Source organism: Pongo pygmaeus, chromosome 11 (assembly GCF_028885625.2).
Source record: "Pongo pygmaeus isolate AG05252 chromosome 11, NHGRI_mPonPyg2-v2.0_pri, whole genome shotgun sequence".
Classification (NCBI taxonomy): Eukaryota; Metazoa; Chordata; class Mammalia; order Primates; family Hominidae; genus Pongo; species Pongo pygmaeus.
Genome location: NC_072384.2, coordinates 25,900,005 through 25,970,818, shown reverse-complemented (window position 1 = coordinate 25,970,818; position 70,814 = coordinate 25,900,005). Strand labels below are relative to the sequence as shown.

Sequence of the window (70,814 nt, the reverse complement as noted above, 5' to 3'; positions counted from 1 at the left end):
CCAAGGACACTCTTATAATTCATTTTGCATGTAGCTGCTTCATGTATGACAATCTGTCTTTAGGGAGGGATACAGCACTTTAAATAGAGTTTTCCCTTCAAGTCAAGCATCTAGTTATTTAAAGAAAGTTATTGATTCTGGGGATTTAGGTTCTGTGGCTCGGGGGGAGGCCCTGGCACCTGTATTTTGAACAAGTGAGTTAAGGAGTGCAATGCCGCAGACACCCACGAGCCTTTGGGACACACGGTTCTCATCTAGAATGGAGAAACTGAGTGGCAATCTTGCATGTTTGACCGAACTTGGGAGGCTTCATTTTGGGGTGCCCCAGCTTGTTTTTTTAGAGAAATAGAAAATGTTTTAAACACCAGCAGGCATCTAATACAGCTTGCAGACAAGAAGTTACAAGGAAAGTCAAAAGCACAGCTTCTGCTTTGATGCATTTTGCAATCCAGGGTGGGGAGGGTGCAGAATGGGAGCTTAGGCTGAGTGCCTGTGGGGGTCGGGGGTGGGGCTGAGGTCAAAGTCCAGGCCTGAAACTGCTGAGAGGCACATCTGATTGGCATTTTGACTCAACACTATGGAGTTTTTGCTGAAGGATTTGCGGGGACAGGGAAGGGATGGCTCCCTCCATCCTCCCCTCACCCCCTCCACCAGAAAACCAGTTCTTCACCTCAGGGCTCTGTCTTAGACAATCATCACTCCAACTTTCTGCCCATCAGGGTGCAAGGAGGAGCTTGGTTTGGTGGGTGTGCTGAGGGTTGAATGGGAGGATGTAAATTGCAGCGACCAAGACATGGATGGATGCTCTTGCAGGCAAAAACATGTGGTCTTCACACTTTCCCCCTCCTCCAGCCTCCCACTGCCTGAGGACCAGCCTCATCATCCCAGACCCTGGCAGAACCAGGATCCTTCCCTGGCCAGTGACCCCAACTTGGAAAGACACTGGGGTCCTGGGTTTGACATTCTGTGACTTGAGACTGCCCTCCTGTCTTCCATCTCCTCCGGCCCCAGAGAAGATTCAGATTCTTTTTCCTCTCTCTGTTCAGGATACAAAGGCTTTTCCATTGTCATGGGTAATTTTGAGCTCTTTTCAACTGTAAGTTTCTCATCAGCCCTAAGCCTGACATCCTTCCTTGCCTGGCTCGGCAGATTACTCAGAAAGCAGGATGCCGGACAACAATAGCCCCGGGAACAATTCCACTCCTTCCAGGCAGGGATCCATTTTCCAATTATTTCTTTATCCTATTTACTTAATGACCAAATCTAGTGTCATCCCATGTTTCACAGCCACGAGCAGCCCCATGATGAGGGGAAATGGTTCACACCACTGCCAATGCGGAGCCCTGCCTCTGCCAGCCTAGAGGGACCCAGGGAGGCTTCCAGGCTCTCCTCTCCATGCACCTGGGCATGGGCCACTGCTTCCAGCAGCAGCTTTCCCCTTCCCATGTTCAAACCTGCCCTGCCTACTCCTGAGCTCCTGCCTCCATAGCAGACCCAACATAGTGGTCCCAGCCTTACAAAGCCCTTCTCATTCTGGCCCCTTTCCCTCACCTGCACGGGGCTTTCCCCTGCAGTCACACCTGTTGCCGGTGGCTGGCACTCCCCACAGCAAGCTGAAAAGTTCTGTGCCAAGCATTTTCCCAAGGATTGTGTCCTTTAGTCCTTACAGCAACCACAGAGATCAGAGAGGTTAAATGACCTCTCTGAGCCCACACAGAATCTACAGCACAAACTCAGCTCAGATTATAAAACTTGCACTCTCAATGACTGCCCTGGCCAGCCCCACCGAGGTCATGAGGGGCCTCCCAGAGCCAAGTGCAACGGCTTCTCTTGGCCTCTGCCTCCTTGACCTGCAAGCAATATTTGACCCCACTTCCCTTCCCGTCTCACACCCTCCTGACCTCCTCAGCTCTCCTTCTTGGTGTCTCTTCCCCTCTCCTCACACCTCCAATTGGATCTTCAGCCTTCCTCTCCTCTCACTCCACATTTTTCAGCTGGATTCCTGTGGTTTTCACTCTTATCTCTCCCTATGCCTGCCAAATCTGTGTGTTCAGCTGTCCGAACTTCTCAGCTCCACATGTGTGTTTGCAAAGGCTTCACCATCCTCCCCACACTTCCTCTACCGAGGCTGCACCATGGGTCACTGGGCCTCAATCTTTCTGCCCACTCAGGTGGAGGCTCTAGGGTCAGCTTTGCCTCCTGCCGGACCCTGCACTGCTGGAATCAGCTGCCCACACTTCTCTTCTTTTGTATCGTGTCCTCACTGAAACTTGGGAGGTGTCCCTTGGAGTGCCTTGAGAGCTGATGATTGCCACACTCTCTAAGAGCCTACAGACCCCTGATGGATATGTGTCCTGGAGCCCCTCACACAAGCCCAGCCCTCTGTGTTAGCTAGCCAGTCAAGTGGGTGCACACAGGGCTAGCACCACCGTGGCTCAGAAGCCGCCTTCCCCTGGAAGCCACTCCTTATATCTGGGCACTTTCTCCTCCAGACTACCCTTGCATTGTGTTGTTCTATAGTAGGTGCTGGAGACAGTGATAAGAACCAATGGCCCCTGCCCTCAAAAAGTTCTCCAGTTTTATTGGTGGGAGCAAACAAGTAAACAGACAGACATGGAGAAAATGCATCAGGTCGGGTTTGCATGCAGGAAGTTGTCACTTGCGAGGGAATGACAGAAGCATAAGTGGCAGAGGGAGAAGTTAAACCAAGGTGCAGTCCCACCAGAGGCCTCAGAAGAACCCATGAGAAGCTCTGAAACTGGATGGGCTTTCAGACTTGTACCAAACGGAGGCAAGAGGACTGGCCTCCACCCCTGTCTCATCCACTAGAATGTGGGCTGCTCCCAGAGAGGGTGTGAGTGAGTTTGGGCAATACATCTGCCTTCAATGGAAAGCAATTAATTCCCAGAAAGGGTTGCAGCCATTGCTCCTCCAGCAGCCAGGGATATGAGTACCTGTGTGCAGATGGGGACCTGGGCAACATGCCACACACAGCATCCACGACACGGCATAGACAGGGATGCCCAAAGTGGGGGCTGGCCAAGTCAAAGATGGGGGAAGTAATGAGGTGATCATCAGATCTTCCCATTTCACCTGGGCATTGACCCTACATGTAGGTGTTTTTCAAGTGGACAATCTTTAGTTCCCTCAGCTCCTCATCATACAAATGTACCAGCAATGGCTAATGTTATCTTTGCACTTGCTGCATGCCCAGCCATGTCTTAGCTCTTCACATGCATAGCTTATTTAATATTCACAAGAATCCTATGAATTAAGTAATACTGGCCAGGCACAGTGGGTCATGCCTGAAATCCCAGCACTTTGGAAGGCCAAGTTTGGAGAATTGCTAGAGCCCAGGAGTTCAAGACCAACCTGGGCAACATGGTGAAACCTCATCTCTACAAAAAATACAAAAAATTAGCTTAGCATGATGGCAGACGCCTATAGTACCAGCTACTCAGGACCCTGAGGTGGGAAGATCACTTGAGCCTGGGAGGCAGAGTCTGCAGTGAGCCAGGATCGCACCACTGCACTCCACCCAGCCTGGGTGACAGAATGAGATCCTCTCTCAAAATAATAAATAAATAAGTGGGCCAGGCACGGTGGCTCATGCCTATAATCCCAGCACTTTGGGAGGCCAAGGCGGATAGATCACTTGAGGTCAGGAGTTCAAGACCAGCCTGGCCAACATGGTGAAACCCCATCTCAACTAAAAAGACAAAAATTAGCCAGGCATGGTGGCACACTTCTGTAATCCCAACTACTTGGGAGGCTGAGACAGGAGAATCACTTGAACCGGGGAGGCGGAGGTTGCAGTGAGCTGAGATCATGCCACTGCACTCCAGCCTGGGCAACAGAGCAAGACTCCATCTAAATAAATAAGTAAACAAGTAAATAAATATATAAATAAATAAATAAATAAATAAATAAATAAATAAAACTATTGCCCCTATCTTATGTAAATGGAACATGAGGCTTAGAGAGGTAAAATGACTCAAGGTCACACAGTAAGTCAAAGGCTAAGCTATCTCTGCCCTTTCTTCTTCCTGGTGTACACCTTTCATCCTGCAAAGCTCAGTGCCTACCTTACTTGCTCTATCAAGCCTTCCCCATTTCCCTCAGAAAGACCAAGTCCCCCTCCTGGTCTCTAGAGAACAAGCTGCCCTGGACCACACACCTTGGCTTCCAGCCCCTTCACCATCCTAGACAAGGTCACCTAGAAGGTTCCATCCAGACTGTGAATGTCTCTGTTTAACTACAGTCTCCAGTGAACCCACAACCTCAGGGACCTATGACCTTGGAGGGTTAAGTGGGATTTCATTTCCCTGATTCTGGACCTGGGCTTTGCTAGCATGCCTTTTCCACTATGATGGCATTCGCTTAAGGCAACTGAGCCCCATCAGGGGCTCCCTGAGCTTGTGGTCAGCTCAAGCCATCACGTCTTTCTCATCTGTGCTCTGGGAAGCTGCCTCCGTTTGGTCTACATAGCTGAGACAATGGAGCCTGGGTGGGCTCAGGGGCCCCTTCTGCTGGGAACCTGCTTTGAAACAACATATTCATTGCATTCACTGGAGGAGCATCAGAAGTAGACAGCAATTTGTTCTTTTTCTTCACTGGATGCCCTAGGGTGGGTTCCCCCGAAGCAGACCCTGAGATGGGCATTTATGTGACTGATTGAGGATGTGCCCAGGAGAACCCAATAAGGGACCCAGAGTGGGAGGGAAGAAACTAAGAAAATCATGCACCAGGCAAGGTCCCACCCTCAGCTTGATATAAATTACACTGACTTGAGGCAAGGGAGCTGGGCTCTCACACCCCGGCTCCAGTCAGCCACTGTTTCAGCGCGCCCCAGGAGGACACCAGCTCCCAGCACTCTTGCCGTCTGTGCATGCATTCAGCACACTGGCACCCCCTCAAAGGCCAGCCATTTAAGAGGGGCACAGGTGCTGGGGCCACAAAGCACCCAGAGCCCAGCGATGGGTGCACAGGCACCGTAAAAGGGATATGAGGGCTGGGTGCAGTGGCTCATGCCTGTAATCCCAGCACTTTGGGAGGCTGAGGCGGGTGGATCACCAGGTCAGGAGATTGAGACTATTCTGGTTAACGCAGTGAAACCCTGTCTCTACTAAAAATACAAAAAATTAGCTGGGTGTGGTGGCACAGGCCTGTAGTCCCAGCTACTCGGGAGGCTGAGGCAGGAGAATCACTTGAACTCGGGAGGCGGAGGTTGCAGTGAGCTGAGATTGCACCACCTCACTCCAGCCTGGGTGACAGAGTGAGACTCTGTCTCAAAACAAAAGAAAAGAAAACAAAATAAAACAAAAAAAGGGATATGAGAGGACCAGAGCAGCGTCCCCTGTGCTACTGGAGGTGTTTTTGCCTCCTGTTACCAAGAAAGTACCAAGCCGTTGTTCCCTCAGGTTGCTCCCCATGCCATGTTGCTCAGCCAGCCAAAATCAGAAGTTGCCAAGGCATCCAGGGAAACAAAGCACCCACCGAAGCTCTTGTTTTCAAAAGTTTGAGCTAATTAAAGTTGATGGAGCTGGATTTCCCCAGAAGGAAAGGATACCAATGTCTGGGAAGGTTAGGATCCAGAGAAAGAAGCATTTGAAATCTTTCCCAGGGCCTAGAAATTAAAGTTTAGAGATTTGGGAGGGTCTCTAGAAGGGCAGGAACCCAGGCTTTCACCGGAACCACTTCCTAAGCAGATAGCCAACCTCATATTGGAGGTTCCTAAAGGGGCTGACATCAAATCCTGAGGCTCCATAGTGAAGACCCCAAGCTGCAGCCTCGCCTGGAAGCAGAGTGACACACCCACTAGAATAGGAACTTATCAGAGTATCCGATGACAGGAGAAGTCCAGAGGGCTCTACCCTGAATGTTCACCGTGGATGAGTCCTGCCCCAAACCTTACAGATACAGATTTCTCATCTATCTTGACAAATGGGAACTTGCAGTCAGTTTAATTTGACTTAAAGAAAATAAAATAATGTGACATTCCTTCACCCCCAGCAAGAACTAATCCCTTTCTCCAGTGCTCCTACAACGGGGAGGACATTTCCCTGATATTGATTTTTCATGACTGTCCTTCCTCCCTAGGAGACCCTGATCTCCTTAGGGAAGAGGTGGTGCTTTTTAAACCATTTCTGCAGCCCAGGTGCCTATCAAGGCCCCAGCATCCAGTGGGTCTCAATAAATGGGACCTATCATAATTAACATTCCCCCACCCCAGCACATGACTCATCAAAGTATTACATGTTGTTTGCACTTCTCTACCCCCTCCCCATTCCCATCACCTCAAAGCTCTCCAAGCACACATGAGCCACTGCTCATAAATGTTGAATGAAAGAAGGGGCAGATGGATGGATGGATGGATGGATGGACAGACAGATGGCCTGATGGATGAGGCTGGTGAGCAAGTGAAGGAGTGCTTGTTTTAGAATAAGCTATTTAGGCCACTGCCATTTCCTGTTGGCTGAGCAATGAGCATGCCACAGGGCCAATCAGCTCTAAATGCAAGGCGGTGCATGGCCAGAGGAGAGTTCCTGCTGTCTCTCCTTCACCCTGACGGCCATGGCCCCAAGGGCTAACAGAGTCCCTTGAGATCAATTCTGCCATCAGGAAGGAAAAGCCCTGCCAAAACATTTGCATTCAGAAAATTAGCATTTATAACACAGCCAGGGAACTATGAAATATCTTCCAGGCCAAGCACTGGGCAATGCCGTGTTGGTGGGTTCTGATGAGCCCTGGGAAACTTACTTGCACCTTTTCAGCCCCTAACCCTATTACACAGGCCCCTGCGTGGAACAAACGCCCTCATCCTCACATGTTGCTATTGGGAGTGCACTTTGATACGGCCTCTACTCAAGAGCAATTTGGGAATACCTATAGACATTTTATTAACAAATGTGCACGCCGTTTGACCCAGGAATTCTACTCCCAGGAATTAATCCTGCACATACACTCACGTATATATACAAAACCCCCATAGACAATGTTTGTAAAAAGCACGGCGTGAAAGCCATCTAACACTTCATCAGAGGGGCTGGGTAAATAAAGGATGTTCTGCAGCCATCAAAAAGAATGAAAGTTCTACATGTTCTGATATGGAACAATCCCCAAAATATATTGCTAAGAAGGAAAAAACAAGGTGCAGATCAGTGTGCATCATTTACTACCATTTGTGGTGGTCTTATATAGCACAGATCAGCTCTGGAAGGACCCATAAGAATGGGTCCCAGGGGCCGGGTGCGATGCCTCATGCCTGGAATCCCAGCACTCTGGGAGGCCTTGGCGGGCAGATCACCTGGGGTTGGGAGTTTGAGACCAGCCTGACCAACATGGAGATATCTCGTCTCTACTAAAAATACAAAATTAGCCGGGCCTGGTGGCACATGCCTGTGGTCCCAGCTACTCAGGAGGCTGAGGCAGGAGAATTGCTTGAACCTGGGAGGCAGAGGTTGCAGTGAGCCAAGATCGAGCCATTGCACTCCATCCTGGGCAACAAGAGTGAAACTCGGTCTCAAAAAAAAAAAAAAGAAGAATAGGTCCCAGGAGTTGCCTCCAAGGAACGGCCCATGGGGACTGGGGACTGGGAGACAAGAGTAGAGAAATGCTTCTCGTATTGCACAATTTTGAATTTTTTTTGTATCATGTGTATGTATTACTTATGCGTAATCAAATACTCAATTTTAATATTAATTTAAAAAAATAATAATATCCCCATCCACCCAGCCAGGTGCCATAGTGTCTGACATTCTGCCAATAGGGAAGGTTAAAGTCTTAGATTGAACACTGTTTCAACATTGTTTCTCACTGGAAGCTGTTTATAATGCAAGCCTTACTAGAAATGGTCTAAGTGTGATCCAACCTATCAGACCAACTTTCCTCTTTCAGGCATACAAAAAACTTCACTGGGCATTGACTTTGTCCTACACACTTGCCCAGGCACTGGAGAGACAGGGAGAACAGGGCTGACCTCACAGTCAGCCAGGTGGACAGCTGCACGCACAGAGTGGTGGCAGTGCACAGGGAGTGGTGGCTCTGCACGTGGACTGTGGGCCCTGCATGGGACTGGTGGCACTGCGTACAGAGTGATGGCCCTGTACAAGGAGTGGCAGCCCTGCACAGGGACCTGTGGCCCTGTACAGGGAGTTGTGGCCTTGCATGAGGCCGGTGGCGGCCCTGCACGGGACTGGTGGCACTGCACAGAGAGTGTGGCCCTGCACAAGGAGTGGCGGCCCTGCACAGGGATGGGACAGATATACCCTGACATTTGAGGAGACTGAGGCAAGAATAGAAGTGGGAGAGAGTTAGGATTTAGAATTCTCAGACTCCTTGGGTTTCACGCTGGAACATGCTGGCATGAGAGAGCCAGGCCTTGGTCTGTGGCCCAGCTCCCTCCTCTTCCCACCCCCTGCCCTGTCCCACCCCATGAGAGGCTTGCACACACACACAGAGACCCTTCAGCCCTCATAGCCAAGCTCCTTGCACGCAGACTCTTTCCACAGTCAGTGCCCTTACCTCCTCTTAAGCCTCCAGGTGCACACAAACCTGTGTCTCTGCTCGCCTGCAGAAGGAAGGACCCAGCCAAGTGTCCTAATAGGGCCTGGAAGCGATCTTGATGCCACCCGGGAAGAAAATCCCAGATGGAGTACAGCCGGATAAAGATCTAGAAGGGAGAGCCCAGGTTTCAGGTTGGCATGTTCCTCGGGTTCTGCAGATCCCTCGGGCCCTGGAGAAGGTGATGGCCAGAGGAGGATAGCAAGGCCTTCCAAAGTGCAATCCCGGGTCACAGCCCACTTGCCTGGATCTAAGGACTGTGTGCTGAGGCTCTGGCAGTGGGAGATTGCAAGACACGGTGAAGGCCTGAAGGAGGGGGTGGCCCTTGCTAAGACCTGTGGCTGGCTGAGAGGGCTTCCTGGCACTCTGTCAGTTAGGCCCTTCCAGGAAGAGAGAGTGGCTGGACAAGAAGCTGTGTGTGGAGCAAAGGGAAGAAGGGAGAGAGGGGGCTGGTAACCCAATTCCTCTTCCTGCCTCCCTACTTCAGCATCGGCCCTGCTCACGCCCCTTGCAGATCTCCCACAGTGCTCCCTGTGTACACCTTTGCTGCTCAAAGGGTCTGCACTAGCCAAGCACAGTGGCTTTTGCAAAGGTAGGAAGATGTCTTGAGGCCAGGAGTTTGAGACCACCCTAGGCAACATAGCGAGGCTCTGTCTCTATTAAAAATAATAATAATTTTTTTTTTGGAGACGGAGTCTGCTCTGTCACCCAGGCTGGAGTGCAGTGGCGTGATCTCAGCTCACTGCAACCTCCCCTTCCCCAGTTCAAGCTATTCCCCTGCCTCAGCCTCCCTGGTAGCTGGGATTACAGGCGCCCGCCATCACACCCAGCTAATTTTTGTATTTTTAGTGGAGACAGGGTTTCACCATGTTGCCCAGGCTGGTCTCCAACTCCTGACCCCAAGCAATTCACCCACCTCGGCCTCCCAAAGTGTGGGTGGCGTGAGCCACCACAACCAGCCAATAATAAAAATTGTTTAAAGGGTGATCTAAGATCAGCAGCATGGCCTGGGAAACTGGAAATGCAGACCCTCTGGCCCCACCTCAGAACCACTGAATTAGAATTTATATTTGGATAAAAGTCCCAGGTGAGTTCTGCAGACTTTGTAATTTGAGAAGCACTGGTCTACACCACACTCCAGCACCTTAACAGAGCTCCATTTAGCAGTGGTAGACATTCTGCAGTGCATGGTTCCTTCTTGAGTGCAGCTTATGGAAGGAGGGGGAGGGACGGGACTGAACTTATTGTTCAAATCCCCTTGTGGTCTTGGGGTTCTTGGTTGCTCACAGCAGAGTTTATAGGTGAAATGAGTAGCTGTCCTCACCTCTCCAGCACCCTTGGAATGGAAGAGGCTTCCCTGAGCTGGGCTGGTGTCTCCTGGGTCCTCAGTCTCAAGCCACTTTCTGATGTCAGTGAGCTCTTTGAAGTCAGGTCCGCATCCTACACAGGGTAGGTACAGGGGGCCGGGAAGGTATAGAATACACATTAGGTTGGATCTAGCATCTGATCCACCTCCCCATGTTTCAGGAATGGGCCAGCGGGTGAGTCTCAGGGAGGGCTAGGCCCTGCCTCTTTGAGGAAAGCTTAAAAGGCCCCAACCTACTCTTCTTGGCCTAGTCAGCTGGAGGTAGGCAGATGCCCCAAGTTCAGACAGTCAGATACTCCTACCAGGGATTTGGGTCTATGGTAAGTGACATCTAGAAGCAGGGCCAGCCAGAAGTCCTTCTGGGGGCTGGGCACAGTGATTCGTGCCTGTAATCCCAGCACTTTGAGGGGCTAAGGCAGGAGGATTGCTTGAAGCTAGGAGTTTGAGACCAGCCTGGACAACATAGCAAGACCCTCATCTCCACAAAAGTAAAAATAATAATAATAATAATAATAACCACCAGCCATATTAGAGCATGCCTATAGTTCAAGCAACTCAAGAGGCTGAGGTGGGAGGACCACTGGAGCCCATGAGGTCAAGGCTGCAGTGAGCTATGATTGCACTCCTGCAGCCCAGCAATTGCACACCTAACCCCATATACACATAATCAAATAGAGATTATACACTCACGATTGAAGCAAAAGTGTTATGACACAAAACTTACCCTTAGGACATGTCATAAGATCTAATATTTTAAATTTTTATTCTTTTTTGTTAAAGAAAGAGCTTGTTGATCCAACCCTCTAATAAAGCTGAAAGCCAGCATTTGCAAACATTGGCAGGTGGCTGCGTGTCAGGGTGAGGTGTCACTGAACAGGGTGATAAAGCAAGATCTTGTCTCTAAAATAAATAATATAATATAATAAATATAATATAATATAATATAATTAAGTAGAATAATAAAATATCCTGCTGGCCAAGGTGGCATCCCCGCCCCCAGCAGCAAAGTCAGCAGGGTCAGTGGTGGCACCTGTTGTCCACACCAATGGCCACAGTGTCATGTCCAGGCAATCTCTGCCCTATGACCTCAGCTGCCTTTCCAGCTGTCTTTGGTTTCTGCCTGTTTCCCTTCAGCCTCCCTAGATTCTGGGAGGGGCCAGTGTCCTGCTCCAGGCAGGCAGAGTCCAAGTCTGTTGTGGGCAGAACTCTGATGATCATTGCAGGGTGGGAGGAGGGATGGAGGGAGCATGATGCTGGCAGAACCTCCATGGCATCTGGGGAATTGAAGGCTGTTTTTTGCTCAGTTCTCACCAACCAAAGCAGCATGAACAGTTTTCACCATGCCTCTCTTGTGGATGCCTGCGTTCCTGGTACACACCTCTGCTACGACACTTATCACCTGGTATTTGTTAAGCATCTGCCTCCTTCATTTGCTGTGGGTATTTAGAAAGCAATCCATATTTCCTCTCTGTATGCCTTAATTTCTCCACCTTTATTAGAGGAGACTGGATAAGATTATTTCTGAGGCTGCTTCCATCAGTGGTTCTGTGAGCTGGCCCATGCATTCAGCCAGTCAGTTGGCCATCAAGCATGCATCTATGCAAGGCACTAGGAGGGTTACATACAATGGGAAACTGAGGCCCAGAGAGAGGAAAGATGAAGTGCCCAAATTTAAGGAGATATAAGCAGAAGTGCAGGTAAGAGAAGGAATATTCATATCACTGCAGGAATCCAAATTCTACAAGAACATATGCTTGTTCTTTAAAGGGAGCCCTCGCTTTAAGCATTATTTGCCGATCAATACCCATTAATAATTACAGGACATGGGCAAATATTCTAGCAAAAGTCCTGAGGTCTTCCTAGATGTGCCCAAAATAACAAGGACTCCCCCCGCAGGTGGCACCAAAAGTCAGAGGAGGTGTTGGAAGCTGACCTTCCCCACCTGTCCCTGCCTCACCCACAGTCACCCACCCCTCTAGGATGTAATGGTGAATCATTCAACACATGGGCCACCTTGGGAAGTCGCTTAACCTCTCTCCTTTTTCACGTTATAAAATGGGCATAGTCATTACACAAATGCATAAATCAACCTCAATTTTCTCATCTCTAAGTGAGAAGGTTGGACTAGAATTCACAAGAGGATCCCTGAAGTTCTTTCAAGCTCTGACATCCTCATCCATTGCAAAGCGGCTGTGAAACTGGATTATGTAAGGTCCTGTGGCCTCACCAATTGTTTGGCACATCCTGTCTTTTTCCCTAGCTAGATAATGATGTGGCTGAGGGCAGGGACTGTGCCCACACTCACCAGGTGCATGTGACTCAGCGTCTGGATTGTGTGGCCCCGCTGGGGCTGGCCTGGCTATATCACATGCCTCTTGTGCCCATCTCATACCCCTCAGCCACATTCTGACCACAGCATTGCCCGGCATGCCCCCTGCAGGCTTTTATTCTCCTGCAGCCCCAGGGCCTCTTCGACACTATGATGTCAGTCACCTGAGAAGCCCAGTCCCACAGGCATGCACAGCTCAGGAGTGCAGGACATGTCAAGGACCCTCAGCCATGTGGTAGGTATGTGGGGTGCAGGGTGGGGAGGCAGTGGCATACACATTCCCCAGAAGCTTCCAGTGGGATGGAGATCAGCTCAACAACACACTTTTGACTTGACTTCCCCTCCTTCTCCACTTCACTCCCCCAGCCCCTCACCCTGCTCCCTGAGCTCTCCTCCCAAATAAACTGCATGCATGCAGGCACACATGACCAGGCTGTGGCTCTGCTCTTAGTGGGACGCCAGGCAAAGACACCTGCCCTAGGGATTGGAGCCTAAGCCAGAGGAGGCAGGAGGGTTTAGGGCGCCAGCCAAGAAGTGCTTTCCAGATGCTGAGTGGGATCCCGAGTAGGGGAAAGGGCATCTAACATAGAATGAGGAGGATATAACACAAGGGTAGAAATAACCAAGAAAGGGGATTTCTCTCAGATGGCTTTAGAGGTGCTCCCAGCCATCGCTGGGCTCACATGGCTCACATGTCATAATTTTTGCCAAGGCGGTTTCGCTGCCACCCACCCCCCACCCCAGCCTCCAGTGGCTTGTCCACCCATAGCTGTGGCCTCTGACTGGGCAGAATTTTATAGTCTAGGAAGAAAAGTGGGGAAGGTTAAGGGAGACGGAAGTCAAGTTCAACTTGGAACCATCCCAGAATGTCCAGCAGGAAATGCCCATGGATGTTATAGGCTACAACCCTCTCAGTGCTCAGCGGAGGAACTAGGGGCAGAGAGGGTGACTAAGTTAAAGGCACCCAGACCTTGTAGGGAGCCCTGTGTCCCTGCAGGATGCAGAATGGATGCTTCTGAACCCTGCCACACCCTCAGGGTACATGTCATAGCAGGTGTGTGGCTGGGACAATCCTCCATCTATGTTCCTCACTTACACTGGCTCCAGTTTAGGAAGCCCAAAAGGCTACAACCAACCCACCACCACAGTGACCACAATGTACTTGGTGACACCTCACCTTGACACGCAGCCACCTGCCAGTGTTCACAAATGTTGGTTTTCAGCTTTATGAGAGGGTAGGATCAACAAGCTCATTCTTTAATGAAAAAGAATGAAATTGTAAAATATCAGATCTTATTACATGTCCTAAGGGTAACTTTTGTCTCATAACACTTTTGCTTCAATCATGAGTGTATAATTTCTATTTGATTTTGCGTCTATGGGGTTAGGTGTGCAATGTGGAAAAGCTTGAAAACAATTGCCTTATACCCATTTGACAAACAAACCACCCAACAAAGGCTTGAAAACATGAATATTTGCCAACCAAAAGGAGAACTCTTGGGCCTGGAAGAAACATCACGATTCAAGTGCTGCAGCATGAAAGAAGTTGAGGCTGGATTTGTATTCAGCTTGATTGTTTGTAAAGTGCCATGCCATGCACCATGCAACTGCCTTCAGTTCTTTTTCTTTTTCTTTTTCTTTTTTTTTTTTTGTTTTTGTTTTTGAGACGGAGTTTCACTCTTGTCGCCCAGGCTGGAGTGCAATGGCACAATCTCGGCTCACTGCAAACTCCACCTCCCAGGTTCAAGCGATTCTGCTGCCTTAGCCTCCCGAGTAGCTGGGACTGCAGGTGCCTGCCACCAAGACTCGCTAATTTTTGTATTTTTAGTAGAGACGGGGTTTCGCCATGTTGGCCAGGCTGGTCTCAAACTCCTGACCTCAGGTAATCCACCTGCTTCGGCCTCCCAAAGTGCTGGGATTACAGGCATGAGCCACCGTGCCCAGCCTGCCTTCACTTCTTACCACTAAAGGATTCGTGTTCTCAACTGAGAAACAGCCATATGGAGGGGCTTCCTGCAAGGGCACTGAAGATGTCAGAGATGATGCCTGTGGAACACCTGGCACACAGGAGCTGCCCTGCAGACTGCAGCACAGCCAGTTCACAGGGGTGAGCCCTGGCACCAGCTGAGGGAGCACCCAGTCTTGCAGCTTCTCCCCCTAGCACACTCTCCCGCCTCTGCTCGTGCAGGACCTCTGTCCAGGAGTGCTTGCTACAAGCCTTCTGCCTCAAAAACAGGGCTTTTGGGGCTGACCGGGAGTGTAAGGGTAAAAGGAAAGTTTCCACTAGGCCCCCCTGATTGTTCGCTGGAAATGAAGGGACAATAGGATATTGATAGGAGAAAAAGGCATACAGATGTATTAGCATACATAAACACAGGAGCCATGCAAAATGTGAGGCTCAAAGAAGAGCCAGATGACTGAAGTCTAAATAGCACCCTTTTCATAGGACAGAGGGAAATGGGGGGTAGGTAATTTTCAAGGTTAGTAAATAATTCTGAAGGAAATCAAATGGACCCAGAAGGCAGACATTTTCCTGTAAATGTCCTCTTAGGAAGCTGAATGGGATTGCAATTTAAGAGAAAGTGAGGGACAAAACTGCACTGTGAACAAAGGTTGTCTTATTATGAGGTAAAGTCTGCCTAGCAATCTCTCAAAGCTGACCTCAGAAGAATAGATGAAAAGTCTGGGCTTGGTGACAGCTTTTAGTCTTTTCTCCTTGCAGGTGGTTGGTTAATCTTTCCTGGTTATTTGATGAGATTTCTAGGGATGGGGCCTTAAGACAGTTGCATTTCTTTTGGAAAGAAGTTTCCTTAGTCAGATAAGGAAATTCTTGAGAGCCCCTTTTTCCTGCACTTGGGGAGGGGGCAGAGGAGAAACAAGAGAAGATTAGAAAATTCTTGGTTCTGAGGCAGCTTCTAAGGACTTGCATTTTCCTTTAATTCAAAGTGCTCAGCCTGCCAACGCTTCCTACTTTGGGGTATCATTCTCCGTGACCCCACAGGGGAATGGGGTCTGTCTTCAGAGCGGTGGGGAGGACCTCAAGGCAGCAGGGCAGAACCCCAGGGTGAGGGTCTAAGATGGTTTCCCGGACCTGAGACTCTAGTGGGGTTCATGCTAGAGTCACCCCAGTCTTCAGGCTCACTGCCCAAACACGCACTTGAGGAAGTCTGTGGGGGCAGCTCCTTGTTTTGCTCCTCACTGTCGTTTTCCAAAAGGTAGACAAGCCCTGGCTGCCTTATGCCCAGGGCTCAGTCCACACCATGCTACATGAGCACCTGAGGGGAGGCTCCTCTCCAAAGTGCATTACCGGGGCCTGTGCTAAATTTTTCAGCAGCCTCTTGTCTCACTAATGGTCCCAGGAAATAGACTGAGCCTCCAGCCCCAACTAAGTGCTCAGGCCTCCCCCACCTCTGTCCTGCCTGGGCAAGAAGCCCAGCACCGCCCCACAGCCCAGCTCTCCATGCAGCCTCAGCTCCCAGTGGCCCTCTGCCAAGGACTTGGGCCTCTGCTGTGGGATGTAGTGCCTCATTTTACCCAAAATTGTACGTGGTCCCTGTGTGATGTCCGGAGACGTGAAAAGTTGTGTCTCATTTCATTTGGGATGCAGTTAAACTCCCAAATGCTGCCACTGAGCAGGAATCTCAGTGCTCAGAGGCTAGCAGTAGGAGGAGTCTGGCTGCTGGGCCTGGACACCAGGCCTCTCCAGCCTCTAACCAGCTCTGGCCATTGGTCACCACCCTAGCTTTGTTGGGTATTAATCCACCACACTCTGCCTGGCTGATCCCTGAGTCAGAGCCAGGCTGGGATATGTGGGTCTCTGAGCCCACCAGCCTGTGACTCCCCAAAAGAGAGCACCCTTGCTACTTGGGAGGCTTGCCACCATGCCTAGCCAGCACTCTTGCTTTCTAAGCTGAGATCATTATAACATAGTCCCCTACTACCTTCTACCCAGAAATGTATCCCCTCACAAAGTATACATTCCCATCCTATCCCAATCCTACCATTGTGATTTCTGAGTACTTTCCAGAAAACTGTCTCCACTGGCTCCCAAGGGCAGAGCACTTCCTCCAGCCTCTGGAATCTCCATCATGTTGATGGTGCATGGATGCTAATGACCCCATGGATGAACTCTCTCCAGTGGGATCACGAAGGGAGAATGGGATCCCTGACTCCCCACAGAACAGCTAGGCCCAGCTGTGAGCTTGAGCAAATACACTCAAAGCTCAGCGTTAACCCAAGTCCAGCACTCTCAGCTTACACAGGTGGCAGCCCAATCTTAGTGCTCCACTCAACCCATGTCTATGTCTACTTAATTCTCTGGAACTAAAATGGGGAATAGGGCCAGGCGCTGCGAGTCAAGCCTATAATCCCAGCAATTTGAGAGGCCAAGGTGAGTGGATCACCTAAGGTCAGGAGTTTGAGACCAGCCTGGCCAACATGGTAAAACCCCATCTTTACTAAACATACAAAATTAGGCGGGCGTGGTGACGGGCGCCAGTAATCCCAGCTACTTGGGAGGCTAAGGGAGGAGAATCACTTGAACCCGGAAGGTGGAAATTGCAGTGAGGCGAGATCGAGCCATTGCACTCCAGCCTAGGTGACAAGAGCAAAACTCTATCTTAAAAAATAAAAATAAAATAAAATGTTTTTTTTTTTTTTGTTAAAAGCCTGGGGGACTAGGATGGGAGCGGGAAGGAGGGAGGTTCCAGCTCAATCCTCGCCAGCAGATATTCTTGCATCCTCCATACTTGAGCCTCCAATGCTCCCCAGGCCCAAAGGGGACCTCCCTTTCAAGTATAAGGCTCCCCTAATTCCTCACCTTAGGGTCTTTAAGGTAGGTGACTGCCTTAAAGAACATATATTCCTTGCATCAGGAAAACCCAACTCCCAACTCCCAACTCCCCCACAGAGTGTAGTCTGGCCTGGACAAGTCTGCCCTAAGAAAAAAGCGACAAAGACCCTTAGTAATTGAAACAGACTTTAAGTACCATAAAGATGAGCTTTCAAGCATTAAAAAAAAAAAAGTTTACTGAGCCAGGCACCGGGCCTAGGAACAGAGAGGTGCATCCAGGCTGCCATGTTAGGTGGGCCTGGGCCCCATTGCTGGGGTCAGGAGGTATTAGAAAGGGTCTGGTCTGCTGGGCGTGGTGGTTCACACCTGTAATCCCAGCACTTAGGGAGGCCAAGGCGGGCAGATCACCTGAGGTCCGCAGTTCGAGACAAGCCTGGCCAACATGGTGAAACCCCGTCTCTACCAAAAATACAAAAATTAGTTGGGCATAGTGATGGGCACCTGTAATCCCAGCTACTCAGGAGGCTGAGGCAGGAGCATTGCCTGAACCTGGGAGGCGGAGGTTGCAGTGAGCCAAGAACGCACCACTGCACTCCAGCCTGGACGACAGAGTAAGAGTCCATCTCAAAAAAATAAAGAAAGAAAGAAAGGGTCTGGAAGCTCTAGGTGATCTCATGCTCACATCTATACGCACACCTTGGTACATTATTTATTGATCAGGTGGCACAGCATTGCAGGCAGCAGCATGGCAAAGACAGTGTGGAATGATAGTCGGGCAGCCTTGGATGAGATTCTGGTTCTGCCACCACTGGCTGTGTGATGGAAATCTACCACATCTCTCCAAGCCTTGCTGTCCTGTTTTATCAAATGAGGACATTGTACTGAATCACATGGTCTGCACAATGCCCGTGCATGTGCGTGAAATCTTCCCCTCTGGTGTCCCCTCAATGCCCACGGTGCTTCCTGCACAGGGTGTACCATAGTTGCTTGCTGTCTCCTGCTGAAGCCTGCTGTGAAGAGGGACTGTGTGGAGGGAAGGCAGTGGGCCTCTCCCTGTGAGGTCCTCAGGGGGCTGAAGGCAAAGTCAGAAGTAAAAAAAGAGGGGGGCCCCCCATCCCCAACCAGCTGCCATCCCAGGGCACTCAGCCTAAGGCCACTGCATTTGCATGTTATTTACATAAATCTGCATATACACTGTATTCCCACTCTGTCTTGTAGGCAATTATTGCATTTAGGCAGCTCTGCATTCCAGGAAGGGGCACAAGCAGAGATGTGACCTCCTGAACTTCATGACAAGAAGGTACTCGAAGCTCCTCTCCCACCTCCAGCAGCAAATGTCTCCCCTGGGGCTGTCCTGTGTTGTGTTTGAACCCTGCTCTGGGGCTCCTGCCCACGGCCTGTAGTGGCTACCATCAGAAGTTCCTGTTAATTGGGGACGGCAGAGTCACGACATCTCTACTCCTTTCCCACTTCTCAGCAGTTCTAATTTAAACCAGGTTAGAATCTTCCCACTTGGTAGTCTGGTAGGGAAATTATAGCTAACAATAATTTATTATATAAGTCAAAATAGCCAGAAAAGAACTGTAATGTTCCCAACACACACAAAAAAGATAAATGTTTGAAGTGAAGCATTGAAGTGATGCTCCAATTATCCTGATTTGATCATTACATATTGTATGCAAGTACCAAAAGATCGCATGTACCCAAAAATATATACAACTATGATATATCAATTATTTTTTTTAATTGATTTTTTTTTCTTATTTTCCTGTGTAGTGGCAGAATCACAGCTCACTGCAGCCTCAACCTCCTGGGGTTCAAACAATCCTCCCAACTCAACCTCCTGAGTAGCTGGGACTATAGGCCCTCACCACCATGCCCAGCTAATTTTTTGTGTGTTTTTGTAGAGATGGGGTCTCATTTTGTTACCCAGCTGGCCTGTAACTCCCGGGCTCAAGGGATTCTCTTGCCTCAGCCTCCTAAAATGATGAGATTACAAGTGTGAGCCGCCGACTCTGGCTGATATATCAATTTTTTTAAAAAAGGATCTTCTCCAGGCTTCAATGCAACTTCACCTATACCAGGTGTGAGCGGCCCTCATGTCCAGGTGGGTGGGGCCAGGCATCTGCAGGGACCTCAGGCTTCTTGGATTGTTTGGGATGGAGGCCCAAGGAGGGGGAAGGTCTGGGGTCTCACCCAAGCTGGCTTTCCCCGGGGAATAAGAGTAATCACATGTGCCTGGAGCAGAAAAGGGAAGAGAAGGGTCCCCAAGAATGATGATTTCTGGGGCTTCAGGAAAGAGTGTGGAACGGAATGGCAGAGCTAAAGGAAGACTAGGACCTGCAACCACCAAAATCAGGCCCTCCAGCTGGGTTCGGGACTGAGGGAGAGTGCAGCCTGGCTTCTGCCATTCTCCTTTCATCCCCCTGGAGCTTCTGAAATCCACAGAATTGTGGTAAAGGACAAGGAGCCAAGGGCTCATAGGCGAGGGAAGGCGGGGAATTCAATGTGTTCAAGGCCTACATTGCACATCTGCCCTTGGTTTACTCTACCTAATGTTCCCATTTGACCGGTAAGAAAGCTGAGGCTCAAGATTCAAACCCAGGTCCTTGTAACTGCAAAAAACTTGTTCTTTCTAGGTGTCAAAGTCAATAGATGGGCCACGGGGCTAGCAGTCACTTCTCTTCCTGGACTTGGCAGTCAAGGGATAGGACCTGAACTAAATTGCCTTTCTGCAGAATTTTCAGCCCCAACCAGAGGCCTGCTGCAGGTAGTTGTTTGAACTCCTTGATTAAATGTTGAGCCCCTGGCCTGGGCGGCAGGCTCCCAACACACAAGACTTACTGAGTCCCCCAAATAGACTTCAAAACACAGTCCTGAGACTCTGCCTGCCAGTTACCCATTGAGCTCATTCCCAGCCTGGCATCTTCCTTTGCTGGTCCACTCTCCCTATGGCTACCAGGGAGAAAGTCTTTTCAGAGATGAATAAGGGCATCCAGACAACAGAGATGTAGTAGTAGGAGGTGGAACTGAAACAGAACCAGGGGTCTGAATCCTGGCTCTGCCACTTTCTGAGCTATGTCACATCAGACAGGTGACTTAACCTCCTGTGTCTCAGTTTCCAAATTCAAAAACAGAAAATGTATTATGACAATCAGATGAGTTAATACAGTCAAAATGCTTCTTAGAACAGCATCTGGGATGTAGCAAGAACTCAAAAACATATTAGCTATTACGATCACACAGAGACGCATACCTCCTAAAATCTTCCTGGGCTCCCACTGCCAGCATGATAAAGCCTCACTTCTCACCAAAGGCAAACCAGGCCTCTCGTCATCTGCCTCCTCCCTCCCCAGCCCCATCTCCTGAAGCGCCTCTCAGGGAACCTCCGCCCTTGCACAGGGCAGGGCCTGATCCTAGCAACTCTCAAAGTAGCAGGGGAAGTTTCCAACACCAAGATCTCAGACATCTCAAGCTGGCAGGAGTGCGAGGTCCAACAAGAAGAGATTTTATGAATCAGCCAGCCATGGGGGTGGGGCATGGCCAGGTTTCCTGATTCCCAGACCAGGGTGCCAACAACACCTACTGTTCATGTGAGAAGAGGAGAAAGAGGAGGAGGGGCCACTGGCATCATTTGCCCACCTGGGGTTCCTCGCTGTGGGAGAGGGGGAGGCCAGAGGACAGCAAATTCCCTGAGAGCTTCTCAGAGAAGAGGAGGGTTTAGATCATCACACAGGATGAGGAAGAAGACCTTTCCCAAGGGGGTGGAGCAGAGCCTGCCTGGAGGTAAATTTCCTTTGGGAACTGGCTTCTTCAGTATTTCCCTTCCTCTCTGAACACCCTTTCTTTTCCTTTCAGATTATCTGACAGCCTTTTAATGAACACCTACTAAGTGCCCAGCACTTTCCTGGGAACTTAATTCTTACAACCTGTTGAGAGATCTATACACTCATTTTACAGTGAAGGAAATGGAGGCTTAGCGGAGATGTGAAATTTGAACCAGGTCCATGTGGTTTCAAAGCCTGTGCGTGTTCCTTTACCCTATGGAAGCCTCCAGAAGCCAAGGTTTCATCTCCCCTCTTCCCTGGAGGCCCCAAACCTGGGTAGCTGTGCCCCTAGACCTTTGAGGGAGGGTCTCAAGCCATTATCTCCCTTATCTTTTCTTGCAGTGACTTGGCTTCTCCCAGGCTGCCGTAACCAGCAAACGCCTAAAGATGGCTCTGAGACGATGGCCCTCTGTGTGTGTGTCCATGAAATCAGGTAGCGCACCACACGAAACAGACTCTCAGTGACATGCCTGATATTCCACAGACCTGCATCTGGCTGTGCAGATCTCAGGTAGACACAACCAGTGGTTGGGGATAGCTGGTAGGATCTTGCCTAGGCAGGCTGGGGAGCTCTGTGAGGAGTGTTTGGGAGAAAATCCCCCAGGTTCATCTCCCTGCATGGACTGCCCCTGCTGGGCCCTCACACTAAGCTAGTCCTAGTCCTCAGTACTGAGGGATCACCACAGGTGTGTAGGCCACAGCTCACAGGAGCCCTCCACCTAGCGGGTCAAAGGTAGTGGAAGATCTGAGAGTCAGGCAGACCTGGTCCAAATCCCGGATCTGCCATTTCCTCACTGCATGATGCTAAAAAAGTCACTTCTTCATCTGAAAAATGGGGTGGATCCCACCCATTCTGCAGGGTCTCAGTGGGGATTGAAGGGGGCTGACCTCAATGTAGCACGATGCCTGCCCCAGGTGGGACTTCAGCAAACTCCCTTCCTTTCCCTTCCCTCCCCTTGAGGGCCAAGACCAAGGAAACAGAATTGGGCATGCCGGAACATATCCCAGCCCTGTGGGGTGGATTTATCTCCACTTCTGATCACAGTGTGTTTGCGTATGACCTTGAGGCCAGTGACTTTTACACCTTGCCTATGCTGGGCTGGGCTGTGACCTGGCTGTGACTTGCCTGCCCTGAAGCCAAACCTCAGCTGACATGTGTCTTTCCACCACCCCTGCTGTGCTGAGTGAGCACCAGCCACCTGTCCCATTGTTCCTGCCCCAGGCTGTGTGTGGAGAGTGGTCTGACAGGGCAGACAGCACCCTACGCTCCAGATGTATTGAGGTGGGCTCTGGGGGTCAAGAAAGAAGCAAGAAGGGGCATGGTGTGAACATCCTGTGCAGATTTCCCCCCAACTGGCCCCCCAACTGGTTAGGTTTTCTTTTCTCAGTAACTCCTGGCAGAAGTCCAAGGAGGCCTCCTTCTCCCAAACCCTCTGTCCTTGGCTCAAAAATCCAGCAGAGGACGTGCCACGACTACGAAAGGTGACAGCAGTCAAGGGGAAAGAGGGCTCCCTTACTGGAGTGCACAGAAGTTTCCTATTTATTTTGCTTACACGGTTGACTTTTTCCAAAGGTTGCTTGGGACGGCTTACACCGAAAAGCTTAGCAATAAGGCTAGTAGTAAATCAGACAAAAAAATCGTGGATGGGGGGAAAGAAAGTAGCATTTAAATATATTTAATAAGGATGATATAGTCGTGAACATGTGCCTGAGTATCCTGGCTTCCACAGTAAAAGGGGAAATACGATCAGTTATGGGAAAAGAGTAAAAATACTAATCATGATTTTTTTTTCATGGAGCTTTGTGTAATAGGCACTGAGTGTTGAAAAGGGTAGAGTTATTTTTCCATATTTGTAGAAATTCAGAAGATTATCAGACTATTTGCCTCACAAGGACTTTTAAGCAAGCAAAGAGTATGATATGGTCATGCACCCTGGTGAGAGGAAGTGTCGTCCAGTTCTAGGTTTCTGTGAATCTACCTTGATGCAGGTGTTCAGGGAGTAGTGAGTTTCCTCGGTTGTAATGTAGACCAGCGCTTCTCAAACTTAGACATGTATACGATCTCCTAGGGGGTCTTGTTAAATGCCATTCTACTTTGGGAGCTTTGGGGTGGGCCTGACACTCTGCCATTCTAAAACCCTCCCAGGCCATCACGATCACCACCTTCCGAGCAGCAAGGGGTTAAAACCCAGGCATCTCCCATGATCTAGTAGTGAGTGCCTTTCTAATCTCCCCCAGCTGAAAGGCAATGCAATGTTATCATAGACAGGCAAGAAGAATCTCTTCCTTGGCTCTGTAAATGCTTCCGGGATATGCTGGGTCAGCCTCCCTCCATTCTGGTTGGCGATCTTGGTCTAGTCACAAGCCAAGACCGTTGATCATACACAAAAGTTTAAGCACGTACTATGTGCCAGGAAGCTCCCTCGGAAAGACGGTTCGTCCTGCTCCCCCACCCACCCTCCACCCTGGCATCTTTTATCCAGTCTTCCTTCAGCAACTGCCTTTATCAATGCTCCCTTGAGCCAAAATAAACAAATAAAAAGCAACTTCCTTTGGAACCTACTCCATACTCTTGTGCTGGCCACAGTTACATCTCCCTACAGATACACAGATTCTCATGACACAGAGCTCAGACAGCACTTCCTCTCTGGAGGGCTCATGTTTCGAGAGAAGACTGGAAGGAGGACAACATTATGCTCCAGTAGAATTCCAAATTCTGGGGTGCAGGGATATTTGGTGTGTGTATGTGGGGGTGGGTGTCCTAATGCCCCGTAAGCCACACTATATAATGCTGTACAATATTGGGTCACCGTCATGGGCCATGGAAAGCGGAATCTGTGAGGTTCAGTCCCAGGCTCCAGCACCCCTTTGTCAGCTGGCCTCCCCGCTCAGTGCCCTCTCCCACTACCTGCCCTGCCTCAGCTCTGACTGCTGCTGATGTGCCTCCACCCATCAGGTCATTGTGATGGCAAAGACAATGCCTCCATTTGCCTTGAATGCAGCCTCACATAGGAAAGAGCTTCCTGTGCTCCAGAACTTGGAGGAGCCCTGCAGCTCCTGGTCTAGTGGGGAGAGCATCAGTGGGGAGCGGCACCTTTCCTGCGGCCACAGCCCACTGGGCAGGACCAGATCCAAGTTGCCTGGCTTCTGGCTAGGGTGTCAGAGTACATTGGGGCACACAGCTTCCCGTGGCCATCTCGTTTTCATGGAGGATTTATTTTGTGAAGTGGATCTGCTCTGTCCCATCCTATAAATGCTGGATTAATCCAAGAAGCTGAGGGTGAACAATATCCCTCTCCTTCCTGATCAAATAAGAAATAAATCTAGATTTTCTCCTAGATGCTATTCTCTTCTTAGCCAAACGGCTAACCTTGTCTTCAAGGAAAAGGGCAATCCCAGGGGCTCTGTAAATTGAATATTCAGCAACTCCAGGGGCAGACATCCCTAAGTGCAGAAGTGGAGCACCCCTCTGAATCAACATCACACCAGCTGGGGGGCATAAAAAGGAGGACAGCAGAGTGGGCAGGAGCTGTGGGGACATTTCCGAGATACTAAAAGAAGCGAGGAAGGCTGAGGAAGGGTGTGCATTTGTGCAACAGGTATTTACTGAGCACCTACTATGAGCCAGGCAGTGCTGTAGCCATTAGAGATACAGAACTGAATAAAACATAAAAATCCCTGCCCAGGAGGAGCTCACATTTCTATGGGAGAAGACAGTTACTGAAAAACAGTCCGAAAAACTCTATTTTATAGTGTGTTCAAAGGTAATACAGGCTATGGGGGGAAAAAGAAAGCAAGCAGGTACATGGATGAGGAATGGGGGTGATCCTGGTGGGCCTCACAGAAGTGATGACCTTTCAGCAAAGACTTGAAGGAGGTAGGGAGGGTCCCTGGGGATGCCTAGGGTCCAGGCAAGGGGAACGGCAAAGGTCAGGATCCTGTCAGATCTATCTGAGGTGGGACTGAATGTGAGCAGAGAGAGGGAGACAGGATGAGGGCTGAGAGGGAGACAGAGGATGAGGACGGAGAGAAGGCCAATCACACTGGGCCACGGCTATTGCAAGGACTTTACTTTTGCTGGGGGAGGGGGGAGAGTTTTGAGCAGAGGAGAAACGCGATCTGGCAAACATCTTGCAAGGATGGCTCTGACTGTTCTGTCCTTGGCAGAGGACACCAACAAGAGTCTGGCCCATAGAAGGTGCTCAACAAAGCTCAGCACACTGCACTCCTCCCTGGAGTAGGAAAGGGCTCGTCTGCTTTGGGAAATTTGGCCCTCAAGCTTCTGGAAACACCTGACCCCATGCCAGGTGAGACAAGCTCACACTCAAGGCCCCCTTAGTCCAGGTGTCAGTGGACAGAACAAACACCAAAGGTCAATGGCGTGGGTGGTGGCCTCTCTGCCAAGTTGTGTGGGCCCAATTAGGGCATTCACCTCCCTCCCTCTCTGTGAGAAATTTCAGACCCCTCTATTTTTTCCAGCAGGAGTTCATGTTCCTTTTAAGATAATCCTCTATAGACCTCTGCCAGCCCAGCCTTCAAAATGTCTCCCCCTCTCTCTCTTACTCATGGAGAGCCCCGCTCCCCCTCCTCAAAAAAAAAGTCTCCCTCTCTCTTACTCATGCATGGAGAGCCCCACAAAAAGACACTGGTTCCCAGGGATTCTTCCAAAGATGCTGGAAGACCTCTCAGTGTTTGCATTTCCCAAGCTTGGTTTCCTTGTGCTGTCCCTGGGCATTAAAGGAAGGATATTCAGCCATCCCCATCAGCAGGAGCAGACATCAAAAGAACAGCTACTGCGGGGGGAGCATTTTAGGGGCACTAGAGGGGGCTAGGAACTGGGTCTTGCCTTCTCAAAGTTTACAACCCACTGCAGGGGCCACTCATCAGCCAGGGTACCCTAAGGGCAGGAACCTCCATTGGGCACCTGTGTCTCCAGCACTGGGAGCACTGTCTGGCACCTGGGGCACTGTGAGTGTTGAATGGATAAAGGACCTGTGAGAATTGCCACAAGAGGTGTTGCCCTGGGGCAAGGTGGGACAGGAAAGCTCTTGCAAGAGAAAGGAGAGGCTCTGGCCTTGGGCCCTGGCTGCGCAGAGAGCTGGGAGGTGGGTGTTCAGGCAGGAGGAAAGCTGTGGAGGGGGAAAGCAGGCAGGAGGAAAGCTGTGAAGGGGGAAAGCAAACGGCCTGCGGGTGGGTCTCCCGTGGGTCTCCGCGGGAGTTGGGGGTGGAGGGAAAGGCCCTTACAGCAGCACTCCCTCCACAGGGAGACCAGAGCTCTGCCTCTTCCTCCCCACCGTGCCCTTTGGGGTCCAGTTGTGGGGCCTTCCTTGAGGCCCAGCTCCTGCCTCTGGCCTCTGGAGGCTTATCTCCCCAACAGAGGCTGGCTCCCCAGAAAACAGGATTTTTAGACTTCCTAAAAATAACCTGAAGCTCCTTATCAGAGGCTAATAGTATATGCCTCCCGGGAATACTCTAGAAAGAGTACCAGGGGTCAGGAACCCCCACTCAGCCTCCACGAATCTGAGTGGAAAAGCCCGGGTCTCCTCACCTTTAAAGAGAATAACTGCAGCCGGCAACTGTGACCATAGGTGAGAAAGGGCTTCGGACCAGGGTGCACACCTCTAGAAAGGTGCCCACAGACAGCCTCACCTTACTTAGGCCCTGCCTCACTGCTATGCTGTGAAGCCATCGGCATTGGAAGTGCGGAGGGCAGCGGGCAGTGCCCCCGGGGGAGGGTGGGACGGGAAGGGTTTCAGAGCCCAGAAGGCCTAGACAGGGAGGCAGCCCCGGGAGAACGGTGCCCGCCATCCCACCGGTCTTGGAACCTGAGGACTGCTGGGAAGAGTCAAAAGTCTGCCCCAAGGGTGGACAAGGGACAGAGATGGGGGAGGACCACAAAGGCCTGGGTGCAACCTTGTTGAGAGGGAAGGGATCCGGACCCAATCTGGCGCCCTGGTCTCTTCCCACCTGCAACCATGGCTGCCACTTGGCCTCGGTTATAAAATGGACAAGGATTGGAGGTGCTCCTCAGGTTAAGAGAGCGGGGCCTAGAGGTCACCCTGGCCTCGGTGCCCTCGGTGGCCGGGTTAAGAGGCGGTCCCGGAGTTCTGCTCACTTCAGCCGTGTGCCGGGCACTGCAAATCAGGAAGTGTTGGAGCCGGCTGGCGACCTCCCGCCTGGGGCCAGGGGAGGAGGGTGGTTGGACGCTGCCACCGCTGCCTGGGCTGCAGGACTGGGCGGGGAGCGAGGACCCGGCGGCTCCTGATTGCGGCCCCGGGGGAGGTGGCCTAGCCGGATAAGCTGCGGCGGGCTGGAGGGCGGCCACCTCCCCTGCAGGTCCGGCCCTCCCGGGCGGGTGGGGCGCGGGAGAGGAGGAGCCTCGGGCCGAGCCACCGCCTTCGCCGCGGACCTTCTGCTGCGGCGGTTGCTCCGAGCGGCGGGCCGCAGAGGTGAGTGAACCCTCCCCCGGTCTCCGCGGGGCTGCGTGCTGCGCCCGGTCCCCGAGACGCCTGCCCGGTTGCACCCTGCGCCATCGCCGCGCGGACCTCTGGTGCCGCCACACGTCTGGAGGCGACCTCTGTCCCCTGGGACCGAGCCACGTGCGCCCGGCGGCAGAGAAACCGGGTTCCGGGGCCCCCACCCCATGTGCCTTCCTTCCCTAGGCGTGGAAGCCGCTTGCGCCGAGCGGGTTAGGCAGGGCCGGCGGCGACAGTGGCGGGGAGCAGGCTCTGGAGACCCGGGTGCAGATGTGGGCGCCCCTCCGGGTGACCCCGGCTGAGTCCACAGGTCCCGTGTGCCCCACGGCTGGGGCTCTGGCCAGCGGTCCCAAAGGAGGGCTGGTAGCTGTGGGCGGGAACTTCCAGGCTCTTCCTCGCCAGATCTCCCAGTCCCTTCGCAGCCGAACAGGGCAGGGGCAGGGGCTGGGCAGGGGCGCCCGACCTTGGTCCCCAGGAGGAGGCTGGCCTGACCAGTGCCCGCCTCTGCCCGCGGAGCCCTTGCCTGGCAAAGTTCCCCCTCCTGCCCGGCAAAGTTCCCCCTCCTGCCCACTTCCCCGAAATTTGGGGACAGGCTGCCCGGAGAGGTGTGGTTGGAACTTTGGTCACTCTGGGTAAATGAAGGGGAGGGTGTGCCCAGATAATATGCCGTTTGGGCCCAGAAAGCCGGATCCGTGGGGAGAAGCAAGAAGGTCCTGCTGGAACCCTGGCGGAGGGCACGGAGAGGCCTCCCAGGTATCCAGGGCCACCTCAGAGATGAGCTCCAGAAGTGGGGATTCTGGAAATACCCCCAGGGAGGTATTTCTGTCCATCAGAGTGCAGCCATAATATAATTAACAGCAGATATTCCCATTTATGTGTGCCAGGCATCTTGCTAAGGGCTTTGTGCACAATATCCCAGTTAATCCTCACAACAGCAAGGCACCATTATCTCTTGTTAAAAATGGGGAAACAGCCTCAGAGAGTCCACATATTTTGCAAGGATACACAGCTAGCAAGTTGCAGAAGTAGAATTTGAACCCAGAGTTATCTGACTTGGAGCCCAGAAGAACCTACCACTGGGGCGAAACAGGCTGTGTCCTCAAGAGGATTCTGGCAGCCCCAAGAATACAGTGCTGAGAGCCAGAAGGTCCGCAAAACCAAAGGGTCTCACCTGGGTGTGTCCTCTCAGTCACCTGCAAGGCTTGTTAAAAATATAGATCCCCAAGTCCCATCCGAAGCTGACTGAATCAGCTAGGAGGACCCAGACTGTGTCTTACTCATCTCTGTCCCTGGTGGCCTGCAGAGGGGCTGGCAGGGAGCAGGTGCTTAGTCAATGTCTGATGGGTAAGTGGGCGGGGTGGGGTAGATGGTGTCACTAGTGCCCTGAAGGGGCTTAAATGGAGCAGGTGACCTCAGCCAGGCAATCTGGCAGCATGTATGGAACTGACACAGTCTAATGCTGGCCTCAGAGCCAGCAGGGAGCTCAGGCTGGGCCACTTGTCCACCTGGGGGGTTGGACAGCCTACCCCAGGTTTGCTGAGTTCCCCAGGACCAGGACAGGTCAAGCTGGGATCACACATGTTCCCTCTCCAGCCTAGAGACATCAAACAGGTAGATTCCTCTCCCATTCATATCTCCTATCCTTGGCCCACAGCCCTTCCCTCCTTGGACTTATCCGAGACCAGGGTGCTGGGCAGGACTTCAGGTGGTTAAAAAGTTCTTGAGTGAAGTCCAAAGGCGCACACCTGAGAGCTGGGTGGGGAAAAGGTCGCTGGCTGAGTGCTGGGGAAAGTCTGGCTTTGGAGTCAGATGGATGAGTCCAAATCTCAGCTCCTTACCCCATGACATGAAGCCCTCAGCTCTCTGAGCCTCTGTTCATTTGCAAAACCTTGCCAAGGGCTTCAAACAGGATATCCTCATAAAACAAGGATGCCTATCTGGGGAACTCAGTGTGTGAAGTGTTGAGTTTTAGGAGTGCAGTAAATATCGGATCCCTCCTTCTTCACCTCAGGTTTGCGAGTTAACCAGTGAGGGGCCTTCCAGGCCCAGTGCTCTTCTAGACCGAACCACTAACTTTCCTAGAGAAGGTAACTGAGGCCCAGAGAGTGGCCTCCAGGTTCCGTGCTCTGTGGCAGAGCTGGCCTTGGCTCCAAGCCCCAGGGTGCCCAGCTCAGTCTCAGCTGATGCCTCCCAGCCTGGCAGTCTGCGCTGCCTGCTGCATTCCCTGTCCAGCTGCAAATGAACAACTGAGAGGGCTGGGGTGAGATTCAGGCAGGCTGGGGCAGGGGAAGGAAGCAGGTCATTTGGGGAGTCAGGCTCCCTGGTCTTCCAGCTGAGGCTGGATCCGCTCTTTCCTGTCCATCCACGGTGCATAGAGGCCAGGTCTTCCTGGGCTGGGCAGGCCTGAGCTGAGCAGGTTGAGCACTATGAAACTGCTTTCTAGCATCTAGACCAGGGAGGTGCCTCTTGATTTAAAATGACGATGTTTACCAGTTTAAGTAGTTATTAAAACCTAAGGCCAAGCTGGCACCTTTCCTCCCTCTAGGAGTTGGAGGGTGTGTGCTTTTTTCCTCTCCTACCCCACCCCTGCCAGCCCGTCCCAATTTGAGAGGCTGTAGAGATTACAGAACTTGGAGAGGAGAGGGGCAGGAGTCAGGATGGGAGACTAGGTGGTCTTCAAACATTGGGCTACAGAAGTCCCGCTTCCTCCCATCTGTCTCCTGCAGCTGGGTCCACCCACCTGTCCAACACAGCCTCCCACGGGTCCCGGGCCTCTGAGTGCTCCAACCATCACATCCTTGGCATGCCACACACCACCACCATCCCGCCTGAAATGCCAGTCCTCATCACTGACATTCAGCCTCCCATGTGCCGGCTCCCGGGCCAAACACTTTATCTACAGGAGCTCATTTGTACCTAGAGACTCTTAGGAGGTCGATAATGTTATTCTCCCAGCCATGTGACTTTCCAACTACATATGGACCCCAACCTCTTTTTTTTCCCACCCCTAACCTGAGACTCCTAGCCACTAACTAACTGCCACATTCTCCTGTCCAAATTCTGCCTCGTCGGTTATTCATTCAACAAACACTGAGCACTAACTTTGAGCCAGGCACTCTAAGACCAGCTGAGTTCCACTTCTGGCAGGGTGAGCGTTGTTGTCATTAACCACCCCACAAACACCCACGCCCTCTGCATACTTGTGAATCTGAGTGAGGAGACACGGTGGCGGTGAGGCTCAGGACCTATAGCTCATGTGAGTGAGCCAGGATGCAAAACCAGAGACACCCCCTCCCCTCACCCACTGAGCTGGAGGGATCAACCACTGTGCCTGCCGTCAGGGCTGATGGGCGACTGCTTGTGGATCAGAAACTCTTGCGTCGTCACTTCAACCCAGGGGCAGAGTGTGTTCCTCTTCAGGTGTGGCCTGGTCTCATGAGCACTGCACTGAATGGGCCAGGCGTTCGTTGCTTCAGCACCGTAAGAACACTGTCACTGGAGAATTGTTCGATACTCGACTCTTCCCAGTCAGTCTGTCTTCTGCATGCCCACAGTTACCGGGCAGCATGGGCAACAAGTGAGCACTGATGGTTCCGCAATCAGGCTGTGACTTACTCCATCCCCGTCTTCTGCTTAATGAGAGCCAGCTGCTTAAGGAGTTCAGCAAAGCGCGCATGTTTAAGCCTTCTTATTAAACACGTAAAAAAAAGTACTGCCCCAAGATTATAAAGCCGACTTCGGTACATGTAAAGAGATTTGGGGTTGGTGAATGCGCCCACTAAGCTTTATTTGGTGGTGTCAGCTGTCTTGGTTCATGTGTAGACAGCAGGGCTCCCAAAGCCAGCATGCTGGGGTCTATGAGGGAACAAGCTTCCCATTTCTTGTATTTATTTATTTATGTAATTTTTTTTTTTTTTTTTTTTTTTTTGGAGACAGAATCTCGCTCTGTCACCTAGGCTGGAGTGCAGTGTTGCCATCTTGGCTCACTCTGCCTCCTGATTTCAAGCAATTCTCCTGCCTCAGCCTCCCGAGCAGCTGGGATTACAGGTGTGCTCCACCACACCCAGCTAATTTTTGTATTATTAGTAGAGACAGGGTTTGCCATGTTGGCCAGGCTGGTTTTGAACTCCTGACCTCAGGTGATCCACCTGCCTCGGCTTCCCAAAGTGCTGGGATTACAGGTGTGAGCCACCACGCCCGGCTGCTTCCCATTTCTATAAGCATCCGACTGGTGGGGTGACCAGTAGGCTGTGGGGAGACCAGTAGGCTGTGGGGAGTGGTGCATGATTTTCCTGGTGGGCTTGAGAGGGTAACAGTATACTCCCAGTCAGGGCGAGGGTCTCTCTGAAGGTGAACTCTGGGTGCACAGCTAGAGGATACGGTGGCTGTGAGCTGGGCCCTCCAGGTGAGGTCTGTCCTGCACATTGCCACAGTGGGCTTGCTGGCATCCAAGGGGGCTTTCTGGGTGACCGCCCAGGCCTGCACATGGGTCAGTAGCACACTGAATGCAGTGGAATTTGAGGGGACCCACCACTGTCCATCAAATCGCCCCAACCTGGGTGTAAGGCCAGAGCAGCTGTGGGAAGTGACACCAGGCCCTCTGGAGATGACCCTCTGGCCCTTGGAGATGTCTCTGGACTGGCCAGAAAGAAGGTGGTGCCTGGAACTGGAAGGGATGGAAGCAAGACAGTGCTGGGCCCAGCAGCCAGAAATCAGGGTGATGGGCAGGTGGAGGGGGGGCATCTGGGAAAGCCCTGCCCTCCTGGTGTTCCCAGATCTGAAGGCTGGAGGCTGGAAACCTTGTGTCACCCGTGCTGGTGTGAGTTCCAGTAGGGCTGCTGCTTACCCTCCCGTGACCTTTAACATCTGGCGTGGCTGTGTGGTGGGTGCTGAGAGCAGGGGAAGTCCCAAGGTTGAGGGAGCTCAGGGTAGAGCCAAGGTCTCAGTGAGAACCCCAGAGGGCAGCTGTCACAGCTGACCTGGAGCCCTCCAGGGACGCGTACTCCAGCTCCTGTACTCTCAAAAGCAACAGAAAGGTTTGCTTTCCTGAGGTGCGGTTTCCTCACAGTGCAGCTTCTTCAAAGAGATCTGGAGACCCTCCCCCACCCCAGCAGCTTTGATAGGAAAATAGAGTCCTATCCACCCCACACCAACACACTGAACTAGAGACTCTGGGCCTGGGGCTGCCCAGAAACCCACCCGCTTAAACTGCCCGGGCGATTCTGGTGTTCACGAATATTTGAAAGCACTGCCTGACACCTGCTGGCTCAACAGGTGTCCACCTAGGCTGGAGTACAGTCGTGCCATCTCAGCTCACTGCAACCTCTGCCTCCCGATTTCAAGCAATTCTCCTGCCTCAGCCTCCCGAGCAGCTGGGATTACAGGTGTGTTCCACCACACCTGGCTAATTTTTGTATTATTAGTTCACCTAAGCAGAGTGTGATGTAAGTGGCTGTGAGGATGTGCAGGGGTGGAGGGCACATAGGTCCCTCCCTTAGCTGACCATAGAGCACCCAGAGTGGCAGAGGGGCCACGTGCAGTGAGTGTGGCCACAGCAGAGCAAGGAAAGGTGCACACAAGAGTAGTCCTAAGGAAGACATATGTTTAGGGGTTTCATATTCACTGTTTAATCATCAGGACAGAGAGGGAAAGCAACCCGCCCAACATCACACAGCTAGCACATGGCTGGACCACAATTCACACACAGCTCTGTCCAGCTAGGTCCACCAACTAACACAGCTGCCTCTCTGAATTCAAAGCCGGGAGAGATTGTCAGGGGTGGGCGTTGGGGGAGATGGCAGGTGCCTTAAGTGCCCAAGGCCTTGGGCTGGATCTTCGAGGAAGGGGGATAGGGATGGGCCAGGATGTTGTCAAGATTTGAGATGAAAGGAATGCCACTGGCTGTGGTGGGGGGTGGAGTGGGCAGGGACCGGAAGGAGGGGTAGTGGAAGTCAGTCCCTGTCTACCGGCCTGTGCTGGACTCTGCGGAGATTCAGGAATCTAGCCCTGCCCACAGGAGCTTTCACTCCAGTAGGAGAGAGGAGACCCAGGCGGCCACAGCAGTCAGGAGAACAATGAGGCCTTGGCTTGGTGTTTGGTGATGATAGAGGAAACCTGCCCAGAACCTGTTTATCAGATGCTCGGGGATCTGATAAACAGGTTCTGCACGTGGGCTTGAGATGAAGATGCCAGGGATACTTAGATGTGCCCTATTCCAAGATCGCTAGGTTCCAAACAAGTTGAAAACAATAGAATACACTTATCCCTAAGAATGGGCTTGCACATAATTCACTTCAACAATGCAAAAGTTTCCAAACCTCCAGCCTCCTTTGGGCTGCCGATGTGGCCTCCAAGGTCCACTGAAAAGCCATCCCCAGCCAGCAGAAACATGCCTGTGTCTTCTTCAGCCCCCGTCCATGCTTTGCCCTGGAGACAAGTGCTGTCATCTGTTTGTGGGTCTGTCTGTCTGTCTGTCTTTCTCCCCACTGTGAGCACTGACAAGCAAGTAAAGATGACAATGAAGTCTTTGTGGGCACGAAATGCTGAGAGCATTATCACTAAGCCAGTGGCAGCCATGGTGACTGCAATAAATTTCCCCCGCAGAAATTGATAAATCGCCACTTTCTGCAGCCATTATGTTTGCCTTTGAACGCCTCTTGAATGCCTTTGAACGCCTCTCTCTTGAAACGCCTCTCTCCCTTTCTTTCTCTCTCTCACATGTGTGTGCGCGCGTCAGATGACATTTATTCATTTTATGCATCCTGGGTTCTACTGGTCATCCCACCTCAGTTCCTGTAGCAAAGAGACTTGAGTCTGAGCCACTAATTATCACCAGTGAGGTTTCCTCCCCAAGCAGGAAGCAGCAGGCCAGAGCTGCGCTCTCTCAGTGCACTCTCCAACCAAGCATCAGTCACCACTCCCGGTCTAGTCCCTGTGGCCAAGAGCTGGCGTGCAGGCTGGGGGAGGCAGCTGGCTGTGCAAGCCCCTGGCAGGCCCCTCGCCTCCTGAGAAACCAAGAGTCAGAACCAAAGCCAGGCTGTCCTGGTTGGAGACTGAGCCAGAAAGGGTGGCTCACCTCACGGTGTGGCTGTCGAGTGACCTGAGAGCCTCAGACCCTCACATCAGCCAGATGTCGCACCAGCCTGCTATTGGTAAGTCTGGCTAGGACACAGATCCAAGGTGGCATGGGTCCTGTGCAAACCCCTCCCACCAGCTCCCCAACCCCCTGACCCCTGGCTTGCTGTAGGGTGCTCCTTGAATCTCCAGGAGGTCCGAGGAACTCGACACCTCCCAGAGATCTGTACTGCCTTGGAACAGGCTGCAAAAAGTGCACTATAAAATGGGAAATATGTATCATCTGCACATTTTCATGGCCCCCTTTGGAGGAAAGGGAGTCCAGGTTACTAAGTCAGGAGGCTTTTAAAATTCAAGGGTTCAAGGATTTATCACACACAGTTGCGTGTGTGTGTGTGTGTGTGTAAGGATGTTAATGTTTATGATGCATTTCTGTGGAATGCAGGCCCATTGGGAATTGTAAATTTTTCTTATTGGTAACCATTTCTGCATTGGTTTAGCACGGAACTGCTGCTGCAAGTAATTGAACCGGATTTTTCTAGAATGATTCGAAAATCTAGATGTTTGTAAAAAGCTCTCTAAATTATTCATTCACTTTTATTTTGCAAAGTGGTGTGATGATAAACTCTTTTCCATCAGACCAAACTTGCGCACATGTGTATTTCTGTGAGGATTGGCTTGAGTGTGCTTGAGCTTTCTGTATTCTCTTTTGTAGGAACTTCTCAGCCTTCCTTTTAAAAATATAATAATTTTTTAATGATGTCTAAATAATGATTCCAGGCAGTATTACAAGAAATATAACAGTAAAATGTTTGTAAGAGTCCATCAGAAAGGGAAAATGCCCACAGAGAAAATAGAAATATACTAATTAGATGTGTGTGGCTATAACCGAGCTTTTAAACCATGATTTGAGACTGGCATCCTCTGGCCTCTGTCCCCTCAGGTCAGCTGTGGGAGGCTAGGGGTGGGATAGCAAAAGGGACATGGGATCAGGTGGGGCCTCCTGGACCCCAGGCCCAGTGAGAATGAAGCCTGGGAGTTCTGGGATATGGGGCAGCACTGGATTTGCAGAAACAGCCTGAGAATGAGGGGCTGGAAAGTATGAGTTGGAGCAGCTCAATGAGGGGACAGAAAACCGAAGAGGAAGAAAGCAGAAGACACCAGAGTCTGGTGCTGACTAGGTGACTGGCTGTTACTCACATCCTGAGCAATGAGCTGCAGACCCTCCCCACCTCAGAGGCAGCTTGAATGCAGGGACTGGATGGGCCCAGGGCACAGTGGATCTGGGGCAGGCAAGAGCCAACTCGGGGCCCGGAGGAGGTCCTTTAACCTGTCTGGGCCTCAGTTTTCTTTTCTGCAAAGTAGAAGGAATTATAGCCTTCTGCAGGTCAAACCGTGTGCCCACATCTGCAGGCACAATCCCCGACTTCACCTCGCTGGCACTTCTCTGCATTTGACTCCTGGTTATTGCAGCTGTGCCCATGCCAGGCATTTGATAGGTGCTGGGATGTGCCTGCCCAGCTCCTCTCTGTTGGGGAAGATGGAATTCATGCTGTAGGGGAGGCCCGGAGTTTCTACATGGGGCAGTCACAGGGTAGGGGACTTCCCTGAAAACTTCTTATTTGCATAAAATGTGCCCTGCTTTTGACTTATATTGTAAATTTCAGATCCATAAAATGGGAAAGACTTTGCAGAAGCTGTTCTTCACTTTACCTGACTGGGAGATGTAGATTGTTCATATCCAAGGGTGTTAGTTTTAATACTAACATTAGCATGTGGGGAGGGGTGATCGAGATGATGGGGAGTAGGGCCCCCCACCACTACCCCTGGGACCTCTAAGGGAAAGTACACACCACTGTATGCTAGTTGCATCCTGTTACCTGTGCTGCAGAGCCAAGGGGCCAGAGGCAGGGAAATTAATTCTGCCTTGTAAAGGCACTGGGCCTTCCTGTTGAATTTTGCTACTTGGGGGGGAAGGCACTTCCCAGGCAAAAAGATTAAGCCTATAACCTAAGCAGAAAGCAAGCAAGAGCTCTGGGTGGGAAGTGGCCAGAGACATGAACCAGGCAGACCCAGGTTTGGAAGGGCCAAGGAGACAGCACATCTGCCAATGGCAGCAGCTGGGCCTCACCTGCCCTGACACCCCCACCTAATGGAGACTGGGCAGACCCCTCCAAATGGTTGCCATGCCCTGGCCCAGGAGCCTCCAAAAACCCTGAAGCCATTGACTCGGCATCCCTGAAGCCTCCTTCCATGAGTACCCCCATACCAGGCTGCACCTCAATGCACCTTAGATCTGGTGTTTGATTTTCACTTTGACCAGATCTGCAGCAGTCTCTTTGTTAATATTTATTTCCAGTGTTTAAATTCATCTTTGCATAAGTCCTCAGTGTTACTAAGTTTATCAAATAGCGAAATGCTTGGCCAGGTCTAACAATGTCACCAAGCTGCAAAAGCGATTAGAAACTCATAGTATTATTATTTCATCACCACTGAGTACAAGAGAGCCCCAGCTAGGTTCTGGGGAGAACAGCTATGACTCACAAATACTCCCCTCCCAACTCACAAATACTACCCTCAGAATCTAGTCCTTAAATCATTCAAACCACAAAAATGTATTGAGCACTTACTGTGTGCCAGGCCCCGGTAGGTGTTAGAGGCACAGAAATGAGTTTTTTATTGGCCCCCATCCAATGAGGTGACAGACAAGAGAACCAGTGTGTGCAGCCAATGTCAATGTGACAAAGAGTGCAGAGTTAGTCCCAGAGCGTGAAGTCCTCCCTGTCCTAGGCCCAGGTGGAAGCCAGGAGCTGCTCCCTGGGCTGCCTGGACCAGCCTTTTGAGCTCTTGGGACTCTGGTGAACATCAAAGCTGTTGCAAAAGTCAGAGCTCTTGCAAAAGTTGGAGCTGGCCCATGGCAGGTGGTTGGGAAGTGGCTGCATGACTCTTCCCATGCAGAGCGGTTAGAGGGTGGAGGCCGATTTCCAGTATCCCTGGGAATCCAAAGAAAGAGGCCACTGAGGGGCAGGGGAGGGCCCCTCAGAGGCTTCCAGAAAAAGGCAGTGCAACAGCTGGACAAACCAGGATAAGGCATGCATCCCTAAGCCCAAAAATCAGGTGATGTGAGGCAGGCCGAGCTCCATGGCAGACACGCTGAGCTGCCTCTGTGTGTCTTGGCTAACTCTGCCCCTTCTTTACCCCCACAGCTCACCCTGCCCAGGAGCAGGGATGAGGCCCATCCTTGATTCAGCAAATCCTGTGCCACAACAAGGGGAGGGGTGGGGGCAGCCATGCCCCACAAGACCCACCAGTCCCAGGGTTTGTGCAGCTCCAGGTCTCCCTGGAAAACAAGAAACCACCCAGCTCCAGACGCTGAGGCTGCAGATTCAGCTGCCACTGCCTGATGGTCTCCAACCTGGCTGGATTAACCGGCCCATAGGGATCCTAGGGCTTAAGCATGCCCCACCCACCTCCGCTGCTTCAAGCCCCTGGCCTTGGTGCTGACTGTTGGGCTTTCCTCTTCCCCTTCCCAACCAGCACTGAACATCATCCTTCCCATACACTGGCAATGGGTACTAATGAACTGTCCCAATGAGCAGTTCTCCCAGGCTAGGCTGTCAAAGCACTCTAGTGAGAGATTCCTGGATGGCAGGCAGGCCATCTCGATTCTTGGTCAGCCAGGTAACTCTGTCCTCTGGGAATATCCTCCCAGTCAGGGTGTTAGGGGGCTCCTGGATCCCCAAGATCTTTATGGTCCCCTAGAACTGCTCCTCTCCCCAGCCTGCAGTAGGCCTAATGACCCACATGTAGCCAAGGAGTGGTCCCCACGGGGTTTGTTTTATTGACTCAGCTAACAATGCCACGATGACTCTGATCGCCTTCTTCTCACCTGAGAGACCCAGCTCTGGGCAGCCAACGGGTGTGTAGGGACAGGGCATATACATGTGAACCTCAAGACCTAGAGGAGCTCAGAGACAGCATGGATACTCAAAGCCCCCGTGAGCAGGGAGGACTTTCTGGACCAAGTGGGCTGGGAGCTGGGCCAACTGTAAAGACCCAGGGGAAAAAAAAGTCAAAACTAAGTTGCTCTTGCATGCGAGTGAGTGGTTAGTTCCTTCACCCCTTCCACAGCCCTTTCCTGAGCACCTACTGCAGTGATTTTCAAAGTGTGGTCCCCACACCAGCAGCACCAGCAATTCTGGATGTGGAGCCCAGCAATATGTTTTCATCAGTCCTCCAGGTGACCCTGATGCAGCTCAAGTTTGACCTGATGTGTCCTAAGTGCTGGGGTTTGCAAAAGTGAGTTTCACTTAGTTCTCACCTTGAGGAGCTTGGAGTGGGGGAGAAGATAGACAGGAAAGAAAACAGTACTGTCCAGTGCGACGTATTGCTCTGGAGGGCCATGGAAACAGAGGAGCAGTTGGTATGGGCTTCATCCTTGCAAGGGTAAGTGGTCTGGAGACCCCAGTGGCATGACTGTCCCTGGCAGACAGCCAGATGTTGGGACCAGCATCCCCTAGAGGGCTCAAGGAGCCCAGTGCCGACCCCAGTGCCCCAGTGCCCAGCCACCAGGGCTGTGGCCCTGGGCAGCAGGCCCTCCTACTCTTCCCTCCACCCCAGATCTCCTGTTCTGCTCTTCCCACTTCTTCTTCCCACTCCTGAGTCCCAAATAGCAGCAGGTCTTTTCCTCCAATTGTCTTGGGGAGAAATGGGTATGTACCTCCAGGCCATTATCTTAGAGCACATTTTTAGAAGATTTTAAAGTACATTTTTCCATTAGGCAGAGAACACCATATATTGATTTGGGTGCATCTATTTCTGCTTTACCCAGACAAAAAGATTTACAAAATATCCTAGAGAGGAATAAAATTAAAAATGAGTAAATTTAACAGGCCCAGAGCATAGCACTTTATTTGTCTCATATAATCCTTACTACACCTCATTAAAGTGAGGAACATCACCCCATAGTGCAGATGAGGAAATGGGGCTCAGGAAGGTGAAGTGACTTGGCCGGGCCACCAGCTAGCAAGTGGTATGGTGGGATATGAAAATCCATCCCTCTGCTGGGCCCTTGCTGGCTGACCTTGTGGTTTACTAAGGTGACTGATCCTGAATAAATCCAGAGTGTTCTAACGTTTTCCTGAGCCCGCGTCCTGTTGGCTGCATTGTGGGGAGTGGCCTGGCCTGGCTAGGGAAGCTCTCAGTGACCAACTGTGGCTTCAGCTGTGTTATTCAGAGAGTCCCGGGGGCTGAAATGATCCTCTGCCTGGTTAGGGAAGGGATGACTTTAGGAGGAAGAGGGACCTAATGCCCCACTTAGCAGATTTGCAGTTGTGTGCATGCTTCCACCTGCATATCCTTCTATAAACCCTCAGCCATGTGGGTGAGTAGCAGACAGTGCCTCCCCCACTCCCCCTGGAACACATCTGCCCTGTTCACTGACCTGGGAGCTGGTGGGGTGGACCTCAGACCCCAGCACTTGGCACACACACATCATCCCCTGGGCCCTGGAATGGCTCTCTGCTTGCATGGATGGCAGAGAAGTAGCTTTGTGAGCAAAGGCCAAAAGGACAGTTTAGCCCAAGGCACCATTTTTACAACAACAGGTAATGGTACTGATTATATAAGCCTCACTTGTCCAGAGGTCATGGGGCTTAGGAACCTCAATTATGTGGAAAACAAATACAACATAACTTCAGAAGGCTGCAGAGCCACTGTGTTAGTGTGGTCTTTGTGTTGCTGTAAAGGAATATCTGAGGCTGGGGAATTTGTAAAGAGAAAAGGTTTTTTTCAAAAGGAAGACAAACATTTGAACGCTCTGGATTTATTCAGGATCAGTCACCTTAGTAACCTGCAAGGTCAGCCAGCAAGGGCCCAGCAGAGGAGTGGATTCATATCCTACCTGATCACTTGCTAGCTGGTGGCCTGGGCAAGTCACTTCACCTTCCTGAGCCCCATTTCCTCATCTGCACCATGTGTGCAGAGATCACCTGGGGAGAGAGGAAATAAGAGAGAGAGAGGAGAGGGAGGTATCAGGCTCTTTTTAACAAGCTGCTCTCAAGGAAACTAATACAATGAGAACTAACAAGGAACTTACTTGCTCCTCTGCCCACCCGCCAGCCAGGGAGGGAATCCACCCCCATGGCCCAAACACCTCTTATCAGGTGCACCTCCAGTATTGGAGATCAGATTTCAACATGAGGTTTTTGGGGGACAAACCTCCAAACCACAGCAGCCACCAACATTGGTGTTACAAAATCCATCCAATGACATAGGCTCATGGAGCGTGCTTAAGCTGTCGTCCAAAACATGTTTACTCTTGGTTTACACACACTGGTAGCAGTCTGCCGTATCTCAGTTTCCTTTTTTATTTTAAGTAACAACTTTTTAAATAACTTTATTGAGCTATACCTCACATTACCATGCAACTCACCATTTGAATGGGTGGATTGCATGGTAATGTGAGGTATAGCTCAATAAAGTTATTTAAAAAGTAAATAAAACAATTCAATAGTTTTTAGTGTATTCAGAGTTGTGTAATCATCACTAGAATCGTAGAATATTTCTATCACCCCAAAAAGAAACTGTGTACCCGTGAGCAGTCACTCCCCATTTTCTCCAAATCCCCCATTCTGAAAACCACTAATCTACTTTCTGTCTCTATTGATTTGCTTATTCTAGACATTTATATAAGTGTAATTATGTAATGTCTGGCCTTTTGCAACTGGCTTCTTTCACTTAATGCTTTCAAGGTTCATCCCTGTTGGAACATCGATGTATACTTAGTTTCTCTTTATGGCTGAATATTAATCCACTGGATGGATAGGCCACATTTTGTTTAACCATTCCTCAGTTGATGGACGTTTGAATTGTTTCCACTTTTTGGGTATTATGAATAATGGGTGAAAATGCTTTTGTGTGGATATACGTTTTTCCTTCTCTTGGATATATAGCTAGGAGTGGAGTTGCTGGGTCATATAGAAACTCTGCTTAACGTTTTGAAGAATTCCCAGGCTGTTCTCCCCGGTGCCTGCACCATTTTACAATCCCAGCAGCAGTGTAGGAGGGTTCTGATTTCTCCACATCCTCCCTGTCTTTTAAAAAAATATATCATTGTAGCCATCCTAGTGGGTGTGAAGTGGTATCTCATTGTGGTTTTCATTTGCATTTCCCTGAGGGCTAATGATGCTGAACATCTTTTCATGTGCATTTGTATATCTTTCCTGGAGAAGTGTCTTTTCCAGTCTTTTGCCCACTTTATGTAGGATGTTTGTCTTTTTAATACCGAGGTGTAAGAGTTCTTCAGATATTTAGAAACAGGTCCCCTTATCAGTTATATGATTTGCCAAACTTTTCTCCATTCTGAGTTGGCTTTTCACTTTCTCGATGCTGTGCTCTTTCGATTTCGTCAGCAGCGAATTAGCAGGACCTGGGGGGCTTTAAGAGGTGAGCAGGCAGACAGACAGCGCCCACAAAGTCCTGAGGATGAGAGAAGAGGCAGAGCTTACACAAAGGCTCTGTGAAAACTGAAGATGAACCCCAGGCAGGTTGGGGTGATCCCTGAGGTGCTGGATGAGGATCTGATTTTGTACTGCGTTTTGGAAGGATTTCTGCCCCCAGAGGCTACATAGGCTCCAGTGGTGTGTGCAGTCAGGCAGAGAGATGCACAGAACCTCTACAGTGTGCCAGGCATGGTGCGGGGTTCTGGGTGCATGTGGAAAAAAACACAGCAATCTTGCCCTCCCAAAGCTCAGGGAAGTGGGGGCGGGGGTGGACAATGAGCACATGAAAAAAAGACCACAGGGGAAGAACTCCCAGAAACATCCCAGCCACAGAACAATGCCCCAGGTGTATATGGCCCTTGGCTACTTTATGCCCTTGAGGGAAAATCGGTATTTCCATTTTACACATGAGGAAACAGGTTAGAGAAAGGACTGATGTGTCTAGTACCTCCCAGGGAGAAGATACTCAGGGTAGACCCCAGATCCAGGTCCTTCCTCTTTCCCTCTCTACACATTTTCAGTCTAGAAAAGAGTTATGTGCAAGAATTTGTTTTTTGTTTTTGTTTGTTTGTTTTTTTGTTTGAGACGGAGTCTCACTCTGTCGCTTAGGCTGGAGTGCAGTGGCGCGATCTCGGCTCACTGCAACCTCCGCCTCCCAGGTTCAAGCGATTCTCCTGCTTCAGCCTCGGGAGTAGCTGGGATTACAGGCACGCGCCACCACACCCAGGTAATTTTTGTATTTTTAGTAGAGATGGTGTATCACCATGTTGGCCAGCCTGTGTGCAAGAATTTATGTTTTCACTTGTGGCTTGCTGAGCCCTGCTGCTGGCTGTGGGCACATACTCATTCACCCAGGGACACGCACTGTTGATGGGTCCTTGCACTCTGGGCTATCTTGGGCCCCCTTTGCTCAATGCAGGCCCCTCTTTCTGAAGTGCTTTTCTTGGGCTCACTCTCAATTCGTCAAAGCTCAGCTCAGGCCCACCTCCTGCAGGAATCCTCCCAGTCCCCGCTGCCCGAAGTCAGCGCCCTTGTCAGGAGACCTTGAACACTTTAGTCCACTGCCTGGCCCTCCCATGGGGCAAAGGTCTCCAGGGTGTGTGTGCACTTCCTCGGGGCTTGTTAAGGCTCATTCCCTGGGAGCAGGGAGGACATACAGAGCCTCCCTTGCACCTACATTTGTTTACGTATTACTTATACCACATACAACATTATAGGGCACTGCTGCATAAGTGTACATTTTAAATGTATTTTACTTATAAAGAAACAGAGCAGTAATAGGAACATGTGCCCCCAAATGTAATTTTACTGACCAGATCAAAAAAAAGATTTTTAATTGAAAATAAGTAGCTGGATATGGTAGCATGCACCTGTAGTCACAGCTACTCAGACTCAGAAGTCTGAGACAGGAGAATTGCTTGAACCTGGGAGGCAGAGGTTGCAGTGAGTCGAGATCGCGCCACTGCACTCCAGCCTGGAGACAGAGCAAGGCTCCGTCTCAATAAATAAATAAATAAATAAATAATAAATAAACAAAAATTAAAAAAAAAATTGAAGATAACTGTGGGCTGCTTGAGGACAAGAACAGTCAGTCCCCACAAGGGAGGCGTGGGAGGCACCCCGTTCTTGGCCTGCAGGCTGCCCGTCCTCCATCTGGCTGTAGGGTGCCACAGCCAGCCTCTGATTGCCGGTGGCCCCAGCACCTCAATCCATACTGACCTCACAGCAAACCCTCTGTGGCCACAGCCCGCCCTGGCCACTCATGTCTGAAAGGTGATCAGTGTCCATGAAGAAGAGGCCACGGGGCTGTGGATGTCATGCCGCCAACTGTTAGTGGCCTGCGCAAGAGCAGACAGGAGCTGGCAGGCAGGCCCATGGGCCAGGCGTGGCTCCCAGCCATAAACACAGGCTGTAGCCCTGCTGGGAAGAAGGAGGGGACAGACAAGCCTGGACAGAGACCCAGAGGGGACCAGGACACCCGATCCTCTATGCCAGTTCTGTCCACAGCTTGGGAGGAGAGGTGGGCAGGTCTGCATGCAGGAGACAGGCCTCGGCCCACAGAGCTGCAATCTGATCCCGTCTGCTCCCTCTCCAGTTCTATAAATAGAACCCCCAGGGAACCAGGGCCCAGACAGGATTAGTCACACCCTCACCTCAGGCCGCAGGGACAGGCCTCTGGGACTTCCGGGACATGTACCACCTGTCCTGCCCGCAACCCCTGCCAGCCTTCAGCAGGAGGGTTCATGCTGAGCATCAGGAGGGGGCAGAAGAACATAGCCACTGTCGGTGAAGAAGTTAGAGAAGGGTGCACACAACACACATGCACACAAGAATAGGACACGCGCACACACACACGCACATACAAGATTAGGAAACACAAGTGCACATACAACCAGTCAGAAAAGAGCTCTGAGCTTTTACACATATTAACTCATTTCATCCTCAAACAGCGTGGAGAGAGGTATAATTAGTGTTCCCATTTTAAAGGTGAGGGAACTAAGGCACAGAGGAGCTATGTAACTCACCCAAAGGCATCCAGCTACTGGCATATGAGGCCATGATTTCTCCCCAGCAGCCCCGCCCACAGCCCGTGCCTTTAACCACCTGCCTGACTCCTCCCAGCCAAGTGGCTCTGTCCCTGCATCAGAAAGGTCAAGGAAGAGGCCGCCTAGGGAGCAGTACAAGGCGGCATTACAACGTGGCGTTTTCCTGTCGCAGACTGCATTTTGGTGGCAAGAGAAGCTTTAGAGGTGCTTAACGTTTAGTTTGCATTTATCCTACCACTGAAAAGCAGGGCCCCTTAGGACCATAAGTCTAGGACTTTTCCTAGCACCCTAGACTGCTGGGGATGAAAGGGGCTTGGAGCTGAGCTGGTGCAGCAGCTTCTGTTAGAGAAGCCACCCAGAGAGGCCCAGGGACCTCCTATGTCCCAGCGCCAGTTAGGGGCAGAGGTGGGACCAGCTCCCCTCGGCTGCAGCGGCCTCCATATCAGCCCCCTGGAAGGGAGCAGATGCCGAGTCAGGTTCTGAGCAACACCCTCAAGGCCCAGCCCCGGGAATCCCTTCCCACCTGTGATTAGGTTTGGGGTTCAACAAAAATAGGACTCAAAATCTGGATCTTCTCGTCTTGCTTCACTTTGGGCTGGTTCAGTTTTGTTTCGAGGTAAATCATTCGAGGTTTTTCAGGGATCCTCAGATGCATGTCTGCATGAAGCCGTCCTGGCTTCCCCTTCGGCTGCCCCCTGGGCAAGAGCCTGGGCCATACCTGTGCCATTCCTGAGCTCTGTCTCTAGCTGCCCCATGTCCAGTCATTGGTGGTGGGTCTTATTCAAGCCCCTTTTCCCCCAACACACACTAGATTGTAAGCCCTCAGGGTGGGGACCACTTCTCACTCATCCTTATATGCTTAGGAGTGTTCAGCACAGTCACTCAGGAGATGGGAGGGAGAGGGGAGAGAGAGGGCAGAGACAGAGGAGAGGCTTCCGTCCAGAGGGGTCCTACTTAGGATCATCCAAATCATTAGCAAATGTTGGAAAGATGGTCTGGAGGCCTCAGGGTCGCTACTCTTCCTCCCCATCAGGGCAAAACTCCCTGGGGCTTGTGTCTCCCTGTGGTTGGGGACAGGCCTGGGTGTATCTGTCCCAGCCTTGACTGACCACAAGGGGAGCCTTGGCCCTCCCGACCACAGGAGAAGAGGGATTTGAATTCACCTCGGCCCAAATTGCAGACGCTGGCCTGTGAGCCCTGAGGCCATCTGCACGGCTCTTGAGCTGACATAACTGTCACCCATCTCTTCATCCTCCTTCCCCGGAGCCGAAGGGGTGCCCGCAGGGTCTTCTGACCTCCCTCCGCCTGGGCCCTGCTGCTGGCACAGAGCTTCATTTCTGTTAGCAGCCAGTGTTTGCGTGATTACTGAATGTCGTTTGCTGGGTGCTTATGATGTGCCCAGCACTGTTCTAAGTGCTTTACACAATTGACTTATTTACTCCTACAACCTGCCCATAAGGAAAGTGCTGCGATGGTCTCCCTTTTATAGCTGAGAAAACTGAGGCACAGATAGGTCCACGGTCACACAGTTAACATAAGGCAGAGTCAGGACCAGAATCCAGGCGGTCTGGCTCCAGAGCCCGGCTCCTGGACCGAGAAGCCTTGAGTAGGGGCCTGGTGCAGACCCGCCTGCCGTGGACTCACTATAGGATGGGTCAGGAGGCCCGTTGTCACCTACAAAATGTAGCCCACCACCCAGGAAATGCTCCCAGAACCAGGCAGAAAATACTGTCTCCTAGTCTCAGGGTGGCTGTGCCCGGCATGAGTGTCTTGGCAGGTGCCTGCATGTCAGTACAGGTGTGCCACCCCCATCTGTGGACTCAGAAAGCATGATCCCCACAAAAGCAACCCCTCAGTGTCTCAGCTCAGCCAATCGCTGCTATCCTGTGACAGGCAGGGCCATGTTTCAAAACCACGTTAAAGATGCGCAAGAGGCTAAGGGAGTTTCCCACGCTGGCAGAGCCAGGACAGGAACACATGTCCCCTGACTCTTGACATTGAGAATGCACCCCCTTCCACCCACCTGTCCTCTCGTCCCAGCCAGTGTGGTCCCAGCTCTGTAGCTCTCTGGGACATCTCTGGAAAGCTCGTTGTTCTCTGTCTGGGCAGTAGGACGGAGTGAAGCTCTGACTGCCGAGGCAGACAGACTTGCCTCCTGCTCTTCCTCCCCTCAATTATTTGTGCTGCCTGAAACAAGTTCCTGAGCCTCCCTGAGCCTCAGTTCCCTCTTCTGTAAAGTGGGAATGATAACTGAATCTACTTCCTGGGGTTCTTGTGAGGACCGGAGGCCCATCACCCGAGGAAAGGCCTGACAGCAGCAATGGGTGTATGGTAGGCATCCATTAATAGGAGCTGCTGCTGCTGCTGCTGCTGCTGCTGCCTTGTAAAAGGAACAATCACAGTTTTGAAAACCTCTTAAGATTGCATAATTTGTCATCTGAGAGCAGAGATTGTGATCTCCATTGACAAAGATGGAAGCTGGGGCCCAGGGAGGCACACAGACTTGTCTGAAGACACACAGCTGCTTCATAGCAGAGCCGGGACCAGCCTCCTGGTCCCCCTGCCCCATCTTTGTGTCAGTGCCTGGACCCACTCCCTCACCTGGTCAGGTGTCCAGAGGTTCCAGGAGAGTGTTGTGGAAACGTGGGAAGAGGCAGACGCCCATGCAGGGTGTTGAAAGCCACCCCAGCTGCTCTGCTGCTTCAGGGCAGGGGTTCTTAAGCCCTGTGGAACTGTAGGCTAGTGAAGCTTGTGGACTTCTGCTCAGAATAATGTTCTTACATGCACCAAATAAAATAGCTTAGGGTTACAAATGTAACCTATGTACATACAAATGTAATATTTGTATATATGTAACAAATACATACATACAAATATTACATGGAAACACAGTGAAAATATTTTTTAAAAAAGACTACAGTAGCATTATGCATGCTTCTTTATTAGCACATTAAATGACAAGCTCTAGTGGCAGATCTAATGTCTACCATAATTTTATTTTTACTTTATTATTATTATTATTATTATTATTTTGAGACAGTCTTGCTCTGTCACCCAAACTGGAGTTCAGTGGTGCGATCACTTCAGTCTTCAACTCCTGGGCTCAAGTGATCCTCCTGCCTCAGTGTCCTGAGTAGCTGGGACGACAGGCATGTGCCACTGTGCCTGACTAATTTTTTATTTTTTTATTTTTTTAGAGATGGGACCTCCCTATGTGGCCCAGGCTGGTCTTGAACTCCTGACCTCAAGCGATTCTCCTGCCTTGACCCCCTAAAGTGCTAAGATTATAGGTGTGAGCCACTGCACCTGGCTAGCATAGTTTTAAATTTGTGCTCAATTTAAATGGTATTAGGATAAATTATTTACAGGTAAATTTATGATATGATCTTGGTCAGCATTAATGAAAAATTATGTTGCCTACCTTCATACTTAAAGGAAATAGCAAATTTTAGTTAGAAGTTGGTGACAATTAATATATAATAATTTTTCCATCCAAGTTTACCGTAGACTGCTGGCCCGAGTTCAGGGTTTCCTCCACATCCACTCATATCTTGGGCTCAGCAAAGAAGATCACAGGGCACCCACTCTACCTTAGGGGCCCATTCACTTGTCTCTCAGTCCTGCCCTCAGAGATCAGGGTTTGGTATTCATTCATTCATTCATTCAGCAAACACTGAGCACTGCCTCCGTGCCAGGATATGATACACAGTGAGCTCCAAGGTCAGATGAGATGAGGTCCTGCCCTCAAGCTGTTCACCATGCTTCAGGGAGTGCATAAGAAGAACCGCTCCAAGATGCAAAATGTAGACAAGCATAGGGACATGCTCACCCTTCCTGGTCATCAAACACCCAGCGATGGTGAGGTTGGGGTTAGATGGTCACTCCTGGCTAGTGACACTGTCGATTGCCTAATCCTTTTGAAAAGAAGTATGGCACTGCATCACATTGGTCATGGAAATTCCAGAGTCCCCTTTCCCAGCACTCTCACTCTGCCAGTTTTTCCCAAGGAAATAATTCAGCAGGAGGGACAAAGGGTGGAGGGCAGAAGTCCTCCCTGCTCTTCCTGAGTCTGTGCTCTCCCCAGGGAAGGGGCTGTGTTGTGCTCAGCTTGTTCCCCTGGTGCTGACACGTGGTAGCACTCGGTGAACACCTGCTGGGTGAATGTCTGACTGCCATGTAGTTACGATGTATAAGAGGAGGGAGGTGGCAGAAGGGGCAGTCCAGGAGCCCTCCACTGACCAGGTTCCTGACTTCTCTTGCAGCCACCAAAATGCCAGAAGAGATGGACAAGCCACTGATCAGCCTCCACCTGGTGGACAGCGATAGCAGCCTTGCCAAGGTCCCCGATGAGGCCCCCAAAGTGGGCATCCTGGGTAGCGGGGACTTTGCCCGCTCCCTGGCCACACGCCTGGTGGGCTCTGGCTTCAAAGTGGTGGTGGGGAGCCGCAACCCCAAACGCACAGCCGGGCTGTTCCCCTCAGCGGCCCAAGTAACTTTCCAGGAGGAGGCAGTGAGCTCCCCGGAGGTCATCTTTGTGGCTGTGTTCCGGGAGCACTACTCTTCACTGTGCAGTCTCAGTGACCAGCTGGTGGGCAAGATCCTGGTGGATGTGAGCAACCCTACAGAGCAAGAGCACCTTCAGCATCGTGAGTCCAATGCTGAGTACCTGGCCTCCCTCTTCCCCACCTGCACAGTGGTCAAGGCCTTCAATGTCATCTCCGCCTGGACCCTGCAGGCTGGCCCGAGGGATGGTAACAGGCAGGTAGGTTCTGGGGGAATAATATCCATCATAACAATAAATATAAATGGCAAATTTTCATTGAGTGCTGCCAACATGCTTTTTTTGATATGTTATCATAGCTAATCCTGCATCACTGCAAAATTCCATTTTGCAGAACAGGAAATTGAGGCTCAAAGATATTAATGATCTTACTCAAAATCCCATAGCTGGTAAGTTGGGATTTGAACCCAATTCCTATGGATCTGAAACCCATGTTCTTTCTGCTATGGTAACAGGGTTTCCTAGAGGGCAAGGAGGAAAAGGTTGATGGCTTTTTGCTATTTGGAGCCAAGAAGGAGAGAAACTTGGCTTTTAGAATCGGACTCAGAAGGAGGAAAGTAACACACTTATGTACCGTGCCCTGAGGAAGGCAGGCATGTCTCAAATTTTATCTTATTTATTCTAAGGGCTTCCAAGAACTGATTTCTCAGAAAAGTCAACAGCAGGTTTTTCTGGGGCTAGATAATGGCTCCACGGAACAGCTAGAGCTGCATACATTTCTTGTCACGAGGAGCTCTTACCAAGACAAGGTGGTTTTTAATGCCACCTTGGTTTTTAATGCCACCTTGGTTTTTAATGCATTTTCTTGGCGAAAGAATGCCAGACTCCATGTGTGAGAACTTCCACCAGTGAGTCGAGCCCAGGTGCCAGGCTCTGTAGGACAGTTTAAAGGTGCCCAGCCATACCTGACTACAGCACCTTAAATGCAGGCTGCATCATGGGACTCCCAGGTATGGACCAGGAGGAACAGTGGAGGGTGTTGAGTGCAGGGCCTGGAGGGAACAGAGCAAGCAAGCAAGCTGGCTGGAGAAGACTTGGAGGAGGGCTTTGACCTGGGCCCACCCCATGCTGTCAGGCTCAGGGAGCAGGGAGTGCATTCCAGTCTGAGGGAACAATATGAAAAGGCACAGAGATAAGAAACAATGCTCCTAGACCTCAGTTTTCTCACCTGAAAAATGAAGACAGTAGTACCTGCCTGCGGGCTCATGGCAAGGCTGAGAGATCATATATGTAAAGCTCAGCATAGAGTAGGTGTTCAGTCCGTGTTTCGAGACTAGACTGACCAATGCAGTGTCAACAAGGCCCACGGGGTGCTTTGGGATCTGAGGACTCCAATGTGCCTGCAGGGGGACTTCATGGGTCAGAGCAGTGGGCTTCAAGGCAGAGAGGGCAGGCTGGAGCTGGCTTATGGAAGGCCTTATGTGCTGGCTGAGGGCACTACTGAGCCGAGGGACATCATCAAGGGGGGCGATTCTGAACTGAGGGATGGAGCTGCAGTCACAGCTGCCCATTCTGCACTATATGCAAAACTCTTTTGCTGGGTGGCTCCCAGGGCAGGCCGCAGCCTTGGAGACAGCCATGTCAGGGGCCCATGGGGACTGCCTGGATGAGCATTTTGCTTGTGGTTGCTGACGTCCACGAGCTGGGCAAGACGCTTACTGTTCGCAGCTTCTCTCCTTGAGTAGTTGGTCTGGCTGGGCAGTTGGGCCAGAGGCTGGGAGGCCTGGGCAGCAGAGAAAAGACCCCTGGCCTGGGAGCTAGAACCCCATTGGCTCCCACCTGTACCATTGACTGGCTGCTCATTTGGACAAGTCCCTGCCCCTCTGGCCCTCGGTTTCCTCAGCTGCTCAGTGAGGCCCTACCCACTCCTGTGGCCTGTGGACCCCGTCTGACTGCCCCGCTTTTCTCCCGCAGGTGCCCATCTGCAGTGACCAGCCAGAAGCCAAGCGTGCTGTCTCGGAGATGGCACTCGCTATGGGCTTCATGCCCGTGGACATGGGATCCCTGGCATCAGCCCGGGAGGTGGAGGCCATGCCCCTGCGCCTCCTCCCGGCCTGGAAGGTGCCCACCCTGCTGGCCCTGGGGCTCTTCGTCTGCTTCTATGCCTACAACTTCATCCGGGATGTTCTGCAGCCCTATGTGCAGGAGAGCCAGAACAAGTTCTTCAAGCTGCCTGTGTCCGTGGTCAACACCACACTGCCGTGCGTGGCCTATGTACTGCTGTCGCTAGTGTACTTGCCCGGCGTGCTGGCGGCTGCCCTGCAGCTGCGGCGCGGCACCAAGTACCAGCGCTTCCCCGACTGGCTGGACCACTGGCTGCAGCACCGCAAGCAGATCGGGCTGCTCAGCTTCTTCTGCGCCGCCCTGCACGCCCTCTACAGCTTCTGCTTGCCGCTGCGCCGCGCCCACCGCTACGACCTGGTCAACCTGGCAGTCAAGCAGGTACCCACCCCATGCCCTTCCTCCCTCTGGCAACTCAGCACATGCTTGTCCAGTGCCCTCCACCAACCAGGTGCAGCCGATACCCACGGGTGCAGCCTTACCAGGTGCCAACTGCAGATTCTGTTCCGATGGGGCCGCAACCACATCCTCCTGCCCAAGACTTTGAGTATCAGTGAACAAAGCAGATGAAAATTCCTGCCCCCATGGGTAGAGCCCAGTTGGGGCAGACTTAAACAAAACACAGCAGTGAGTTATAGTGGGCGTGGAGAGGATCGGGAGTGCTAAGGCGCAAAGGAAAGCAGGGGTGGGCGGTGGGGGTGCAGTTTTGAAGATGGTCCGGGAGGCTTTGCAGAGTGAGTGCTATGTGAGCAGAGCTGGAAGGAGGGGAGAGGGGCCGGTGGCCTGCTGGGGTGGTGTTGCAGGCCACGGGGCATAGTCCTTGGGCAGAAGTGTGCCTGGTACGTTGGAGGAGCAGCCAGGAGGCCCACGTGGCTGGAGCTGAACAAGGAGGGGGTGGCAGGCGAGGCCTGAGAGGAAGAGCTTCAGCCTTAGGCTCTGAGTGAAATAGGGAGCTGGTGAATGTTTGAATTTAGGTGTTGATCTGCCTGACATTTTAAGTGGTTCTCTCTGGTTTTTGGCTGAGAACAGACTGTAGGAGGTCAAAGGCAGCTAGCTGCTGGGGCCAGCGAGGAGGCCATGCATATGCCCAGATTTGAGGCAGTGGAGGCTGGAGGCAGTGGGAGCAGTGGAGGAGCAAGGAGATCCTGAAGGCACATGTGAAGCTGGAGTGCATGGAATTGCTGCTGGAATGGGCCCAGGGTTTCGTGGGTGATCAAGGATGACTCTGGGGTTTGGGTCTGAGCACCTGAAAGAGAGAGTTGCCATCAGCTGAGATGGGGAAGGCTGCAGGAGTGAGTGTTCCAGGTTTGGGTGTGTTGTTGTTGTTGTTGTTGTTGTTTTTACTGGGGGTGGCATTAATCATTCATTTAGAAAATCCATATGGTGCTTGGTTGCCAGCAGGATTCCTGGGAAGTGGAGGGCCTTCAGGCCACACCAGGTGGGGACCCAGGCATCAGCTGGCACCTGTGCCCACAGAAACAGGCCCCTGATGCTCCCTCCTGGTCCACAAGCTCACGGGGCTTGATTCTTAGTCCCAAGCTCACATCTTCAAGCAACACTGTCTGTCTTTATTTTCTCCAAATTAATTCCACCTCCAGTGCCCAGCCCCAGGGCTGGTTGATGCATAGGTCCTGCCCACTCCAGGATGCTAGTCACCCAACAGGGTTTGGCCCAGGTGCTGGTGAGACACTTCTCATCCACCCCTCATTCCAGCCTGGTGGCCCCTGCAGCTCCTGCTCCTGCTCAGGATGCAGGGACCTTGGTGAGGCTGGGCCCTCCCCTAAACACCTAGCACAGGACCATCCCCTCCGAGGATGGGAGATTGGCAGGACTGGGAAGCAGGGCTGGGCACCTCCTGAGAACCACAGACCTCAGCCCCTACTCACTGTCAGGGTTGCTGCTTCTCTGCCAGCAGCTACTCGACTGCCCTCGTCCTTTGCCACCCACAGATACCGGCATCATTGCATCTGTGGGCTCAGAATTTCCTAAGACAAAGGAAGAACCCCAGACTTCAGGCAGAAAAGCAAGATGCTTGATGGAAATGAGAGGAAGGGAAGAAATCAGTCATGAACCCTTAACAAGAGCTCGCTGTGTTCCAGGAACCATTCTAAGAGCTTCAAACACCACTGTGAATTCATTTAACCCCATCTCATCCCTGTAGGCCAGGTGCTATTATATCCTTATTTCATAGATGACAAATCTGAGGCACAGAGGGGTTAAGTAACTTGGCCAAAGTCACACAGCCAGTAAGTAGCAGAGCTGGGATTCAGATCCAGCTATTTTCCAGATCCATGCTTATACTCATGCTGCTTTCTACAGGCAAACCAAATTCACAGTTGAGTAAATGATTTCAGAACTAGGTCATTCATTCACTCATTCACTGAGCACCTACTCTGCCAGGCCCTGGGGACACAGAAAGGAGTAAGAAAGACACAGACTATCTGGCTCCTTGCCTCAGCTGGTGTGGGGCGGTGTGGAGGCCTGAAGGCTAGAGCCTGGACTCCTGCTCTCCAGCATCGCTGACTGGAACAAAGATCTTGACCTTGAGCAAGTCACCACCCCTCTTTTGTCCTCGAGGCCCTGATGTGTAGATCAAGCTCTCTCCTAGTGCTAATGTTTTTGATGCTCTTTGATAATATTTTCTTACTGACTTCTACAAAGCACCAGCCCCTTGGCAGGAGGCTCTGCGGGGCTCCCTGGGGACTAGTACAATGTTGCTGCCCAGGAGGGGGCAGATCTGCGTGGAGGAGCCCACTCCCTCTTCCCTGAGCTGGCAGGTATTTCCAGCAGCAGTGGGAAAGACGATGACAGTGCCCACTACCCCCCAGGGCAAAAGACACACCACTGCTCCCTCCCTCTCCTGTCACCCTTCAACTGCCTTTGTCTAAACTCTCTGCCCTGCCAAGGCTCTCCCTGATATTCTGTTAACCCAATTCTGCCCTGATGCAAATACCAGGGTACAGAGGGGCGCATGCAAGGTAATTTTCCCTGCGTCCCAAAAATCTTTAGGGCTGCAGGCCCTGGTGAGGTTGCCAGGCAACCATCCCTCCCGCAGGACGAGATGTCAGAGACACCGAAGGCCTCTCACGCAAAGCGGCTTAAACTTGTTCTGCAGAGTTCTTAAGGGCAAAACCAGGGCTGATGTGGGTATATCAGGGTGGATGGTCAGAGGGATGGTCAGAGGGAGGCAAGGGCTTGACACACAGCAGCCCAGATGTGGGGAGGTGCCCAAGTCTGGACACATCCAAGCAGATTCTGGATGGTCCATGGTAAGCCATGCCTGTGGTTCTGGGCCAGGGCACCTGAGGCTGTTCTGCCTTCAGCCCCAAACAGCAGGGCCTCCTGGGTGGCTCAGGCTTGATGTGTGGCTTCTGCCGCCAGCCCGTGGGCACCTCAGCACAGGGTCCCCACATGGCCACTCACCACCCCAACTGCCCACTAGGCCCTTGGGTCAAGGGAGCACATTAGTCTAGGCACAAGAAACTCCTCCAAGATTTCCTTACAGCCCTGAGTCTGCAGATTAGGAGGCAAAGCTGTATGCCAGCTGTAGAGAAAACCTTTGAGACCATTTTTACAGACAGTATTATTACCAACAATAACTGATATATGTCCAGGGCATTTGGATTTGCTTGTGTATTTCCCTGGAAACACACATTTCAAGATCAAAATCAAAGATCAAGATCAAAGAAATGTTTAACCTGCACACTGTTCTCCTATTACCTTCACCCCAAGCTACATCTGCACATGGCTGGCATACGATGGTCTGAACCTCTCATCTGACCATGTCACTGCTGAAAAGATTCAGTGACTCCAATGTCCTTGGGATAATGGTAGACCCCTCACTATGCAGCTAGACTCCCTCCTCAGCCTCATCTCCCCTTCTCCTGTGACGTGTCAACACTTGGGTCCCATACTGTCCTCTAAATGGGCAAAGCTCATTCCTCTTGGCTTGGAATGCCCACCCCGGGACACCTTGACAGCCTACACACTCCTATTCCTCCTTCAAAACCCTACCTCTGTTAAGCTCCCCCAGCCTATCCCCTTACTTCCCCATACCTGCCTCTGTAATCTGTTGTATTTTGTAAATACTTCTATTCTTTTTCTTACACACTACTTCATACCTGACTCAGAGGTCCATGACTGGGTCTTCCACACCTTGGGGTCCATGGTTCCTAACACGGGTTCACAGTGCATGTTCACTGAGTGACTGATTTTTAAATTGGCCACCACAAAGCCATTATCAGGCATCTTAAGAGGAGTGCACATAGAGCTTGGAGCAAGAACTAGTCTAACTGCCTTGTTGCCACTAAGAACAACAGCCATTTATTACATTAAGTGCCCACTGTGTGCCTGTCCCATGCTACTCATTCCACAAACGTAATGCTTTTAGTCCTGCAGTAACACAGCAAGATACAATGATGCTATGAGCCAGGAAAGGGACTGCCCAGGGTCTCATGACTGCCCACCAGTGGCAGAGTCGGTGTCAGAATCCAGGCCTGTGGTCTCTATGCCCCCAGGTTGCCCTTCCACACCCTGCCGCCCCCTCCTCCTCTGAGTCTGGCAGGCAGTGGGTCGGTACCACTCTCTTTCCATCCATCACCCACTGTGAAGACATGGAGAGGGGCTAATGCTGCAGCCTCACTGGTCCTTCAGCGTCTGACCTGCAACCTAGAGGGAAATCCCACACCTGAATGCTGTCTTTCCATCTCTTGTTAATGACCACTCTCCTTGGCCTTCTCAAGGTGGCGAATTTGATCATCTCTAAACATAGAGACTTACTAGGGGAGCTGTTACACCTGTGTTCCAGTTAGCCATGTGCGCCACTGGTCACTGGGGAGCTCTGAGCACAGCACTGTGGTTTAATAGGCTGGCTGAGAATCTCATGGACTCCTAAGGCTGGCTTAGGTTCAGTCCTCATGCGGGTCTTCGCCATCCACTGCTCCCTTGCCCACCTCATCCCTCCCTTCCCAGCGTCACTGCAGAGTGGAAATGTTAGAAGAAAAAAACAAGATATTTTGCAAGCCAATGTGGTATATGTGTGTGTAATCATCCAAACTCTGACTTGTGACATTAACTGCCTGATCTTCCCGAGACGCAGAGAGGAATGACTAATGAAGCAGAGTTAAAGAACAAACAACTTCCAGCGAGGAGATGACTTACTCAATTCATGCTGTGAGGTGTGAGTAAGACTTCTCTGGGCAGAGGTACGGAGGAGACCTCTCTGCCCTCTGCACGCCTTTCCAGTTAACGGTGACTTCAACCACAGCAGGCACACAAGCAAAATCAAGAGAATTTCAGACATGACCTCATCCAAACCTCCTAGGTTGAGAAACTGAGGCCCAGAGACAGACTTGCCAGAGTTACATGCCACTGGTGGTCAGGACAAGAGGCTGGGTCCCCAGACTCCTGGTCCCTTAGTAGCTTAAAGTCACCAAAGTGAGCCAGGCCTGTCCTAAAATAGAACAGAGGCAATCATTTTTCACCAATTGCAGGAAAAGTGCTCAATGGATGGCATTTTCTCTGTTTCTTTAAACTTTCTCTTATAAGCTGTACAACCATTTTGCTCAGCCCAGTGGATTCACTTTTAATATTTTATCTGGTAACTGAGCTCACGTTATTTTTTTTTTCTGCTGAAATTGTTTCTCAAAAAACCTGTATGAGTCATTCTGTTTTGAGAGGCTGCCTATTAAAGTGTAGTCACATCTTCTAATGGAAATACTGTTCCTTGTACTGCTGACATTATAGAATAAAAGTACCAGCATTTCACAGTGTTTCACAGAGAACACCTTGACTTCCAGGTGCTACCTGGTCTAGTTGCACCTTGATAAAAGTTCTTCCTCATGAGGGCACTATGTGAGTGAGTGTTGGCTGGGCTAGGAGGGGGCTCAGTGGCAAGGTGGGGAGAGAAGGGTCAGAAATCTCCAGGTTCATAGGGGCTCCCCAATTTACATGTCCTGGAACTTGGTGGGGGGGGCCAGATCTCTGTGAGGGCAGGGTAAGGGCAGGTATCTTTATTTTCTGCAGCCCAGGGCCTGGCACACAGTAGGTGCTTTGTAAGTGGTCACTGAACTGCTTGGTGAATGGCCATCAGTCTCTCTTGGTTGGCAAAGTTGAGCCAAGGCTGTGTGCCTCAGGCAGAAGTAGAGAACTGGGTAGGAAGAAGGGAGGCTGAGAGCTTTGAGTCAGGGAGTATTGGGGGCTCAGTGTCTGCGTGTGTCTTTGTATGTCCTGAGTGTGAGCCAGTGATGGGGGCAGTGTGGGGGTCCAGGAAAACAGAGGGCTCAGGGTGAGACAGGCTGGGAAGGGAAGCAGCCAGTAAGGTGTGAGCTCATTGGCTGAGGGGATTCAGAGCTAGGAGAGCTCCTCACTCCTGTCCTGGGATTCTAGGGCCAGAAAACCCTGAGATGGAGCCATGCTTAAGGGCTGTATTTCTGGTTGACTCCTTACTCTGCTGATGTGACTGTTCTGATTGGCTGCCCCGGGGCAGATATGTGAAAGCCCCAGGAGCCCCGGTCATTGGCACCAGACTGCGTGGGTCCTGATCCCAGCTCTGCATCTGTTAGCTACATGTGACCTTGGGAAAGTGATCTGATCTTTGTGCCTCATTTCCTCCATCTCTAAAATGGGCTAACAGTGATCTCTACTTCGTGGGGTGGTTTTGAGGACTCGATGAGTTAATGCCTGAGAAATGCTTATCACAGAGCCAGGTTGTGTCAGGTGCAGTGTGAGCGCCCGCCGTATTGTCTTTCTTGTGTCCTTCATCATTGCCCTCCCAGGGCACCAGCCTTTGCCACAGTGTTCATGGTTTTCCTTCCATCCATGTCAGGTCTTGGCCAACAAGAGCCACCTCTGGGTGGAGGAGGAAGTCTGGCGGATGGAGATCTACCTCTCCCTGGGAGTGCTGGCCCTCGGCACGCTGTCCCTGCTGGCCGTGACCTCACTGCCGTCCATTGCAAACTCGCTCAACTGGAGGGAGTTCAGCTTCGTTCAGGTAAAGTAGTCTCTCGTCTGCCAGCCAGCTTCAGCGTGGCCCTGGCCCACCTCTCATGAGTAAGTGCTCTGCCTTCGAGAACTGCCTGGGCTCTGATCATCTGCACAGCAGGACCACTCAGTGAGATGCCAGGCCTTCCTGACCCAGAGGGCCCATCCAAGCCTCTCGATAGGGGCTGCCTGCTACAAGCTTAACCTTCCAACACACGAGGAAGCCAGACACAGGCATGTGAAAAAATTACAGACCAGGACACTGAGCCCTGGGTCCACCATTCTCAGCTTCTAGAATTCTTGAGCTTTCCAAACAAAATTGAATGACATGAAGTCATTGGACATTTTGCTGGTCTAGGTAGGAGTCAGTGGACTAGGGAGTGAGCGAGCCTAGCCCACCACCCTCCACCCCTCATCTCAACCTGGCTCTGTTGTTCCCCTTAACCCCTTGATTTATGCAGCGTGGATGGGAGACAAGCATTAGGACCCCAGTTTACAGGGGATGCGACACAGCTTTTTCCCAAGGATGCCATTCCTATGAAAAAATCCAGAAAAAGGAGGTCTGTCATCAAATGAATTTGAGAAAAGATTTACTTCCCCCTAAGAGATCACAATGCACTTTGGCACATCAAAGATTCTAATAACATCTACAACAAACAAACCTTTGTCAATCAGACTTATTGGAGCGTTAGCACCCTCCCCCTCCTTTTTTCCAAATAACAGCTATCAGCATTCCACAAGCTGGGCACTGTGACATGTGGCTGGGATCCCAGCTACTAACAGAGGCTGAGGTGGGAGAATCACTTGAGCTTGAGTGATCCTTCCAGGAGTTATAAGTTCAAGTGTCCAGCCTGGACATCATAGCAAGACCTCGTCTCTTAAAAAAAAATAAAAAAATAAAAAAATAAAAATACTCCACAGAACATACTCTGAGAAATGCTGCTAGTGGCAAAAGTTTCTTTTTGCATTTGTTCATTCAACAAACATTTGTTGAGCACTTACTGCAGGCCAGGCATCCTGCTAGGCCTGTGATGCAACAGAGAAGAAGACAGGCAGAGCCATCTTTCCGTGATAAAGGAAACGGAGGCAGGGACATTGTTTACATTTCTTTGGCATCTCCTACTGTTCTCCACACAGAATCTGCGGTCAGTGTTGGCGGATTAACTCCTCCCCTCCCATGAGTGGGAGCTGACTAATGCTGTATCCTGCCATTGTATCAGGGCAGAGAACAGCCATCCTATCCACCCCCACTATCAACAGAAATCTGTGCAGGGAGGACGTGGTACAGGACTCAGGGACAGTGACAGCGTAATGCTCTTATGTAATCCAAATTAATTGCTCCTGACCAGGGTTGCTTCACATCCATTGGAACAACACAGAGTTGTAGCCGTGTGTTTTTAAAAGTGTGTCTGCCTCTGAATCTCCCTGGCTCTGCTCATGTCGGAAGGTCCCTGGAGGAGGGCTCATGGCTGACACATGTTAGCATACGAAAAAGGGAAGAATTTTATTTATCTGCCACTAATCCCCATGCGTCTCATACCCAAATCTAGGATTTTCCTCTTCCCACCTGGAGTATCCGGCGTGCATGGTTTATCCACAATTAAAACGGACTGCAGGGTGCTCCCCTCACCAGAAAGCTGCTCCCTTAAGCAGCCATAGATTACATGCCCTGGCTCTGGCTGCCAGAGAAAGCCGGTGGATTTGATTTTGTTAGCAAGAGCTGACTGAGACCCTAGCAGCCGCGTTCTACTTTACATATTAAAGAGTGGAAATACAAATAGGACAGTCCTTTTGCCACTGCAAGAGCAGGGGGGTTAGGTGGGTAGAAAGGCAGGATTTTACTTGTGGAAATCAATGCCTGCCTTCCATCCACAAAAACCAGATGTCAATATGGAGGAGGCACATGTCAGCGCCGCCTGGAAAGCCTGGGTTCCAGCTTTCCCTCCCCACAACCCTGCTCTGTAACTGTGGGCAGAGCATGTCTGCTCCAAAAGCCTCAGTTTACACCCCTGAAAAATGGAGTTAATGCCCTACAGGGATTTTACGAGCCACAGTGAGAGATTATGTGTGAAAGAAAAATAAAAAGCATTTTGCTATTATTCTTAGGGTATCTGGCCACATTTCCATTATCCCTGACTAAGCTACCAACCATCCATTTCTGAGTTCAGTAGGAGATAGTGAGACAGAGGCCAAAGAACCCCAACCCTGGGCCTAAAAGTGGTCCAGGTCAGTGTTTGCAAACTGGCGGACACTCACTAGTGGGTCATGCAATTGATTCCATGGATCACAAGCAGCATTTTAAAAATGAAATAAAATAGAATGACAAAGAAAACAGTGGAGTGTTTTGCATGGTGTCAGGATACTTTTTCAGTTATATGGATTTGCTAGTTATATTTGCAAATGTAGCATACCTTGCTGTCTACCGGACAGTAGAGTAAAACATGATCTTGCTGTGAGTCCCTGTCAAATAGGTTGAAGCCAGAGCACTCTTGGAGAAATAGAGATAACCCAGGCCTGCCTCCCATCCATGGACTCAGATGCTGAGGGATGGCTCTGGCAGTCTATTTTTGCAGCTCCCTAAGTGACTGATAGGTGTGCACGCCGCAGTGTGTGGCAACTTCCAGTGCAGGGAACACAGGCAGTGGAACCAGAAGACCTGAATCTCAGTCCCAAGACCCCCGCTTACCTGCCCTGCATCATCAGACAAGTTTCCTAGGCTCTCAGAGCTTCTGCTGCTCGCTTGTGCCTGTGTCCACCCCATATGGTCATCAAGAGGATTTGAGCTGGACACGTTAAATGCAGGATGCGTGCAGCCAACAGTGGCATGCTGGCTTTTGAGGTAAGCTGCAACCTTCTCCTTTAAAGTTAGCACGGCTAGTGAGAAGTTACCTGAGCCCCATCACCCTCCCCTACACACATGTCCACAGCAGACACCAGGCTATGGGGACAGCCGTGGTTCTTGAGGGGCCTTGGCTGACCCCTAGGTCTGTAATGCTTTTGTTACCGGAAAAGGGTCCCGATCCAGACCCCAAGAGAGGGTTATTGGACCTCACGTGAGAAAGAATTCAGGGCCTGTCCATAGAGTAAGGTGAAAGCAAGTTTATTAAGAAAGCAAAGGAATAAAAGAATGGCTACTCCATAGTCAGAGCAGCGGCACGGCTGCTCAGCTGCTTATATTTATTGTTACTTCTTGATTATATGCTGAACGAGGGGTGGATTATTCATGAGTTTTCCAGGAAAGGGATGGCAATTCCCAGAACTAAGGGTTCCTTACCTTTTTAGACCATATAGGGTAACTTCCTGACATTGCCATGGCATTTGTAAACTGTCATGGCGCTAGTGGGAGTGTCTTTTAACATGTGAATGCATTATAATTAGTGTATAATGAGCAATGAGGATGACCAGAGGTCACTCTCGTTGCCATGTTGGTTTTGGTGCTTTTGGCTGGCTTCTTTACCGCAACCTGTTTTATCAGCAAGGTATTTATGACCTGTATCCTGAGCCGACCTCCTATGTCATCCCGTGACTAGCAACGTTTAACCTCCTGGGAATGCAGCCCAGTAGGTCTCAGGCTTATTTTACCCAGCCCCCCATTCAAGGTGAAGTCTCTCTGGTTTGAACACCTCAGACACTTTGTTTAGCTAAAAACCATTGAAACAGTGTATTGATTCCACAAAGAGGTGACTTGTGCTTGCATTTATCCTTTTGTTCCCAAAGCTGTTTTCAAAGCTTTACATTTTGTTTTGTGTTCCGTTGGGTATATTTTTTTTTTTTTTTTTTGAGACAGAGTCTCACTCCGTCACCCAGGCTGGAGTGCAGTGGCACGATCTCGGCTCACTGCAACCTCTGCCTCCCGGGTTCATGCCATTCTCCTGCCTCAGCCTCCCGAGTAGCTGGGACTACAGGCGCCCGCCACCGCCTGGCTAATTTTTTTTTTTTTTTTTTTTTTTTGTATTTTTAGTAGAGATGGGGTTTCACCGTGTTAGGCAGGATGGTCTCAATCTCCTGACCTCATGATCCACCCACCTCGGCCTTCCAAAGTGCTGGGATTACAGGCGTGAGCCACCGCACCCGGCCTTCCTTTGGGTATTTTTTTGTTATTGTTTTGGTTTCGTTTGGGTTGTGCTAAGTGTTTCAATTCAGCCAGTTAAACATTGTTAGATATTAGACTGCAAAATACTCCAGTCAGAGCAGCTCACCTGCACAGAAAAATGGGGGTTCAGCTTTTAGAACCTAAGTTCTCTCCCAGAGTTAGAGGAACTGCCTGTGACCTTGCCCACTCCAGCTACCTGCCTGAAATAATGACAAGACCAGCCTGACCCCAGCTTCGTGAGCGACTGTCCAAAGCCCCTTCGTGCCATAGTAATTGAGCACCAGCAGGAGCTACAACGACCTGGCTGTTTCTTTTTTGCTAACAAGCTTACGTATAATAAAAATGGCCCTAGCTTGGGGATCTTATTAATTGCCTCATGACAATCCCTCTCCTTTTGGGCTTCTTTGGGTTCTGGGATTTTTAAATTGTTCCCAAGGAGAGTTTTCGGGAAACAAACTCCCTGGAATCATGCAGGCTTCCCACTGGGACAGGAAAGTCAAAGGCCCTTTGTTATTGTCTGGCCTTTGGCTGTCAGCCCTCGGTATGAACCAATAGCCTGAGGCTGGAGCTTCCTGCTGTCTGCACCATGGGATTTTGAATGGCACAAGCATGAGGATATATGAACAGGAGGAGCTGACTGCCGCTGGTGGGCCTGGGAGCAGCGTCTCCACACTGTCCCTGTGCAGAGCCCAGAGTGCCCAGCAAAATTCATCACTCTCCAGATCAAGAGCTGGGGACAGTGGCCCACACAGACCAAACCCTGGAGCTACAGGGCATGTCGCCCAAGGGAGATGCAAAGACCTCAGTGGGGCTACTAAGGCTGGCTTTCCAGGCCTGGATGGGCTCCTATTGCTGCATCTTCTGGGAAAGCCCACAACACACAGGTGGGTGCCAAAAGGCTCTCAATGGGGCTTTGTCTAAGAAACAGATAGGTCCAGGTCTTCCCCAATCAAGTGACCTGAGCAGAGGGGCCCGTGTGGACTTTTCACCCTGAAGCTAGAAGGGTGTGGTGACGACAGTCTCCTAAACGAGTGGCTTAGTCCTAGCTGCCGATCAGCCTCATCTGCCGAATCTTAAAAAACAACAGATGCCTACGTCCCGCCCCAAACCAATTTAATCTGAATTTCTGGAAGTGGGGTTTGGGCACTAGTATTTTACCCAAGTTCCCCGGGTGATTCTAATGTGTAGCAAGGTTTGAAAACCACAGTCTGAAAGCCACAGACTGATAAACTCTTGGGGATAAAGGGCATCACTCAGCCATCTTGGCAACACCAATAAGTCCACAATGAGGAGGGGTGGGAGGGCCCACAGTTAGTTAGGGCTGGGCACCTGGCTGGGGAACATCAGGGTGATTGACCTCAAGACTTACTCTTTTTTTTTTTTTTTTTTGAGACGGAATTTCACTCTTGTTGCCCAGGCTGGAGTGCAATGGCGTGATTTTGGCTCACCGCAGCATCCACCTCCTGGGTTCAAGCGAGTAGCTGGGATTACAGGCATGCGCCACCACACCTGGCTAATTTTGTATTTTTAATAGAGACGGGGTTTCTCCATATTGGTCAGGCTGGTCTTGAACTCCCAACCTCAGGTGATCCGCCTGCCTCAGCCTCCCAAAGTGCTGGGATTACAGGCATGAGCCACCGCACCCAGCCAAGACTTATTCTTGATGGTCAGTGCTGGGGACCTTTTTAACCACAGTCTTCCACACCAAGAGATTAGAATTTAGAAAAGTTGGGGTGGCTCAGAAGTTGCAGGGGATTTGGAATTCTTGTTAGACACTTCTGAAAGTGGCAAGGATTTGCTTACGTGCAACTGACAGTCAAGGAGGCTTCTCTTTGGGAGGTGACCACATTAAAATGATAGGAATTCACTGTGGGTGACAGCACAAAGCCAATCGTGGCATTCTCACTCTTCGTGGTGAGCCAGAAGTTGTTAAAGACTGGGCCAAGAAGATTCTAGAAATGGACACAAAGCCAAGAAGAACCAGAGAGGGTGAGGAAGGATAGAGAAGGTTTTATTTGGTTATTTTACTTGGGCCCAAGAATGTTGAACATGAGAACCTGTCTGTGAAATTGTAGTGTGCAGCCATTGGAAAATGTTTATTATTATCTTTAGCAAAAGCTTTACAAGCAATTCTCCCACACCATGTTCTTTTACTCACTGACGTTCACTGTCCTGGTGTCTGTCCTGGAGCAGGTGCAAACGAAGGGACACACACACACACACACCCACCAGGGAGGAGCAAGAACAGGGCCCAATGTGGAATCAGACCCACTTAGAAACACTTCTGAGGGGAGTGCAAATGAGAAGCGTCTGTCAGCAGAGGCTCTGGATTGATGCCAACAAGCTGGGCTAGAAGGGAATCCAGGAGGCTCAGTCCATGCAGACCACCCAGAGGTCTCAGTGTGCCGCCACACTTAAATTACACCCTCGCAATGTCTCCTTGGAGAAAATGCATATGTGTTCATTGCTTGATGGGTCATTGCTATTTCCATCCCTGTGTAATAGACGTGGGAGGTCTCTCCCAAAGCTCTCAGTGGTTCACCAGTGCTAGCAGAATTCAGTCAGAGCACCCCTGTGCCACTACTCCCTCGCTCTCGGTGCCCTCTGCTGTGTCACTGCCTGCCCTGTCTAGGGGACTAGACGGAGGCTACTGCACCTACTCAGCGCTTCCCCCTCTGACTTTAGCTTTGGAAATTACTTATCTCCCACTGAAGTTGATTAAGTGGCCTGCCCAGGGTTCATATCAGTTGAACCAGCACCAACAGTAGAACCTGGATCTCTTCCTTCATGTCCATGAGAACTCATACATGCCAAGAGGCTGGAGTCATACAGCAGCACTTCCCAGCCATTTTCACATTGCAGCTCCTATAGAAAGTCATGCTTTGGGTGGTGGATCAGCCACTCTTGGCTGGAAGTGACCCACAGAAGCCCACACATGGTTCAAGGGGTGCGAAGCTCCCTTGTAAAATGGCCGGGACCATTTCCATTTGGAGTTGGGATGGTCTCTTCTCCCCATGGTCACTAATCTCCTCCAGATGGAAGAGTAGGCCCAGCGGGGTTTCCACCTGGGGTGTTTATAACCCAGCGTGGGGCGGGAGGTGAAGGTCTAGCATGCACAGAGGGCATCTGTGTGGTGTTCTGGGGCTTCCTATATGGTGCCAGGTCACCCAGACCACAGGCCCCGGGAGTCCTCTTCACTACTGGTGCCAAATCCACGTGCCATCTGTAAATTATTTACTCTGCATTTATCTTCAAGCTAATTTAAAATCAATCCACTTTTTATCTGATCTTAACTTAGGCCAAATGTTATCTGTGAAATTATGATTTTCATATGCAAGCAGACACTTGTTACTCTAATATACATTAAAATATACACATAACTAGTAAAATTTATACACACACACATATACATGTATATGTATATATATATTTAGAGACAGGGTCTTGCTCTGTCAGCCAGGCTGGAGTGCAGTAGTGCAGTAGTGCAGTGGCACAATCTTGGCTCACTGCAGCCTTGACCTCTTGGGCTCAAGTGATCCTCCCATCTCAGCCTCCCAAGTAGCTGGGAAAACAGGCACATGCTGCCACAGCGTGGCTAATTTTTTTGTATTTTTTGTAGAAACAGGGTCTCACTATGTTGCCCAGGCTGGTCTCGAACCCCTAGACTCAAGCAGTCCACCCACTTAGGCCTCCCAAAGTGTTGGGATTACAGGCGAGAGCCACCGCAGCAGGCCTTAAATGCTTTTTAAACTTCTTGGAACTTAATTCCATCTGAAATCATCCAGCAGCCTCCAGAGATACAAATAACAAAGTTAAGGAAAAAGCATGGTCATATAGTTATTGTACAGAATCCGTGTGAATTGGTCAGTCCTTAGACACCTTCAGCATAGAAGTATTATTCCCATTTTCCTGTTGTGGAAGCTGAGGCACAGAGAGTTGAGAGTTATCATAAGATCACACTAAGAGAGTGATAGGACTGGGGTTCCAACCCATAACGGTGAGTACTAAAGCCACCCTCCTTCCCCTCCGCCAGGCCAGCAGATGAGTCGTTGCCAGGATCACTGCATCTGTCATCCCCTCGCCCTCACTCCAGCCTTTTTTTCCCTCCACAGTCCTCTCTGGGCTTTGTGGCCCTGGTGCTGAGCACACTGCACACGCTCACCTATGGCTGGACCCGCGCCTTCGAGGAGAGCCGCTACAAGTTCTACCTGCCTCCCACCTTCACGCTCACACTGCTGGTGCCCTGCGTCGTCATCCTGGCCAAAACCCTGTTTCTCCTGCCCTGCATCAGCCGCAGACTCGCCAGGATCCGGAGAGGCTGGGAGAGGGACGGCGCCATCAAGTTCACGCTGCCCACAGACCACGCCCTGGCCGAGAAGACGAGCCACGTATGAGGTGCCTGCCCTGGGCTCTGGACACCAGGCACATGAGGGACGGTGCCCTGGGCCTGTTAGGTTTTCTTTTCTTAGTGGTGCAGAGCGGTATAACTGTGTGCAAATAGGAGGTTTGAGGTCCAAATTCCTGGGACTCCAATGTATGCAATACTATTCAGAATGATATACACACATATGTGTATATGTATTTACATATATTCCACATATATAACAGGATTTGCAATTATATATAGCTAGCTAAAAAGTTGGGTCTCTGCGATTTCAACTTGTAGATTTAAAAGCAAGTGCCGTACGTTAAGAGAAGAGCAGATCATGCTATTGTGACATTTGCAGAGATATACACACACTTTTTGTACAGAAGAGGCTTGTGCTGTGGTGGGTTCGATTTATCCCTGCCCACCCCACCCCCACAACTTCCCTTTTGCTACTTCCCCAAGGCTCTTGCAGAGCTGGGGCTCTAAGGGGGAGGGAAGGCAACAGCTCTGCCCAGAGCCACCCCCGGAGCATGTGAGGAGGGGCTGGTCTCTTCCCTCCACCTGGGGCAGCAGCAGGAGGCCTGGGGAGGAGCAAAATCAGGCAGTCGGCCTGGAGTCTGTGCCTGGTCCTTTGCCCGGTGGTGGGAGGATGGAGGGATTGGGCTGAAGCTGCTCCACTTCATCCTTGCTGAGTTGGGGAGACATTTTCCCTGAAAGTCAGAAGTCACCATGGAGCCTGCAAATGGATCCTCCTGTGAGAGTGAAGTCACCTCCTTGCCAGAGCCATTAGTGAACCTGGCCTGAGAACAAGTGTAATTTCCTTCCCTCCTTTAACCTGGTGATGAGCATCCTTTAAACCACTGTGCCTTCTCACCCTTTCCATCTTTAGTTTGAACAACTCCCAGGAAGGCCTAGAGCAGATCCTTTAGAAATCAGCCCAAGGTGGAGAGCGAGAGAAAACACTCTAGGGAGTAAAGCTCCCCGGGCGTCAGGGTTGAGCCCTGCCTGGGCTGAAGGACTGTCTTCATTAAGTCGGTCCTGAGGAAAAATATTGGGGACTCCAAATGTCCTCTGGCAGAGGACCCAGAAAACCACACTGGCTCCAACTTCCTCCTCATGGGGCATTACACTTCAAAACAGTGGGGAGCAACTTTTTCACCAAAGCTACAAACCTAAAATGCTGCTGCCCCAAAGCACAAGAGGGAAGAGTACCGCCGGGGCCACAGGACATCTGTCCTCCAGTCACAGTCCATCCTTGCTGCTTCCTCCTGACTCTAGCTTACTTCCCCTGTGAAGAAACAGGTATTCTTGGCTGAGCCCCCAACCCTCTGCAGAACCAGGGTGATCTGCCACCAAAAAAGCATCTTTGAAGACAAAGAGGGTGAGGTCTTCATGACTCTCCATCAGAGGCCATCTTCTGATGGAAGGAAGAGAGTAGGGCTGGTGAAGGCTGCCCAGAGAGAATGTCACAGATGAGGCTGCCCCTGCCCCCTAGGGAGGCTTCATGAGCTCATGTCTATGCAGCACATGAGGGTTCTTCAGTGAAAAGCGGGAGAAAAGCCCACTGCAAGGATAGCTCATTAGGCACATGACTGATGCAGGGAAGGCCATGCCGGGGAAGCTCTTCCTGCAGGTATTTTCCATCTGCCTTGCCAAAGCTGAGCGGCAGAAACTTGTCTCATAAATTGGCACTGATGGAGCATCAGCTGTGGCCCACAGAGAGCCTTGCTGAGAAGGGGGCAGGTAAAGCAGAGATTTTAGCATTGCCTTGGCATAACGAGGGCCCATCGATTCCCTACTAACGAGAGGCAGGGAAAGCATGGGCAATGAAGACCCACCAATGATCCCCAACCCCGGTGGGTACTGGCTGCCTGCCCTGGGCCAGGGAATGGCTCCTTATACCACAGATGCTGGCACATAGCAGAACCCAGTGCACGTCCTCCGCTTCCCACCTACCTCTGGCTGAAGGTGCTCATCAAGAGGGAAGCAATTCTAAGGTGGGTGGCAAGAGGGAACAGGTACCACCTGCTGGACAATCAGCACACGAAAGGCAGGCGGGCTGTGTACTGGGCCCTGACTGTGTGTCCACTGCTGTCTTCCCTACCTCACCAGGCTACTGGCAGCAGCATCCTGAGAGCACATCATCCCTACAGCCTGATAAATTCCATGTGCCTCTGGGTACAAAAGTGCCTCAACGACATGCTCTGGAAATCCCAAATGCCACAGTCTGAGGTTGACATCTAAAATCTATGCCTTCAAAAGAGTATGTGTATTTTTTTTTAACCTGGTAGACAGTCTAAAAAGCAGTGCAAATAAACACCTAACCTTCTGCAAACTTCAGGCTTTTATTTCTGCCATGTAGATCATGTATCCATAAGTCCACTGACTCGAGAAGCCTTCAGCTTGGAGCCCGCTCTCAGGCAGGCAGTGCGCAAGGACTTGGGACTGCCAAGGTGAACACAGTGATCTGTGCTAGAGCTGGCCAATGAGGAATGGCAGATGTGCAGACCTAAGGGACTAAGGGACATGCCAGGGAGGAAATGGGCAAGATCCAGGTGACAGAGTGTTGGGTGGGGGCGTCGGGATGTGAAAAGAAGGCTTCCTGGAGTGGTCTGAAGGCTGAGGCCTCGAGTGCAGGTAAAAGCAGCAGAGCTTCTTGAATTATAATGTGCCTGGGAGTCACCTAGGAATGTGATTCAAATGCAGGTTCTGATTCGTGGTCTGGGATGAGGCATGAGGTTGTACATTTCTAATAAGCTACTGGGTGACCTGGATGGTGATGATCCGAGCAACAAGAGCTTAGATGGCATTCTTTGCCTCTGCCGTGCTGTAGTCTATGGCACACTAATCAGTACACACACATCTCTGTCCCCTCAATCCTCCCCATAAGCCTGCATTCCCCTGGCAGCCCCAGCAAGGTACACGTCTGCACAATGCTATGACCCCCGTGTTCTCTTAAAGGCAGAGGAGAAACACTCTGTCCTGGAGCCACAGCCTCGCACTTTGTGCTTCACAGGGGCTGTGGCACTTTGGCCCTGGGTCCATCAGGAAAACAAAAGGAGCTCTCTTCAAAGACCACCCAACTGTCATGCAGCAGAGCCTTCCTGCTGAAGCAACTAGACTGCCTTATGGTACAGGGCGAGGGGACAAGAAACCCAGTGCAGAAAGTGGTCTAGTGGCTATAAACCATTTCTTGGGAACAATAACCAAAATACAGCCCTGCCATTTTGAGTTTGTGATAAGGATTTTCCAAAGAAAGAACCATAGCCAGGAAATACATTCACGACAAACAATTTTCAAGGTGAAAAGCATCTTGCACTTGGAAGTTTACTTTTCTCCTCTGTGTCCTCCCATGCATAAAGCTGGGAGAGTTAACTTTACAAAGAAGTAATCAAATAGATGAAAAATACCCACTACCAAGGTAGCCCATGTAAGAACTAAGGAACCACCAAAATCACGCATATAAGTTCAGGAGAGAAAGTTATCATTCAGCCGTTTGACACATTGAATCTTTGCCAAAAGCAATGAAGCTGGCTCTTAGAGTGCAGGAGCTCTCTTGTGCTGGGCCACTTCCTTGGTCTCAACCAACAGAGAGTTGGCTCCACTAGAGCAGAAATTCCCAGTCCCATCCACAATCACTGACTTCTTCTAACAAATCTTCTGAAAATCTCTTTACTAATTTCTGAAATGAAATTCAGAAATAATATAACCTACCTATGCATATAATTTTTAAAATCAATGTAAGGTCTAAATTGAAACATAAAGTAGAAATAATTTATACTAATACATATATAACAGTAATAATGAATAATTATTATATTAAGTCTTACAATAAATAAATTGGTTTTTAAATACAGTGTATTCAACTAAACACTGTTGGCTCACTTGTAGCTGACATTTTAAGATAAAAGTGTGTGTGTGTGTGTGTGTGTATTGTGTCCACTGTGAGTGTTTGAAATTGTGTTGAATGCTATGAAGAAATCACATAGGGTGAAGACCAACGTCAACTAGATTTGGAAACATGGAAACCTAATGGTGAGAATTTCAGTGGGATGTTGAGGGTAAAATCCAGATTGAGTATGAATAAGAAGGAAATGGAGACAGTAATTCTGGACAACTCTTCTGAGATTTGGCTGTAAAGCAAGGGAAAGAGAAAGGATGGGTAACGGGAGGGGTATGCGGGGGTTGAACGAGGGCTGGTTATTTTTTTCCATGGTTCTGACCTACACATGTTTTAAATGCTTCTGGGCAATAAACAAGATGAAAAGGAATGAT

General features: G+C 50.8%; 1 protein-coding gene across 2 annotated transcripts; it reads left to right on the top strand.

The window, feature by feature from the left end:
- The first annotated feature begins 27,166 nt into the window (after positions 1–27,166).
- Positions 27,167–68,874, top strand: STEAP3 (STEAP3 metalloreductase). 2 transcript variants are annotated; one of them, XM_063647363.1, is made up of 5 exons: positions 27,167–27,325; positions 48,737–49,236; positions 50,950–51,477; positions 57,923–58,087; positions 66,283–68,874. In XM_063647363.1, the coding sequence occupies exons 2-5, from the start codon at positions 48,745–48,747 to the stop codon at positions 66,562–66,564; spliced, it is 1,467 nt and encodes a 488-aa protein (XP_063503433.1). In that variant the 5' UTR covers positions 27,167–27,325; positions 48,737–48,744; the 3' UTR covers positions 66,565–68,874. The 2 variants fall into 2 exon arrangements, with proteins under 2 accessions (XP_063503433.1, XP_063503432.1); XM_063647362.1 differs by lacking the exon at positions 27,167–27,325 and adding an exon at positions 34,088–34,503.
- The last annotated feature ends 1,940 nt before the right edge of the window (positions 68,875–70,814 follow it).

Bases quoted from the DNA above. Each gene is read 5' to 3' on its own strand.
- STEAP3 (XM_063647362.1), top strand. From the start codon at position 34,482: ATGTCGCACCAGCCTGCTATTG. The intron at 49,237-50,949 runs GTAGGTTCTGGG...TTTCTCCCGCAG, and splicing joins CGAGGGATGGTAACAGGCAG to GTGCCCATCTGCAGTGACCA. The intron at 51,478-57,922 runs GTACCCACCCCA...CATCCATGTCAG, and splicing joins TCAACCTGGCAGTCAAGCAG to GTCTTGGCCAACAAGAGCCA.